At 40.6% G+C, this 72,089-nt stretch overlaps 1 protein-coding gene across 2 annotated transcripts; it reads left to right on the forward strand.

Moving 5' to 3' along the window:
• The first annotated feature begins 1,567 nt into the window (after positions 1–1,567).
• On the forward strand, positions 1,568–33,746 carry chl1a (cell adhesion molecule L1-like a). 2 transcript variants are annotated; one of them, XM_071516327.1, is made up of 26 exons: positions 1,568–1,898; positions 4,774–4,959; positions 5,333–5,441; positions 5,595–5,782; positions 5,889–6,011; positions 7,370–7,540; positions 7,890–7,928; positions 8,140–8,251; positions 8,347–8,531; positions 8,673–8,807; positions 9,320–9,460; positions 10,672–10,783; positions 11,920–12,086; positions 12,546–12,711; positions 13,284–13,408; positions 13,677–13,778; positions 16,140–16,337; positions 16,681–16,751; positions 16,875–17,097; positions 18,144–18,259; positions 18,831–19,035; positions 19,768–19,890; positions 22,673–22,855; positions 26,997–27,128; positions 28,533–28,605; positions 32,752–33,746. In XM_071516327.1, the coding sequence occupies exons 2-26, from the start codon at positions 4,812–4,814 to the stop codon at positions 32,963–32,965; spliced, it is 3,561 nt and encodes a 1,186-aa protein (XP_071372428.1). In that variant the 5' UTR covers positions 1,568–1,898; positions 4,774–4,811; the 3' UTR covers positions 32,966–33,746. The 2 variants fall into 2 exon arrangements, with proteins under 2 accessions (XP_071372428.1, XP_071372427.1); XM_071516326.1 differs by lacking the exon at positions 7,890–7,928 and having other exon boundaries at positions 26,997–27,176.
• The last annotated feature ends 38,343 nt before the right edge of the window (positions 33,747–72,089 follow it).

Raw genomic sequence — 72,089 nt, forward strand, 5'->3', positions numbered from 1 at the left:
TGCATCACAACAAAAAGGCACAGGGCAGGGCGAACTTCTTATTAAGTCACAACAGGGGATTGAGCCGTTAGTGAGACATTAAACAGGAATTTTACTGATTCATTTGTCTGTGGTTTGCTTTGTGGTTTGTTTTAACAGTCACGTTAATTTAACAAGCACAGTGGAACAGGTCATGGGCGAAGACCCTGAAAACACTTGTGACAAAGCTGGGAATTCTCTCTGGGTTAATTTTCTTTTATTTCATTGAGTGAGAATCTGGCTGGCATATGAAGGTGTTAATTGTTAATTGTGTTAAGTCCACAGGCACCATCACAACAGAATGTAGAGCAGTTACCACCAGCTTTTGTTCCTTATCAGAAAGATAATGATGTGAGCCAACATAATCTGTTAATATATATGCAGCATATGTATTTAATATTTTACATCAGTCAACAAAAGTAAACAATGAACATATTGCCCCACCCCACATACTGTATGAGTGTGTCAGTGCGTTAACAAATATGTGGGAGGGAGGGGAGCCTTGGTTCCTGTAGTGTTACTATGTGTTCGTACAATGAATGCTTGTGTTGGTTTCCACTACAAAAAGTAGAAAATAAAAAAGTAAAATACATATAATGTATAAAATGGATAATCCACATAATTCCACAAATTTCACTTGTCATATGTGTCATGCACTGAACCCCTATTTATCAACTGCTATCAGTAGTCAGAAAGATATAGGATGACTTATTGGTATGTTGGCATAAATTATATAAAGGATTTTGCCTCATTCTGGGCTGTATGTTTTTTTCCTCTGGCACTAACTTAGCTTGTCCCAGTTCCCACAACATGCAGGCAGGTGACATTATGTATATATTTACAGAGACCAGACAATGTATGTTTTACATACTACAGCTATTGTCTGTTGATTTATGTTTGGCTTTGTGTGTACATGGCCCCATATGTCTACACAGCATGTCAAGCTTTGGGGGAATATGTAAGTCCTCGTTTGGCTTTGCCTTTTAGCATTTTCCCAATGTTTACAAAAGCCACGCTCTCCTTGACATGGACACGGTGCATTTGGAGTGATGACAACCGTATTTTCTTAAATGGACAACATTATTAGGTTTAACCATTCTCTACATTGACATTAGGGCAAAAGGCCAGTGGTGAAATACAGACAAGTCAGAATCAGTCACTGGTTTAAGATTAGGAAAATAGAGAAAAGGAAAGCCAAATCATGTGGCTAAAGATCCCAGTGGCCTATTACCATCATATTTCATATATTTCAGGCATGTTCTCCCATGCCTCCACTATCAATACCCTAGAGCACTGTATGGAAATGGAAGTATGCTACCACAAAAGCTCTGGTCCTGTGAGAGAAGAAGATGACTCCCTTCCCTTTTCAATGGAGCTAAGGCACATTGCATTAAAATCATTCAGATGGAGCCGGGTGTAAATGGGCGTGCATATTTAGTGGAAGGCAGGATGGAGGGATCAAGGAAAATGGGAGAGAGTGAGAGAGAGAAAGACATGCCTGTACTTCCTCTCCACCCATTCTTTAATGCTGCCTGAATAGCCCTGCGGTGCAGGCTTTGTCCCGGTCATTGTCGCTGGCTTAGAGAGCCTCTTTGCCAAGTGAGAGGCTTTGGCGACATATGTCACTTCAGTGAATCTCCCATCGCCCCTTTAGCCGCTCGAGTGGAGGGGCGGGCGGGGAGGCGTTTCTCCGCACCAGGAGAGGAGCAACGTGAGGTGGGGTTAGGAGGACAGACCCAAGTCAGAGATGTTGGTTCAGAGAGAGTTGTTGGAATGCTCCCTTGACGCTCCTGTCCCATACTTTTCCTATGGACTTGTAGTGCAGCCGTGTTGGCCCTCTGCTACAGGTGGACTAAACATTTAGAATGACTCTAAAAGCAGTAAGTATTGGATATTTTATGAACAGTGTTTTGTTGTTAGTCCCTGGGAAGTGGTGTGGGTCTGTGTGTGTGTGTGGGTGTGTTTGAGTGTTTCGCTGAGTGCACAACATATATGGATCATTAGGGTATATTTACCATTTCTACATTTATCTATGCTTGTGCAGCTACACATGCATAGCCCGTGGGGGTGCTGGTTGGTTGGGTGATTTGCGGGGGGGGCTCATTGTATACAGTGTGTGTTGGTAAGGATTAGCGGTGTAGTAGTCACACTCTGCGTGCCCTGGCCAACTATTGGCTTAGGAAACAAAATCCCTGCGGATTTGTGGCTATGCCCTGCCATGTGCTCAGGTAATAGATCCCCTGGCTCCCCAAACAAATGCTTTGTTATCTGTTTACATAGTGAATACACACCATGTTACGCTTCAGGGATTTTGCTTTCTAAACTAAATTTCTTGAATTCTGTCAACTTTGTTTGAGTTATCATAAAAGTGGCAGGTTTTACAGATCCCCATGCATGCATAAAGCTCAATAATTTGCCTAATCTACAAGGTTCATGCACCAAACAGTGGATTTGCCACAGTTGAATGAAAGTTGCCTGTTTAGTAAATGCTGTATTGTCAGGATCAACACAAATCTGGATAAAAGGTCCCACTCCTGTCACTGGAGGAAAGGGCCTCCTGCCTACCAAGGACTCTCTTGGCTTCACTGGGTAAAAGTGGCTTTCTGCGTCCAAGGAATGCTGATTTAAATCACAAACACTGTAATTAGGGTTTTTAGTTATGCCTGCACAATGGTAGGTGGTCTCTCCTGCAAAGTACTGTGTGTGTGTGTGTGTGTGTGTGTGTGTGTGTGTGTGTTGTGTGTGTGTGGCATTGTATGAGATACAGTATATAGCAACAGAGTAAGAGTGAGGGAGACTGTGAACTTTACTACAAACATGTAAAATGAAGTTCTGCTCCATTCGCAGAACCATCTAACCAGCTTTGCTTAGGATTCAGTCCATCGGCAGATAATCACAGAAATCCTCATCGAGAAAAATACGCCGCCGCCATCTCTCAATTTGTTTAATTGATTCTAAATTCAAGCAGCTTAATCCTGAATCTAGTCTACAACAATTACCATATTAACCTTTCTCACTCAGGAGGGATGCAGCCTTGTGTCCTCAGAGGCCCCCTGAGTCGTAGCATGTCGTTGTGAGGTGGCATGTGATTGGTTGAGACCCCCCCTCCGTTCTCCTCATTGCAGGATTAGCTGGAACGGTGAACCCATTTGGCATTGCCAGTGCTGCCGCCACAGTTTCGGCACTGTGAGAACTAAGCCGTGGAATACCAACAGGCTTACCGCTGCCGACCAACTTATAGTCTGCCATCTTGGATCGAGCGATCATAGCAGGCAGCAGCTTAGCCATCGTGCCAGTAGGGTTTACTGTAAGCATGCCATTTGATGCCACCAGCCAAGCTACACAGTTCAAAGGGTAATCTCCAGACAAGAGCTCTGCTGTGTCGTGGTACAAGAACACAACAATGAGGGACAACCAACTCGAGATGGCTGGTGTCCTGGATGGGGAGTGTCGTATCATAAAAGCACAGGTCCCTTAAAGGGGCCCTATTAGAGGAATTCAAATTTTCTTCTTTTGACATACAGTACTGTGCAAAAGTCTTAGGCATATGTCAAATAAATCCATAAAATGAAGATGCTTTCAAAACTAATGAAATGAAAAGTTTCTGAATATCAAAAATTTACAATAAACAGCAGTCTACTGACACACTAATGCAGAAAACAAATAAACATCTAAGACTTATAAGAAATGTATATAAAAAATCTAGGGTGCCTAAGACTTTTGCACAGTACTGTACAGACATTTAATGTAGACATTACCAAAATTTGAATTTGTTTGAGTGTTTAAATGTAAAGTTATTACACTCTGCAAAAAACATACATCTTAATGAGTCATTTAGTCTCATAGTCAACCTTCAAATCTTATTTTTCTTAAAACAAGTGAAAAATTGAAAAAAAACAGTTTAACTTGTTTCAGGAATTTTCTAGAAATGAATGTCAATATCTTGAAACAAGATCTCTTATCTCTTGTTCAATCTCTTGTTTTAAGAAAATTACGATTTTAGGACTCAATAATAGACTAAATGACTTGTTAATATGGATATTTTTTTTATTACCGGTAGTTTTGGACTAACTCCAGTCCACACATCACAACTGGTCTTGATTGGCAGCCCTCACTAAACAGTTGCTAAAATCCTTTCAATCAAGCAGATTGAAAGGATTTGCCTGTAATGCCTATACTCATAGGTTAGGCTATTTGGTTGAGCTGGTGTTGTCTGCCAATCAGGGTCCAGTGTTGTGCCTGTTTGGCTTCAAATTTATTCAGTAAACACCCTTTTAAATAAACTACATTCATTTGCAAAACATCACGATGAACATTACTCTTACCTCGAGCCATAGCATAGCATTGAAACCATAAAAATCATAAAAACAGAATAATATGGGGTTCTTTAATATGTTTTAACTGGAAATAAGGTAGAAACGCACTGTGAGGAATGTGGGCTTGCTGGGTTTTTGTGTTGTCAGATTTTATTTATGTAATTGCCTGCTGGTTTTCCTTTGTTTGGGTTGGCAGTCAGCCACGGCGTATAAAATGCCCATTTTCAACAGTGCTACCTTTAGTGTGATTATTCTGCAGTTCATTTATTGCAAAGCAATTCTCCCTCTGGAATGCTCATTCTATGCTGCATTTCTGTAATTAGAACAGGTGCTTGTAAAACTTTATCTCACCTCTCTTAGAAATTAAAAGGGTGGTGATTTTTTTTCCCAAATTGAATGATTGAACTTGTGACCATGTTTTTTTATCTGACCCTCCTAGGTCCATTGCGCCTTCAGTCTTCTAACTGACACCAGCTGATGTGCAGCGAACCAACCAGCAGGATATTCTCGTCTCGACTGTCTCCGTTGACCGGCGGAGGGGTGATGAGGTCACCTTGGAGCCTGGGCCTGGCTCTCCTCTTGGCCTTGACCTCCAGGGCCACAAGCTTCAATATCCCCCTGGAAGGTAGGATCATTGTGATGGTGATGAAGGAAATGCATCTGATTAGTCTGGATACAGGGATGCAAACACGCAAAAATTGTGTATTGTAAAAATGTATTGTGCACCAGCAAGGTTACTTTGATGAGGGTTTTTATGCTTTGCAGTGATATCCTTGTATGCTTTGTTAGTTCAGTGTCCATCTGTGGCAACTTGTTTGTTCAGGCATGCTGTGCACACGCCTTTGCCATTTTTCTGGCTTGTTAATACGGACTTCATACGAGGCAGTAGCGGAAACAAATACAAGGAAGTTTTCTCCTCAGTTGTCTTCCCGCATTCCTGCGAAGACTGAATCAGCAACATTCTGAGATTTGCGTGTGCATGTGTGTTCATGTTGCAGTGGAGCAGCTTCCAACCATAACAACTCACACGCCCAGTCCTGTTGTTGCCCTTCCTTTTGATGACAACTTTACTATGAGATGTGACGCCAGGGGCAACCCACCACCAGAGTAAGTGAGATTGACAGGTCACCTGCCCTGCCTCTGAATCTTGCTTTTCAAATAAATCCAGACCACCATCATTGATTTAAGATAAAGTGTGCCAAGAGCTAAGAGCTTTCATCAGTCCCAAAAACATATTGTAATGCTTGACCGCTCCAACAGATACAGATGGACAAAAGATGGCCAAGACTTTATCCCTTCCCACCTCTCCACAACAAAAACAAACCACAGCAATGGCAGTTTTGTACTGCACAACGGCCACCTCGCTAAGTTCCAGGGGAAATACCGATGCTACGCTTCTAACAAGCTGGGAACAGCCATGACAGAGGAGATCGAAGTAATCGTTGCCGGTAAGTAATCGTTCTATAAGAAGCTGATCATTTTGTTTTACCTCTTGGTCAAACCTTTTTTCAGGTTTTCATGATAGTTTTTCTTAAATGCCGTTGTTCTGTCTAGGTGTCCCCAAGTTTCCAAAGGAGAAGATTGAGCCCACCGTTGTTGATGAGGGCCAGCCGGTCATCCTGAGGTGTAACCCTCCAGACGGCGTGCCCCCCCGTCAGATCTACTGGATGTCTATTGGTAAGCCAAGACACAACTGAGAGAGCTTATAGGTTGTATGATGACTTGTACTATCTTTTTTTTTGCAGTGGCTTATTGTTTTATGGAAAATACACACACTTTAGGCACCTACAATCACCCAGAGCAGATATATCTCATATTTAGGGCCGATTTTTCCCATCACTGCCAAAGAAAGTGGTTTTATTGTGTAAATGGTTGCCCTTGCTCTGTCTGAAGTGCTGTGTCACTAGGCATTGAGTCCTCTGTCTCGCCCCTTGAGAGCTCTACCATCAGCCCCAACACACTCGACTGATGTCTGATAGAAACATGTGAAGGTTTTTAGATGGCAGGTCTAGTGGAGTGCTGCAGAACAATATCACTGCTTGTTCTAAGTAGACCTATGTTTCCCATTCAGGAGTCAGAGCAATTTTAGACGTATGGTGCATCTAGATTTCCAGGGACGTTTGTTGCACAGGTGAAATATTAAAAAGTATGCTGTGTTTCCTAACAGCCTTTCTGAACACAACAGAGTACAACATAATTATGAATTACAGCAACAATAAAGGTTAGATTGAGTTTCCATGACACATAGCTTGATTTGTTTCCAAACTAATTTTCATCCAAATGCAAAGATGAGTACATTTCTTACCTCATGAAACTGTGAAATTGCATTTTCATAACTGTCTTTTATGTTGCATTGTTGACATCGATTTTAAATTCTGGATGAGTTTTACTGCTGCCCTCGTTTGAATGACAGGTTATTAGCTTGTTAGAAACTGAAGGAGAATACTTTTGATACCAGTGACTCATCTTTCCCTACTGTGCTCACAAATGCCATTTTTTTTTAAATAGTGGCAAAATATGTAATTGTACATCTTCTGCACAGTGCATGACTTTGCCTTTGAACACTGAGAGTACAACCAATGACTTATGGCCATGAGTCAAAATAGGATGTTAAATACTGTGAATGGGTGAATGGGTGACACAGTGCTTCAGCGACCCGTGACTTACATAATGGTTCTATCCAACCGAAAATGGCTTTATCCAACCAAATATGCTGTCTCAGTGCACTTATGAGTGCACCGGCTCTATAAAGGGAAACTCTTTAGGGCATTTCCATTAAGGTCTGACATACTATATGAGGCTATGCTGGATTGCAATGATTTGTCATGTGACTATAGTCTCACCATAAGACCCGTCATTATAATACTTTGAGTGCCTTTGAGTATTTGCCTTTTACCCTTGTCATCCTGGAGCTGAAACACAGTAGATGGGTGTGTTTCAAATGGTTTGGGAAAATTCAGCTGGTGCCGCTGTCACTAAGCTGTCAAAGAGAAGTTACCAATTAGTATACTTGACCCAAATCTGCTCTTCTCCAGGTCTCCAGCACATTGAGCAGGATGAGAGGGTTTCCATGGGCAATGATGGCAACCTGTACTTCTCTAATGCCTTAGAGAAAGACAGTCGGCCGGACTACTGCTGCTTTGCTGCCTTCCACAAAATACGCACCATTGTCCAGAAAAACGCCATGGCTGTAGTCGTCAACACCTGTAGGTTCAAATATGTGGCTTTATCCAAAATATTCGTCTACAGTCAATTCTAACTGGTGCTCAATTGATTATCATGATAAGAGAAGCTAACATGCTATGTATCTTAAAACATTTGATAGTGTAATCAGTGTATCCCATTATCACTCTAGCCTTTCAAATAGTAATTCTGAGACATTCACTTGTATGTTTAAAAAATTGTTCTACCACATACCAAGAAGTAGGGCTTGCCTTGTCATGTTCATGTTACAGTACAGTGTGTTTTGACAGTGGGCTAAGCCATGCATGCCAGTGAACACACAAACCATCATACTACCAGCATTATTCTTACAGTGTTTTGTTTTTGTTTCAGTGAAACCTGATAGTGAATCTGATTACAGTGGCAACAGCAGTGAGTGATATTCACACATTATAAAACTTCAAGGTAGAAACGACACATTGTACCACTAAAAGGTTTCACATTATGCCATTCGACACCACACTACAATCTGTCTGCAAGTTGCAAAGAGCTGCAGATTGACCTTAAACTTATGTGTAGCTAAAAAGTGCGTTGATTAAGGAATAAGTTGGAGTGACCAAACTGCTCATTATGTCCATTGCAGCCGTTGCCCCCCCAGTCAGAAAACCCAACCTCATGCTGCCCTCTGGTGTTCAAACAGAGGTAGTGCTGGTGAAAGGACAGGAGGTGAAGCTGGAGTGTATACCAGAGGGATTGTACGTATCATACAGTGATTAGATATCATCTATCATCATTGAGAAATATATTTATTGGCAAATTATGGCTCATGATATGTTGCTGTGTTATGTAGTCCCACTCCAACGGTGAATTGGATCAAAATGGGAGAGCAGCTGCCTGACAAACGGACAGAATTCAAGAACTTTGGGAAGCTGTTGACCATTGCTGATATAGAAGAGAAGGATGATGGGAAATACATGTGCAAAGCCAAGAACTCTGTTGGAGAGGCTGTCCACTACTTTGATGTTATAGTGGAAGGTACGTCAACATCAATGAGCCACTATACAGATACATGTATTGGTGCCTGAATTTGGTTTTCTCTTCAGAGAGGAAGTCGTTGACACAGGAACCACAGTTGTTTTAACTCAGACCAACATTGTTCTTCTTAACACATCCCAGAGGCACCTAAATGGGTGACAGAGGCTCCTCAGAGCCAGCTGGCTGTGATTGGGTCAGATATCCACATCAAGTGCTCGGTCATTGGGAAACCACAGCCAGGTATCGTGTGGAGGAGGAATGGAGAGATTTTAAAAGGTGAGTAAGATTATGATTCTTTCAAACACTGACTTTATGCAACGTTTGACATTGGGCAGTAGGAGGGCATATTGAGCAGGGAGACCGCCCTTCAACCAGAGGACCGGGGTTCAAGCTCCTGTGTTGGCAAGCATCCATCATGCTGAGGTGTCCTTAAAGCTCAGTGAAACAGGCTTGACTTCTTGATTGGGAATGATTTTAACAATATTAGTACAGAATTTAGATTGTTTTTACAGAGTTCACTTAATTCAACCAAACACTGATACCCTTTTCATGTAAAAAAAACAATACCCCTTTATTAATTATAACTACGTGTGAGAAACACAAAATTTCATTTTTGTAAGGTTGTTGTCACAAAAATATCTGGGTAATGCTTATTCTTATTATTTTAGATTTTTCAATGGGAAAATTAAGGGTGATTTTCTATGGAAGGACTGCAACAGGATCTTGTAATTGTGTGGTCTCTAGTCCTTGTGACATGATGACTTATTATTTGTGTGTGGTTCTGTCAGATGAACCGTCAAACCAGAGGCGTGTGCTTGATGACACGGTGCTGCTCCACAACGCCCAGCCAGAGGACAGTGCTGTCTACCAGTGTGAAGCCTCCAACAGACATGGCAGTCTTCTGGCCAACGTCAACATCATGATCATGAGTGAGTACTGCAGCTAAACATTAGCCCTACACAGGCAGCAAGGAAGTATACCACTTTATTAGATACACCAAGCTAGTACTAGTAGAACAGCATGATTTTCTTCAAGGTGTGGATTCAGCAAACTCCTTGAAACGTTCCACAGGGATCTTGGTCAATGCCGACTTGATAGCTTCACACAGTTCCTGCAGATTTTGTGGCGGTGCATTCATGCTACAAACATCCCTTTCCATCTCATCCCAAAGCTGCTCCAATGGGTCGAGATCTAAGGAATGTGCAGCCCATCGGAGTAAACTAAAGTTACTATTATGTTCCTGGAACCGTCTTGAAATGATGTGTGCTCCGTGACATTTTCCTCCATGGATTCATGTTGTTTATGCCAAATTTGGAGGACCAGCTGGCACTTTTTCACTCTTCAATCACCTTATTGTTCTAGTGGAACCTAACATGATTTTCTATTGCTGTAGCCCATCTGCTTCAAGATTTGACAAGTTGTGTGTTCTGAGATGCCCTTCTATACATCACTGTTAGCTCCAACGAGACTTGCCATTCTCCTCTGACCACTCAACACGCTTTCACCGTCAGGACTGCAGCTGACAGGATTTGTTTTGTTTATCACACCATTCTTGGCTAACTCTAGATACTGTAGTGACTAAAAATCCCAGGAGGCTGGCCGCTCCTGAGATGCTAGAACCAGTGTGTCTGGTACCAATGATCATACCACACTCAAAATTGCTTAAATCATACATCTTGTCCAATTTAACATTCAGTCAAATGGTAGCTGAACCTCTTGACCCTGTTTGCATGCCTTACACTTATGCTTTATTTATATGTGGCTCACTGTCTGGAGTGAGCTGTATACAGAGAGGTATACCTAATAAAGTGGCCTGATTGTATGAAGTCTTCAAATTTGAGAGTCGGCATTGTTACAAGAGGCAAGTTTGGAAATTGTTTGTGTGTGTGTGTCTGTGTTTTTCATATGCATGCATCTCTGTCTAGCTGTATGCTTTTTTGTGCAACATGGCCTATTCTAATACCAGCTCATATCACCACAGTCTTTAATTTCTTCTAATTGTTGAACAATTAGATGTTGTGCTTGCTTGAAAATTCGTAGGACTTTTTTTTTATTAGATACTACACACACACTTTACTGTTACCAGATATCACAGATGACAAAGTATCTCCCTGATTCTCCTCCTTCTCCTTGGCCTTAGACCTGGCTCCTCTGATGCTGACCAGGGACAACCAACAATACGCTGTGGTACAAAAAAGGAACTTCATCATGAACTGTAGTGTCTTCAGCTCTCCGCCGGCCAAAATCTCTTGGTGAGGATTTATCAGAGTCACTTTAATTATCAAGTAGAATGAATGTACAGGAATTGGTCTTGATGTCAACTGTACAGAGACTTATTTTCGACAGACATTGCAGGGAGAACAGGACTTCACATCCTCACGGTGCCTGACATGTTTTTCTTCACCATTCCTCCTGCTATATATATCTATATCTATATATATATACCTATAGTTTCTCACATCTGTCAGTTCTATGCAGTTTGTGGTTCACCATCCTGTTGTCTGCCATACTATAAAATACATGTCCACGGAATGATTACATGACATATCATCAGGCACGTCAGCTAGTCTTGCCATTATTCCCAAACGGCTTCAGCATGTCTAGTCTAATGTTGACATTTATGTCTATTTGAAGAGATAATCCTCTTCCTTTGCGTGAAATTGGGCTTATTAAATCATCTAAACTACCACTGCAACTCTGCTTCAGTTCTGCACAAAAGGGAAATTGGATCTCAGACAATTCCTGACAAAACAAACTCTTAACTTTACCAAGACCCTCAGCAAATTAAGATAGTAGCTCTGATTCAATTATGTTCCACTTAAACATATTATCATATTACTTGAATGTGTTGATTGACCCAAACCCGCCTCAAATAAGACCTAAGACTAAACCAGCGCAGCTCTATTTCACTATATTCCTTTAAAACAGGGTTGGCAAAAATTCACTTTCACTTCAATCAATTCAAATTCAAAGGAAAACCAAAATGGCATTTTTTTTATTATTAATGATACCATTCATACATTGTGAATAATGTTCTCAAGGATTGGATAGAAGAACATTTTTATTATAGCAGGATATTCAGTGTTTGAAATATTGAAGAAAATCCAACCTTGACTCAAAGAGTTGACCCAATCATGAACAGACCCATGTTTTTTTGACAAGCTGAAATTCTACCCAAACACAATCTCAACTGCATACTTTAATATCTGGAAAAATCAAAACTTTCCAACCGATGGGTAAACTACAATTTGTGATCCGGGATTTGCGGGTTTTGGATGGACCTGCTCATCCATACTTCACTTCTATGTGTCTCTAATCTCCAAGCACCTCTGCAGCCTGATAAGGTGTGTACATGCTCTAAAAGAGGTGTGAAAACTTGTTCTCCTAGGACCAAGGATGACACTTCAGAACCCATCGAGGGGGAACGATTCTCTATTCACCAGAACGGATCGTTGCAAATCATCAGTGCAGAAAAAGAGGACAGTGGGGAGTATGTGTGTTCTGCCAGCAATACGGAGGGAAAGTCAGCTGTCACTGCTGTGCTGGATGTGAAAGGTATCTCAGCGCATTCCTTCAGCAGGATTAGCACTAGTGATTACACATTTATCATTAATCAAGATTAGGTTCAGTAGTTTCAGTTTAGTTTTTAGTTTATTTGCACATTTTTTAAAAAGAAAATTCAGACAGAGAAAAAGTAAATAGAAATAAAGTTACATGTGTAGGTGAGATAGAAACCCACTACGGGCTTATCTAAAAACCTCACCTAAAAGAGAGAAAAACCCCCCCAAAAAATAACAATACAAAATTAAATATCAATTAACATGCATATCTTTTACATGCCTAATCACATTGTAAAAATTAAAATAATATAGGCTGCTATAAATAATGGTTAAAAACAAAAATCAAGATTATTCAATACAAAATCTTTTTGACATCATAGCACTTTTGAGTCTCGTTTTGTATATAGACAAAGACAAAGAATCAGTCAATAAGTCTCCCCTGGTTTATTTTCAGATGCCACTAAAATAGTAGATCTACCTCAGGACTTGCGGGTCACCAGTGGGTCCACAGCCCAGTTGATGTGCCGGGCAGACTATGATAAAACCCTGGGGAAAACCTTTGAGGTGGTGTGGAGGAAAGACAGGGAGGAGATCCCACTTTCCTCCATGAAAGATTCCAGGTAGGTTGCTGTAGTCTGATTGATTGTTTTTTCCTTCATTGGTATGCTAATGCTATGGAAAAAGTAATAAAAGAGTTCATTCTCGTGGTCTGTGCCAAGTGACTCAGGGGGGCAAAGACAAGGGATTTGACCCCCTTGTCTTTTTTCAACTGATTGATTAATTCATTGGAGCAGCCAGTCTACAGACGTGAAGGAGAGGTTTGAAGTACAGACAGAACGTGTACACTTGATGAATAAATTTCACCCTGTGCTTTTTGGCTTTCTAAACAATGTCTGATGTCTGATAAAATAGAAAATTAAATATTAAAAAATATATATATTTACCACCAAAGAATACAATTAATACTCAGAACTGATTTCCCTCCAAAGATCAGCCTGAGAAAACAAACTTTCCATTGTGTCTTTAATTACAGCGATGTCATGGTTGAAACAGGCTGTTTGGTTGCATGATTGATTGATGCACAGCTTGATACCTAGCAAGATAAACAGACAGACTGACTGATTAATTAATTGATTGATACCTAGTACAGTTATAACCCAATGACTGTGCTTCCATGTGCTTCCATGTTCAGATACTCTGTGGATGGAGGCAAGCTGCAGATCATGAATGTGAACCGGAGTGATCAGGGAGTGTACACATGTATTGCTAGAACCAGCCTAGATGAAGACAGTGCCTCTGCAGTACTCACAGTGCTGGGTAAGATAATTCAGTACATAATAGTATATTCTTCGTGTATTGATGACACATACTGTACATGGAATGGAGTAGAATATAGACGATGATATAGATAATTCAAAAGAGGCTGCTGCATTGTGGTTTAAATATCATGTGAATCATGTAAATTAGGTTTTGTTTTTGTTTTTTGTTTTTTTTCATTACCATATTTGATTCCCCAGATGTTTTGGGAATTGATTGACAGCAGCTAATGAGATTCTAATGTTGCTGTATGTGCTGTGTGTGGCAGACGTTCCTGATGCGCCAGAGAATTTGGAAATATCTGAACGCAAGGCTCGGAGCGTTCGTCTGTCCTGGATACCTGGGAGTGACCACAACAGCACCGTAACAGGTAAGAGGTAGAAGAATCAGCTGCATCTTTCCAAAAGCAAGTACAGAGATGAATTCTGTACAAAAAAAATGGTTCTGAAGAGTTTTTTTGTGGGGAAAATGGTGCTTAAATAGTGCAACACAGAAACCACCTTTTCACTAACAGCTATTAACTGTAAAGTGATTGTCAGTTATCGTTTCTAATCTGTTTCATATCTGTTTCAAATTATTGCTATTAACAAATGCCACCATATTACAACCTTTTACCATTTCTCAGAGAACTGGTATACAGCACCCTGTGTTGCATAGTAAAATCCTTGTGGCTATAGCATTGAAATTATCGCAAGATAGAGAAAATACTTAAAGAACCAGAGCGGTTATTCCTGACAAGCCAAAAGAACGCCTTTTTTTTGGGATGCCTCTAAAAGTAAGCCATCTGTAAAAATGCCTTCTGAAATACTGTTTTTCCACGGGCCACAGGGGGAATGGAGCCCACTTGGAGAAGCAGTTTTTTTATGGTCTATGTCCCTAGTGTTGGAGGAGGATAACAATGCTGCAGTAGTTGTAATTGTATCACATAACACATTTTGTTGGATTAGAAAACAGAATGTTCATCATCTCAAACTCATTAAAATTTGTCATGTTGCCTTTTTTGTGAAAGGCAGAGGTAACAGATAGCGGTTTCGCGTTTGAGCGCTCACCAAGGAGGTTTTATAGCAGTAGTAATGCTAACTAAGTCTCTTCTTCAACAATAAATGGCTGCAGAGTTGCTCATGAAATGTTGAGGATGACTCCAGCTGAGAAATGTCTTAAACGTTTGTTTTTACATTTCAAAAAGGGACTTACTCATTTCCGGAACTTATTACCATAATTTTAAGCCTCTTTTAGTCTTTTAATATCTATCAGCTGTAATATGTTATCTATGAGGAGAGATTAGATTAGAAATTTTGCAACATGTAATGTAAAATCTTATATAAGTAATAGCCTATAACATGTAATGTAAAATCTTAAGTTCTGAAGCTCTGCCAAGTGAGAGGTTTTATATTCTAAAACTTGTAGGCTATAGATAACCTACTAATGCCATTCAAGGAGCATTAAGTAATCTATGACTTTTATTAACCTCTATCTGTGACCAAGGAATTGCAACATCGACAGGCCTCTGGCGCAGCTTACGGTGGCCTGTAATTGACACAAATAAGGGGAGTTTCTGTTCCAAAACAGACTTTGGGCCAGAAAATTAGTTTTGAAAGCCATAATTCTCACTTGAGTCACTGGGATTGATCAACAACCCTGTCAAACCCCTGCACCAAGTAGAACACAATATCCTAAATAAGACTGCCTCTTCCTCTCATTTACTTCTCAAGTGAAGTTTGTTTATTTTTATAGCCCTTTATCACAAGCATGTCTCAAAGGACTTTGCAGATAATGAGCCTAACTACATCTAACTGATCACAATAAACCATAGAACACAAGAAGAAGAGCAAGACGCACAAAAACACAAAAATATTTTCTTCATTTACTTCTCCTAGTTTTGTAATCAGTGTGAGATTTTGCCCATTTTCTCACACTTCTGCAATTCTGTTCCTGAGAAACAACCCTTGAATTGTCTCACTCTTGTATATCATGCTGCTCACTTAGCTCTTTCATTTATTTTTTATTTTTTTTAACACATCTTAACATGCACTCATTCTATTCTACGTCTCCAATAGATAATTAAGGAGAAACATCTCAGGAATATATCAGCAATCTGTGTGTGTAGCCATCTACAAATAAGATATCACGCTTTTCTTATTTATCCCTATAATTAATGTATATATATATATATATTCTCATTCTTATTGCTCCTAAGGGAGGGGCAGGGGGTTTAAGAGAGAGAATTCAGATGTCAATGATCCTAAATCAATACAATATTGAGATATGCTATATTTCTCCAGAGGTAAGATCTTTCCTATGGGCAGATGGTCATTTTGTGTTATGGTGCAGTTAATTACACTAATTGCACCTTTAAGTTTCTCTGCGGGATCAGTCCATACTTATTTACTTTAACTGCCTGTTTTAATTTGGTTTCGACTCAGGTGTGACTCAATAAAAATTGCAGCTGTCGGGTGAAAACCTTGTAACTCCAATAATGGTGATTTTCATGTTTTAACTTCAATTGAACAATTCCATTCTCCTCTATGGGTTTATGAATCCCTACTGAATAAACTGACAAATGCATGGCCGTAAAGCTAAAAACCAGGCTGTTTTTATTAGTTCTTGGAAAGTTGACGTTTTGGAGATACAGGGTTTTCACCCGACAACAGTGATGTTTTGAACAGCACAGTTGTAGGGTGACAGAATAATGACTGTATCTGTATGGCTTCCATATTCTCCATGAGCGCAGAATTCATTGTGGAGTACGAGGAGAACCAATGGGAGCAAGGCAGGTGGAAGGAGCTCCTTAAAGTCTCTGGTAACCAGGCAACAGCCGAGCTGGCACTACAGGGACACCTCAACTACCAATTCAGAGTGTATGCTGTCAATGCTGTTGGACCTGGACCCCCCAGCGAGCCTACGGAGAGATACCAAACCTTGCCTACAGGTCCCACTCACTCCCTTTAATTAACATTTTCTGCCGTGGTAATCTGTCTATTGTAAAAGCATGTTAAGTTTTAACTTTTCTTTTGAAATGCGCTGTATGGAGAGGCCAGCATTTGCCCGGGACTTTGTAGCAGTAGGAGGTGTGGATATTTTTGGGCCTCGGGAGAGCTTTAAATCTCACTGTATTAGTTCCAGCACATGTTGCTGTTAAACACTGGCTCTTATTTGAATATGTGCATCATGAAATAGGGACACTAAACTGGCAAATATTTTGCTTTGGCTGAGCAATAAGGACAAGAAAAGAATAAGAAAATCATCATATAATTATATAAATCTCTCCAAAGCTCCTGATAGAAGCCCAGAAAACATCAAAATCCAGGGCCATCTGCCTCATCAAATGGACATTAGCTGGGAGGTAAGAGAAAGACTTGTTTTCATGAGTAGCATCTCTATCTTGAAGATCAAACACTAGAAATTCATGCAGTATGGAGACATTTTTTAAAGATTTATTATTTAATCATTACAACTCCTATTATAGCCACTGCTGCCTATTGAACACAACGGCCCAGGCTTGGAGTACAAGGTGAGCTACAGGAGGCTTGGGGTGGACGATTTCTGGAAGGAGCACCTGGTCAAAAGACATTTGTTTGTGGTGAAGAAAACGCCCACTTTTGTCCCGTACGAGATCAAGATTCAGAGCAGGAACAGCCACGGTTGGGGACCAGAACCTAAAATTGTCACAGGTTACTCCGGGGAAGACGGTGAGTTACAGACCTAATACTATTTCCTGTATGTGTTTCATTTCAGAATTTTTTTTAATGAGAATGTCAGTGTTTGATATGTTTATATTCAGCTCACTTCCATTCTGCAATTTCTTTGAACATGCCCTGAAGCTGAACTAACACATTGCCTTTGTTTTGCGTGTGACTTACTGTGAATTTCTTGTGTTATTGTATCCTACCCTGTCTTCAGTTGTCTTTTGGCATTGTCTGCGGGAAAATGTGTCAGGTTAAGTTCTTTCCTTATTTTCTTTCTGCCCACGGCCTTAACCCCGTGCAGGTGTGCAGTAGTGACTTTTTCTTCTTTTCTGAAAAAAAAAAAAAGCAAAAAAAACACTTTCGCTAAATCCAGCAGGTGGCAGATAACCTTTGTAGAGCAGAGGGATGTCAAATTTCCACTTCTGTCTCAGAAGCTGTGTGGGATTTGACAGATCGTGACACACTTTGCGCTGTAGGCCTACTGTGATACAATGGCTCCTTTTCTCTCTAGTGATTGCTGTGCTTCTGTTACACCCTTTCCCACTACCAGTATAGAAAGAAATCAGAAAATATTAAGAGGATTTTTATTTCATGTTTGTTATGTTTTTCCCTGCTGAAAAAAAAAAAATCAGCCTTCACCAACTATGCTGGTTATGCTTCTGGCCAGGTTATGATGGCCATGCTCTGACCATAAATGCTGGTTAGCTTCGTCTATATTTTGGGAACTTGTGGTCTACCAGCATCAGTGTTCTCATTTACCACCAGAACCAGCATCGGAGCATCGCTGCCCAGCTAAGACCTAAGCTAAACTCAGACCATCAACCAGCTTTATCTGGTCTAGGCTGTTTTTTTTTTTCAACACGGTTGTCATCATTTGGTCAGGATTTTATAGTGTGTGCATATATTCACATTCAGTTATTTGTCTTCATACATGTGCCTTATGTGAGTGTATAGCCTATGTATGTGAGTTTGGGTGTGTGAAGGCACTGTGTGTTGTCTGCATTATGTCTATATTAGTGACCCCCCCCCCCCCCCCCTGTGCTCTCCAGTCCCCACTGCAGCGCCACGGGATGTAGCGGTGGAGGTGATCAACGCCACCGTCTTGAGAGTCAGCTGGACCCGGGTTCCCCCCGCCACAGTGCGAGGTCATCTAGGGGGCTACAATGTGAGTCCACGAGGCCCGGAGGCTACACTGACATCTCTCAGCGGCAGAGCAGGCAGAAATAATCGCATTGGTTGAGTTTAACCTCGAACACAACAGAGCCAAAGAACCACAGTTTTTTTTGGAGTGTGTCAGCGAACTGGCATCCTTGAATGACAAAGAGGGCACTAAAAATAAAAATATAAACACAAACAATAAATGGCAATGAATTCTTTTTATCATTCATTTATAACCTTGACATTCATAATCTTGGAAGGTCAGCAGGCCTAGATAGCTCTAGGCTAGTTTGGCTAGTTTGAACTTGGAAGGTCAGCTAACCTAACAAGCTGACGAATAATAACTCAGTATGGCTAGAATGCATTTTTTCACTTGGTAGCAACAGAGCTAGGCTTCAGACTATTAGCTCCTCTCTTATCCCTTGTCTTTTTCATTCACTGGGTTTCCATCTAACATTACATAACCAGATGTCTCTTTTCAAAATACCAGGTGAGTGCAGGCATTAATTACTCCTCCCCAACACACTCCATCTCTCTCTCTCTCTCTGTCTCTCTGTCTCTGTCTCTTTCTCTCTCAGGTGCACTGGTTGCGTAAACGGAGTCTGCTGAAACCCGACAGGGTTCCAGAGGAGCGCCATTCCCTGTCCTTCCCTGGGAACAGGAGTCATGCCATGGTGCCGGCCCTCAAGCCCTTCTCTGAGTACAGACTCACCGTCAATGTCTTCAACAAGAAGGGCAACGGGCCCAACAGTGACCCGGTCACCTTACTCACACCGGAGGGAGGTGAGGTGTTGGGGATAACACAGGCATACAGTATACAACATATGACTGCTTCTCATGCCCACATGGAATCTTGTACAGTACACACAAATATAAAGCACACCCTGAAAAGCTTTCAGATAAAAAACAACAATATGCCATATGATGCAGGCAAGAAGAAACACATTATCTTTTATTTTCTGTTGGACTGATTGATGATAATTAATCCCTAATAAGGAAATTCATCCATTAAATCAGCCTCCAGCACAGCACAGCTCAGAAGAAAATATTTACATGAAATACAAAGTACAATGTTTGGCCTTAAGAACAGGAGAGAAAGAGGAAGTCATGAAAGGTAGCCTAAGTCAGACATCTCATAAAAATACCGAATAGCAGTAGGCGCAGACAATGTTGTGCATTTTTCAGTGTTGCAGCTTGGTGAAAGAAAAAACAAATGCTTAAAGCAACCAAATCCTTATATGGTAACATCATTATTCATCCTCTCTCTCTCAAGACAGAGAGGATGCAACTTCTCCCACTAGGAAATACTCACTTTCCCTTACAACAACACAAACAACTGGCTGGCTAACTAACCTTGTCTTGAATTTTTTGTTAATTATTAAAGCATCTCAAAATGATTTCTTATCAGTAAAAAAGTGTGGCAGTCAAATGTTATGTTAAACAGGCTTTAAATTAACAACAAACTGTACGGCAAAAATGGCTACAGATGCTTTAACATTGTTGTTATTTTCACAGTTCCTCACCAAGTGCCCATTCTGACCGCATCCAACACCCAGAGAGACTCCATCTCGCTTGTATGGGGCCCTCCCATTGAGGCGAACGGCATCCTCACTGGTTATCTGCTCCACTACCAAACCGGTACATACACACACAATGATATTAATCATTACTATGAATCATTAATCATCATTATCATTAATTAATCATTGACTTACACAGCTTAAGCCTTTGGCCCTGCAGTAGTTCATTCATTAATGTATTTCTCATTGCTGTAGCATAATGGTCTGCCTATTGTCATTGTTAGTGTACACTACCGGTCAAACGTTTGGACACACCTCAGTTTTCTTTATTTTTACTGTTTTCCACATTTTAGAATAATAGTAAAGACATCAAAACAATGAAATAACACAAATGGAATTATGCCAGTGACCAAAAAAGTGTTAAACAAATCAAAACTATCTTATATTTTAGATTCTTTGAAGTAGCCGCCCTTTGCCTTGATGGAAAGGCAAAGGCCTTGGAAAGAAATACATACATAGGCATCAACTTCACTATTTGTATTTGTCTAAGAAACAAATTTCAAGCATAAGCCTTTAGATCAAAATGGCCTTAAGATAATCAAAAACATAGTACATTCAATCAGGTGTATCCAAACTTTTGACTGGTAGTGTAAGTGTAGGGCAGGGTGTTATGGACAGAGTGGTCATTCATTTCATGAGCCTAAATCAACAAAAAGTGTGATGCAAGATGGCCACTTGATAAACCCAACAACATACTGCACACTCTCTCTCACCTAAACCCCTCTCCTCTACCACCCAAATCAGGTTTTTGCATAGGCCTAACCCTAAATAACACAAGGGATAAATACATGCTGTGTATTCATAGTATTCTGTTCCATCACCACATGGCTATCTTGCTAGCAAAATAACAGGTGATTGTAATAAATTAACAGGTAATTATAATCAAATGACAGCCACAGCCAGTGAGCTGTGTATATGGTAAAGCACCATATTAGTAGGACATGTCATGGGAATGCTATAGATTGTATAACCCTTGTGTACCTACAGCAATATAGAACTACACACACCTACACATATATGGCACCATACAGTGTCAATGTTAACGTAATTGTATTAAAAAAAATCTTTTCCACCTACACATTACCTGATCACTGCACAGTAAACTAATAAGCTCATGATTAGAGATTAAAGACTTTTCTTTGAGGCTGTGCATTTTGTCTCAGTAGATATTGTGTCTAAACAAACACTAGGTGGCACTGTTCAATTCTGAAAGCTCCTCTTCAGTCCGCCACAGCTGAACTAATGTACCAGTGGGTCTCAATGCTGGTCCTTGGGGCCCAGAGTGCTGCTGGTTTTCTATCCTATCAGCTAGTCAGATGCATTCATCTGGTGTCATAAGTGTAAATCAGTCCCTGATTATTTGGCTGGAATAAAAGCCAGCAGGACTTTGGATTGAGAACCACTGTGTTTTGTTCCTTCAACTGTTGTGTGTCTTAGCATCTCTTGTAGCCTATCTTCTTGGACTGCAGGCTCTCTTCCAAAAAAAGAATCACACGAGGCATTATGTTTGTATCTCCTCCACAATTTCTTTGCCGTTCATCACTCACAAGTTTTTCTTCTTACAAAACTGCCCTTATGCAGAGAACAGTTAGGGTGAACGAATGAGAGAGGGGGCTTTGATTACGTTCACTCTGTTTTCATAGCTTCTGCTCTTGTTGGCTGACATTTCTGCAGTCTTTTGTGTGAAATGTGAAGGGAGAGACGGTCCCTGCCGCCTCCACCAGCACCCACAGAGTCTGGCCAGCTCCTCAATACAGTCTTACCCTCTCTGCTTTTTCCCATATCAGATGTCAGACTTTTCACAGATATTTCCATACAACCCAGTCTGTGAGAGTTGGAGCTTTTACAATAGAGTTGCTTCACCGTAAAATACAAGCATATTTACAGGTAGATAAAGCCTGATGTGACCTTTAACAGAATTCTGTAGATAAAATTTTGCAGTTAATTCTATAAATAAAATATTACATATTCCACGCCGTACTGTATATGTAGCGTACACATCCAACATCCAAGTGAGGTAACTGCTATATATTCGTCATTAACAGTCCACATAAAACATTCAATTTTGTATGCTACAAACAAATGGCATTTTAACGTAAACAGTTCTCTGAAGTGACACAGCAGGCTTGGCACATAGCTATTCAGCTGTCACCTGCTACACACCTGCTAAACATGGGCACAGCAGCGATCAACGGGAGGGGATTCAGCAGAAACGTGCTGCTTTGAACAGACTGCACATGCTATGATCTATAATGCATGTTTGGTGTTACATTATGCTGTTTGTGATTGCTACTCTTCTGTTTTCCTTCTACCTCCTCCTCTTCCTCTTCTCTTCCTTTTTTCTTCTTTGTCTCCTCGGTATTCCTACTTTTCCCTTTCCTCTTCCACTTCTTCTCTTCCTTTTTTTCCTCTTTGTCTTCTTTCTGCTTTTCCTCTCTTCATCCTAAAAAACTTCTTCTTTTCCCTTTCCTCCTCCCCCTGCTTTTCATCTTCTTCCTTCCTCACCCCTTGACACTTGTTTACAATCTCCTCCTTCTCTCTTGGTCTCTCTACCTCCTCCTCCAATCTCCTCTAGCCTTCCTTCATAACTCCCCCTCAGCTCACCTGTCATGACATGTGTCTGCTATATTCACTTTCTGCATGAGCTAGCATGACATCTCCTTATCTTCCCCCTCATTCCACCATTGACCCTCATTATATTTGTGTGCCATTGGCATGCTACATGAGCTTCATGAACCAAAACAACAGTCTCCACTTATGACCTGTGCAGCATCTATCAGTTGTATGCTCACTCATGCCACATGAACTGACATGACACTTCTCTCCGTCCTCCTCCATAGTTAATGAGACCACACAGGAGGTGGGCGATTCCCAGGAGGTGAACATCAGCAGGGCCGACACCACCCAGTGGCAGCTCCGGGGCTTAGAGGAGGGAAGCCTCTACCGCTTCCACCTCAGCGCCTGCACCCGGGTGGGCTGCGGGCCTCCGCTGGCCCAGGAGAGCAGCACCCTTGTCCCAGAAGGTAAGTGGTTGAAATCAGGGCACCTGGGGTCCAGCGTTGGGAGTAAATTCATGAACTAACTCATTAATTCCAATTCAACTGAGGAATTGGAATTGGAATTTGAAAAAACTTCCAGGAAACAGAATTGGAAATCATATCTCCCTGCATTATTTGGCATGCAACAAATAAAAAAATAGCTACATGCAAACAGTGTTTTGATAAAATCTATTCATTCCCCCTCTGCTCTACATCTTGTAGGTGGTTGTCCAGCCTGAGAGCCATTAGATGTATTGTTAGTGAACATGGTTGCGTAGAAAGCTCGGTGTGGAGATAAAATGGTCCCATTATGAAGCTCTACCCTCAGGGCACGTTAGTCACAATGCAGCCCAGTGGATTTATGGACGCCAGTAGCACAGAGCAGGAGCGCCACAAATTTGGAGACATTAATGGGGAGTGATGGAGTGACAGTGGAAAAAAAAATGAATGCTTGCAAGTTAGTGGGCTCAGGTCAGCGGAGAGATGGAGATGGAGATGTAAAGAGGTGTACCTTTGAGACGCTAATTGAACATTATTTCTGAGTTTTATATCTCAGGCTCTCAAGTCGTTTGCTTTCGCTTTCACCTTTGTGACTGAATGAGCTTTTAATGCTTAATGAGCTTTTAATGCTTAATGCTAAAGCTACATTAAATAGTTTTCTGACTGAAAAAGTTGGTCTCGACAAATTATACTAATTGAAAGGCCAGAACAAATAACTGCCATAGACTTGTCGGCAGATGTTTGTGTGTGTGTGTGTTTGGAAAGCTAGTGATGCAAAGAGATTGGCTGAGGAGAGAAACTGGAAGGACATCTGTGAGAAAGAGGAATAGGAAAAACTGAGAGAGAAGAACAGCTAACAGCCATAGCAGAACAATGTGCCAGACACAGAAAAACCATCTATTTTTCTCCAGCAGGTCTCATGAGATAACAAAGCAGCAGAGATAAAGCGCGTTGCAAACTAGACAAAAAGCATAAAGGAACATATACCTCTAAAAAGTCACACAGAAAAATAACCAGCTCCTCCAGAGATTAAATTATTGAATCTCTGGTGCAGCATGTGGAACACCCAAGTCGTTACCCCAAACTTATTTGCTAATGGCTTGAATTTAAAGTTTAGCTAGCAACATAATATTCAAGAGCTGGTTGCACCCTCATTGCAATCAGTTGAAGATTCAGCAATCAGTAGAGAAGAGGCTGCGGCTGCTTAGAACAGTGGTGATTATTTTTAATACAAAGCTAAGTAGGGCCACCAAAAGTTCACACAAGAAAAAGTGACAACCTGTGAGATGAAATGAGAATTGCCTGGCTAAATAAAGGTTAAATAAAAAAAATAAATAAATAAAACCAACAATGCAAATTTCCCAAGACAATTTGTCATACCAACAAAACAGGATCACACAATGACAGTATTATAGATCTGTCCACATCAAACATTGGAGACCAAAACCAACATCAACGTAATGACAACAAAAAGTGAAACAGTCTAATCAGTAACCAGTAATGTAATAATCTAATACCATATTGATTCACCAATGAAGTTCAAGTTTTTGGTTAATCTGGTCCCAAATGTTTTCTACTTTGTCTTCATGTGGTAAAGTGCTAAACAGTTGTTAAATAATTAATATGATGCATGGCGACTACTATTATCTATGGCAGTATGACTCAGTTTTAGCTAATCAGCTAGCTATTGGGCTAAAGGAAAACACTCCAGGCACCAGGCACACAGAGACACATCTCACACACAAAGCAACTTTTTTAAAGAGAGTAATTGCAGGCCGTATTGTGATGATGAAAGAATACAAGAGCCTTACACAGTAGAATTTACCACACACGTTCTAATTATAGGTAAAACAAAGTCTTGCTTGTGACTTCTTTTGTTCCACAGTGCCTTCTGTAGGAGCCGCACTCCACCGCCAAAGCCAAAACGCCACTAGCAAATCGTTTGTTCATGCAGGCGTCCACATGTGTTTTGTTGTGGTTGTGAGCATGCAGTGTGCACGTGTGTGTGACGGTGTGTCAGTGTGTATGTCAATATGCATACATGTGTGGGCAATAATGCAAGCCTGCAAAATGTGTGTGTATGTGCATGTGTGGTCTATAAACCTTAAAGCTGGCTTTCCATATTTCTATAATCTTCTGCTGTATTTCAATTCCTTTTTTTCCCTCTGAAGATTTGTCCCTGACTCCAGCTGTGGCCCCTGCTCAGAGCAGTATGTATCTCCATGTGCATCATCTACAGCTTGCTCATAGAAGTAGAGCTACAGATAGCCAAGGCTGTGGGTGTATTGATGTAGCAAGTATCTAGTCGTAGTGGTGCTATCATTTATAATAGGTCCTACGTGCAGTGTTAGGGTGAATTCATTTTTAATTCTATCAATAGAGGAATGTCTTTTTTCCAAAATTCAAATTGTAATATTTCTGCCTGGGGAAAAAACTCTGGATACACTGAATTTTTTTTTAAAAGTGTCTATTGTTAGTTAATGAATTGCAGTTTGAATCTCCAAATCCACTGTGTAGATCCCAACCCTGCAACAGTAAGTTAACTATTAGATGCACTGCACTTGCACAGGTACTGTCGTTAATACAGTCTACTTTGTTATAGTTCTAACAATGTAACCTTCAACATTAAAATAGTGCTTGCTTGTTGCAAATGTAGACTATTAGATTTGACAGTGTGGAGCAGGAGCCTAACATCTGAGGCTTCTCTTTCATTCCAGGCTACAACTGCTCTCTCTCCTTTCCCAGCTCTTTCCCAGGCAATGCCACTCAGCCTCCTTTAGGTATAGCACACACTCACACATGCACAGCCAATGATACCCTTGTCATCTCATCTCGATGCATCTGAAACCACCAAGAACAATGAGATTCTAGACGTGGAGTCGTTCAATCTAGTCTGATACCCGCACATGGAGAGGTGCGTCAGGAAATGCCAGCTTTACTTAAGCGAGAGTGAAGACTATATGTCACTCCCGCCCACCATCTCTATATCTACCCTCCTCTCTATGAACCAAATCCAACTTCACTCAATTAAGTCAGGGGCCCGGCGTTGCCTTTTGAACTGTCTTCTTGAAAGGCTTCTGCTAGCTGCACTGTTCTCAGGCTGCGGGGAATCCTATTTGCCTCTGCTAATCCTCTTTTCCTGCCATCTTTCTCTTTTTCCTCTCTGTCTGTCTGTCTGTTTTTCCTGTCCTCCCTCCTCTCCTCCCCTTTCTTCTCTCTTTATCAGTTCCAGCCCTGTTGAACATAAGCTCTTATGTGAGTGACACCTTTGCCAAAATCAGCTGGACTGCCAGAGAGGAGCAACAGGACTCGCAGCTATATGTGGCTTATATGAATAACCGTAAGCTACTTCCCCCGCCCTCGCCTTGTTTAGCATTGATAGTCATTTTAACAGTGATATCATGCTTAAGTGCGATTGGGAAGGTTTTATGATAAGCCATCATGTACATGAGCTGACGTCTGCATGGCTATTTCCATCATTTCCATTTGGTATTGCCTCCTTTAGGTTTCAGATTTCCATCCTATCTGCTTCATAGCATGAATGCTAACGCTTGCTGGTTGTGCACCTCTTATGCTCTGCTGTGTAGGTGATGGTAACTGGCGGATTTCAGAAGCTGTAAACACTTCTCAAAGTTTCCACGTGATTAACGGGCTCAAACCGGGGACGGTGTACACAGTGCGCCTCATGGCCAAGAGGCTGCTCAATAATGCTAGCATATTTGAAGACGTTATCCAGACCAGAGTCAAAGGTGAGAGGGGAGAAAGGTGTCGCGGTCGGTAGAGTTTAGTGATCTTTAAGCTTCAACCTGCCAAAACAAATAACACAGCATATTGACGAATCGACATTGACTGTGGTGAAATGTTTGCTTTAATTTATTTTTCTTGTATCTTGTGCATTTGTTTGCTTCCTATATAATATTCTTTCAGAAGTGATAGATTCTTATAGCTAAAGGGAAAGTGAGCCAAATTCAACATGGGAACATCCTCTCAAACTTGAATCTATCTTGTTTTTCAGTTTTCAGTCAAAGATGAAGTTGTATGAGGAGTGCTTCAGGGCTGGCATCAGACAGGGGTGTGTAAAGTTGAGGCTCTAGCTCTGTTTCTTCTTGGCTGTATTTGTTTGTAGGGGCGAGCAGCCGGCAGAACAGCGTGTCGACCCAAGGCTGGCTCATTGGGACCATGTGTGCTGTGGCACTCCTCACCCTCATCGTGCTCATCGCCTGCTTTGTGCAGAGAAACAAAGGTGGCAAATATGCAGGTACGCCACCGCCGATCCAGCGACAAGACATGTTCTCCATGGATCAAGGTCAGTCATCATTGACCAGGGTTGGGTCCCCATGTCTTTTCACTACAGGAAGTGAACCAAATTCATGAATGTAGATGTAAATTATATCAACGTGATCCAATCTGATTTGATAATACGCAACATCCATTTGTTAATTTCCGAAAGGTTTAAACATAATCACCAACTGCTCAGGATGATTCATTAGTTTGACTGACTCATCATGTGATTTGGGTTTACCTCCTGAAAGAGTGAAAGTGGAATGGGTCTCAACCCTGACGCCTAACCCGTTTGGAAATGCTTTGTGCATGCATATAGGACGCCTATGCATGCCAACCAATCACACCCAACATCATAAACAGTGAGATGCTTGTAGATAGTTGGGGCTTTACATTTTGTCCTAGTTTTCCTGCATGTGAACATCATTTCCGTGGCCCTGTGTGTTATGCTCGGCACCTCTGATTACATGGCTCGTCAAGCCAGACAAGTGGGAATCAGCTGGCTTTGTTCCACCCCTCTCCACCCATCACCTACACAGGCCCCTGGCTCTTCCCATGTGCCTTTGTGCTGCCTCGTATCAGAGCCAAATTCAGACTCACAATGGTACCTACCTGCCTAGCGTCTCCTCACTCGGTTTCTTTCCGCTTTTCCCTTCTTCTCCCCACTGCTCCACTTCTTTGCCTGCGGTAGCTTTTGACATGAAGCGCTGAATATTTCATCAGCCCCTTTGGATTCCCCCTTGCCCATCTGAGTCTTTTCATGAAACCCCTCTTTTGTCTCTCTCGAAAGCAACTGGTATTTTTTAAAGCATATTTACACAAAGAGCTGTTGGGTAGCACTTTGTGCAGACACACAGAAGGGAGGCCTTCAGTATACAGACTAGCTATAGTGTTTACACAGGCATATTTAGTAGTTCTCAATAGCTCTTTTGGCTTTTGAATGACATTTGAATTTGAACTACTATATATACACTTAGGTGTTGTAAAAGTTATGATCTAACCTTTACTCCTGCACACCCACTAAGCATAAGTATCGTTTTTGCTCCCATTTCCCATAGCAACGCCTGTCTCGAGATCAGTGAGACAGTTGATCAAAATATTTTGATTTAAACTCTTACTTGAAGATGCTGTAATATTTCTCACTGCAGTAGCAATACTGATTCCATAGAGAAGCCCAATGCAACAGTATGAACTCTTTCCATTAGAAAGATCTTTAATGCTTGAACCTTTCAATATAATAGGCTAGTTATTTCAATGGGTATCATTACGAATAATTTGGTGTCGCTGTGGTAGTGAAATGGGACAAGTAATATTACTTCTATGTATCAAAGCACTACTCCTTAATGGCGGTGCTGAAATGCCTGTCCCTCCTCCCCTGCAGTGAAAGAGAAGGAGGACCTCCACCCTGACGCGGAGTCGCAGGGAATGAATGATGATACCTTCTGTGAATACAGGTGAGACATATGCTTGCTCCACAGAGGCAAGCTGCAGTGCCAAAGTATGCCGAAAACTGATGAAATTATATTGTTGCATTGCTTTTTTTTTTCTGGAAATGCAGTGTGTGTTGTAGCAATACTAATGTAACAACCATATGTTAAATATTTCGTGGCTAAGAAAGTCATCTGTCATAGTAATGTTTTTGTGTGTCTCTCTCATCCCAAAAGCAAACCTTGCATGCATGAGCTTTACCAGGATCAGCCTGGAAGCCAGTGTGCTCAACATTTAATGGGCTAGGTAATCACACAGTGTAGTTAGTAGGCAATTCTCAACTCAAGCTTTGTTCCCCTTTAGTTGTAATTACGTGTTCAGGCTTTGTGTTGACTTTGTATTTAGATTCTGATTTTGCGCATGTGTGTGCTCACGTGTGTCAGCTTGCGCCTGCAGGCAGTTTGTGTGTCTATGTGTGTGTGTATGCATGTATGTACTCACTGCCTATTGTGTGTGTATTGCATTGTGTGTATATATTGTGTATCCAGTGCGTGACTGTTGTGCATGTGCGTAAAAAGAATTGCATTTTGTTTTTGCTGCCTCTCTGTGTAATGTGATTGCAGTTGACATACAGTATGTAGGCCAAGAGATTACCTAAAAGACATCTTTACTCACCTAATGTATGATCAAATCTGGATTTCATCATAGTTGGTAAACTCCTTTGCTTTCCTTGCTGGAAAAGGGGAATAAGATAAGGGAAGAGAAAGTGAATAAGGCAAAACATCTTTTCCATGAAATAGTAACTCCTTCCTCACCTAGGATACATTAATCAGCTGATTTACTTCCATGCTCTTGTTAGAACTATTAACTACCAAGAAACAAAAGGTTTACTAGGGTCTACTACTATCAAGTTATTATAAGCTGTTGGCTGAATGGGGAAACTATTGTATCTATTCAAAAGTGGAATGGGGACCCAAGTTTTTTTTAGCCACCTATAATGTGAAAAGGTGTATTTGAGGAGACTGGAAGTTAATAGAAATGTTGAGTGCCTCTGCTTAACTGGGGGCTTGACAGATGTAGATATACCTGAACACCCTAATTGCGATTTTTTTTGGAATATCTCAATTATGGGCCACGCCATTAATTACAATAGAGGAAGCTCCCACCACAAATGCACACATATATTCTAGAAGTAAGGGACTTGCTGATGGAAAATGTCTCCCATCCAATAAAATTAACATAAACTAAGCATGGCAGATGTGTGGAAAAAGTGTGGTTAGGCCTTTAAGCCAAAAGCAGACAGCTGTTGTATTTTATAATAGCTGTAGAGTTCCATTGTTTGCATTGTTGAGCTGCTGCGGTGACAGTTTAGGGAAATCGACCGAATCCTATTTTGCTTGACAGCACTGCTGCAACTGTGTGACAATGGAGTGTTTGTTTGTGCACATGCGACGGAAATCACCTAAAATAGCCTGTTCTGTCTGCTTTGCTCCTGTCCGTCATCATATTATTCACAGAATCATTAATCACATTTCTATGGTTACTGCCAATTGCATTCCTATGGTTCTTGCCAAAACTATAATTCTGTTAAACAGGAAAAATCCATTGTGCTTACAGTGTCCACAATCCTCATTAATCCATAAGATTATACAGTTTAAAGGTGCAATAAGTATGTTTTACTGTCCCATAGCACAAAATGACTATAATATATCTGTGGGGGTGGATAGGGTTGTTGATCAATATTAGTGACTGATATGATTACTGAATGATTACTTCACCAGGTGCTGAGAGATTTCTGGCTTTTAAAACTCACTTTCTGGCCTGAACTCCTCACCATTTGGACTACCAAGTGTGTTTATGTGTGGGAACATGAGCTTTAGGTATTGTTTTCTACTAGTGCAGCGCCCGTTCAAAACATGCCTGTTCAGAATGGGCCGATTGCTTGGCCTCCGGTATTGCTGCTTGCAGCTTTCTCGAGAACCGCTCATCCAAACAACTTCACACTCAACACTGCATGTCCTTGGGTCCCCAGCAATACACCCGCCAAGTGTGAAGTGGATCAGACGAACGGTTCTCGAGATATGCGAAGGACACACTTACAGACAGAGATTCCTTGCTTTATAGTATGATGGAGTTGAACAGTCAGCGATGTACAGGACCCATGAAGGCACAATGTCCACTCTCTGTTTAGAGTTATCAGGTGGGAGGAACCATGGCAATATGGATTTGTGAGGCTGTGCAGATGTTTGTCTGCAATTATCTGTTTAGAATGCCGCTCATGGTTGGTTTCATAAGGCTGTGCTGACTACTGTCTCCCCCCAGAGTGCCCTTAGTATACTATGATGTTGTTTTTCCTGGCTTTAGAGCTGGAGTTAGGGCCCTCTTGTGCCCTTTGAATCTCTGTTGGCAACGGGCCACCCACTGACATTCCATGTGTCTGGGGAGCTGACAAGTGGTAATTATGCTTGCAACGATTTCTCTTTGGAGACAGCCTTCTGCTGCCTTGCCCCTCTGTCCACTGTGAGAACAGCAAGTGTTATAGCTACAGTATGCTTAGCCAGTGCTGTGATGCAACTTTGTTCTCAGAGTTTTTGTGTGGTTTTTACCCCCTTCCTTTTTTCTCATCTTTTTTCTCAATGTGTGACGCCTTTAAACTTCAATAAATAAAAATTCAGGTGCAAGGGGGGGGGGAAATCCCTTTTTAAAGGGATATTTTCCGTGCTGCCCCCAAACCAAGTCAGCACGGGTCAATGGCAAGACAAATGTAATTACCTTCTGCCCGGTGATGCGTCTCCATCTCTCACATGTTCGTGAGACTGAAGGAAAGCCCAGCCCTTTTCACAGTAACAGCTGAGGCTGAGCTGGGTCCTGATCAAGGCCTGAATGAGCTGGGACTCAAAAGCACTCAGCTCCTATTTTATCACTGTATTCAAAGTCACTGTGGGGGGGCTGCAGTGACTGTGGCATTCCGCAGCACTTAGATAAGGGCCACTTATCTTCAGCGCTCTAGGGTCGTCAGAGAAAGAGGGTTTGATAACGGTTGAAATGGGGACCTTATGTGGCTTGCATGGTAAAAGGGTTCATGAAATAGGATAGATAAGATTGGTTATTAAAAATCCACGTGAAGAAGACCCGATATGTAATCTTAGTTTGAACCACATCTCTATGCTAAAATCCCACCTCAAAAGGTTGCGCTTACATTTGACGCAGGTGTCAACTATGCTCACAAATGGCACTATCATATACGAGCCACCTGAGCATCCTTTCTTAACACAGACGCTCTGTGTTATGAATACTAAACTTAAGGAGGGAAAGGTATTACCAAACGTGGATGGATTAGGGAATTAGAAAGGAGGACGGGGAGGAGAAAATCCTCGGTGTTTTGAGGTGACCCTGCGTCTTGTAGCGAGACACCTGCAAGTTGGCCAGTTGCCCAGCCTTAAATTGGCATCTAATCTCCTTGGCCCGTGTGTGGGCCCCTCGGGAATACCAGGAATGACAGGCTGTTTGTCTGGGATTGCATACGGCCCCCCCTTTCCCTCTCTTCCTTCTCCCTTTCTCAATCTCTTGCTCAGCCTTCACCCCCCCCCCACTCCCACCTCTCTTCTTTCTCACTGTTCGGAATGAGCTGCACTCGGGCAATTTCCATCGCTGGCTCTAAAGAGATTTGAAATTGCCTTCAGTCCTGAAGCCTTGGCAATTAGCAATTAGTGAAGTGATTGTAGCAAGCCCTCCCCGCCTCCCTTGTGCTCCCCTTCCTGCTGTGTAGCCACTGCATCCACTCCTGCCTCCCACCCGTAGTGATGTATCGAAGCCATAAGAACTTGCTTTGTAAGTGGGAATGTGTGTGTCTGAGGGCGCAGCCAACCATTAAATAGTGTAAATGTACATGTGCGTGTACATGGATTTAAGCGTCTGTGTGTGTGTGTGTGTGTTTTTATGAGTGCATGTGTGTGTGTGTGTCAAGCTTTTGGTTGGACACGCGTGATTTATGTGTGTGTGCATGTGTATGTTGTGTGTGTGTGTACAGTATGTGTCAAATGCAATGCCTTAGTGTTGTATGCATTATGGTGCTTGCTTATGGACATCTGCCTCATTTGCTATACAATGTGTTTGTGTTTACACTGCACCGCTGACCCCTCCTTCTCTGTTGTTGTTGTTGTTGATGCCAGTGACAGTGATGAGAAGCCACTGAAGGGCAATAGCTTGTCTTCCCTGAACGGGGATGACATGGGTGGGGACAGCGTCAGCAGAGACAGCCTGGTGGACTACGCCGACGGGGACACAGAATTCAACGAGGACGGTTCGTTTATCGGAGAATATTCCGGACGCAAGCACAGAGGCTCAGTAGCCGAGCCCAATGGACCCGGCCCAGCCACCGCATAGAGCCAGACTCCAGCTGAATCAGTATTTCAAATCCCTTCAAAATACCTTATTTATTGAGCTTAACTGGCATTAAATGTTACTCAAATATCCAAACATGGATAAATGAAAAGCTCAAAGTCTGTACAACAGGCGTGTCAATGGGCATGCAAAGCAAATAATTAAAGGATTTGATTTTAAATAGAATTTGGCCCAGAGGCTGGATACAGGAATTAATACATCCAGCATGGACTTTATTGTGAAAGCCATGTGAGGCTATGTGTGTGAGAGAATGAATTGTACCATTGGAGTGATCCATGGTTTTAATAATTAGTGTTTTGTACCTATCAGTCACAAGATTCAGCGATGCACATTGATTTTGTACTTCAACACACTGTGATGGACTCAAAAAATCTTGCAAAAACTCCCGAACTTGCCTCCATAGGGTTTTCTTTTTGTTTAGTTTTTTTTACAGTGGATGAAAATACATAGACATACATATGCATTACACTATCTTTGCACTCTTAATGATATATACATTCATAAATCTGCATGTGATTCATTAACACATGTATTGTATATTCAAGCTGTATCACATTCATAAAATGGAACCAATTTTCCAGGCATGAACGTTCTACTTTTGTGCCTACTTCTGTATATTTTGTGTATATAGTGTAGAAAAGAGGCATTTTTGCTTTTTGTTCGGATGCAATTGTGTGAATGTTGTCAGTTGTTTTATAATGATAATGCTGATGATGTCTATTGTGCTTTTATATCATGATATCAAACATATTAAACATAATGGGATATATTGGATGGATTCATGGCAGTTATTTCACTACACTGAAACCCTCAGTTACTGAAAATAGTTTTCATTTCGTTTTCATTTTGGAATTTTGGAACTAGAAACCCCCCCCCCCCCCCAAAAATTTTTTTTTATAAAACTTCTGAGCCATCTTAGACAGGCCCAAAATAATTGACTGAATGAGTAGGGGAGTAGGGTAGAAGGACTGTTTTAGTAGGATGTACAGAGGCTCCCGCCAAACGAAGGCTGAGCCGATCGTCTCCCATCTTCATTAGTTGGGATTTCTGCCTCATCAAAGGTGCTATATTTTCCCTTCAGAAAATGAAGGGGAGAGGGAGCACTGCTTTGGTTTGGATAATTGGAGCCAAGGGACTCGGTACAGTAATGGGAAAAAGATTGACTACAATGTTGACTATATTCCATTGCTAAACTTTCTACCATATTGTATGACCACTTTTGTTCTTTTTGGTTTTAAGTGAAAATTCTCTTTTTTGTCAAGTGTTATTTTTCATCTTGTTTACTGTGTGACAAGATTTTGTCTTTAGTTGTCTTCAAAGTAACTCAAAATATACAGTTTGGTTAAACTTTATCTAGTCTGCGTTTCTATAGACCACACACCCTCTTATTTCTTTAAGGAAACATGCTGCGATTTGCTAAACTTACACAACTAATTGGATCTCTTAGGTTTTCAAGGTTACTCTCTGGTTCCAAAGTGGACTTAGCATCTCAACTACGCTCACTGTGGAATCTTTAACATTTTAAAAAATAAGCCCATAGCCGATGAAACATTTAGTACTTTGCAGCTAGCACCACTGCTTCATCCCGTTTTATTACCTCTGTTTAAGTCGGGTTGTTGAATAGGTCAAATCCCAACTTTATTTGAGTTATATCCTTGATGAATATTTCAGCAATATGCATTATGCATGTGAGGATTCGCTGTATGTATTACGGAGATAACGGAAAAAAATATTTGGAGGATTTGCAATTTATTTGACCTTTGTGAATATTGGACTTAATTCAACCGAGTTTGTATAATTTGAATATGGCTTTGTGCTTAATTTGTGAATGAAATTTGCTGTATAATTTGAAAACTGTTAAGTACCAGAGGAGGAAATTTGCTTATGATGCATTCAGCAGGAGCAGGAGCAGCTAATAGAAATGGATGTATAATTGCACCAACGTGATAAAACTGAGTAAGAAGTGACCGGCATTAACAATTTCATGGTAACAAATAGCCCAGCCTTCATGACAATCTTACAGGGATGTCAAGTGATTCACTCTGAGATACCCAGCAGGGAGCTACGCAAATGGTATGTTTGATAAAAACAAGTCAAACAGCTTATAAATAGGACTTTGACAAATTGCTTTAGTTTCAAAAATCCCACTTCAGTACTGAGGAGGCCCAAAGGTGAAAGCTTAATTTGCCAATCAGGCATTTGACAAGTTCCTTTAAGTAAATGTATTCAGGATTACACTTACAGGCTAAATGCTGCCGTATTCTTAGCAAATAACTTGTATATCTCTGCTTTAAATTTATCTTAATAGAACCCATCCAAATACACCGAGTGAGAAGGACACACACACACAGTTACAGAATATCCGGTCACAGTGTGAAGTTTTGCAAACAGCATTTTGAGCTGTCACAAATAAGCAATATTTATTTTATTGACATTTCTGACCCCAAGCTTTCAAAACCTTTGCCTTGCTCGAATCTCCTGCACTAGACTCCTTGTATATCTCTACAATACCATGCAGCCCCTTATCTTCTATTTTGAATACACAGCGTCCATGCAGTTGTATAGTCTGTCCATAGCCCGGTGATTTTAAATAAGCATTGTAGCCGTAATCAAACCAGAGTTGGGATAGTGCAGTTGAGAAGCACTCCGTGCCTCATGGCAAGATAAAGGTCATTTAAAGAGATAATCCCTGTATTGTCGGGGATTACGCCCTCATCCGTTTTAAAATTGCTTTCTCGCTGCAACACTAAAACCACTAAACAACAACTAAAGATTATTCTAGTCAAAGCCCTTGCGGGTGTCACACAAGCAGCTTTCTCTTTGCTCCACTAAATCTATTTTTCAGGTGACCTTTTCAAAAGCCATAATAGCCCTATTTTGTGACTAGTGCAGGTCAGGACATTAGCATCCGAATGCACAGCTGTATGACCTGGATCCATATTGTACAATATGGATCCAGGTCATACAACGTTGTTTGTCACGTGGAGTTTTGCCTGTGTTACTGCTGGCGGATGCTGAGGCGAGGCTGCACACACACACACACACTCATAGAGCTAAGATCAAAGGGGATCACTCACTTTCAGTCGATTTGATCATAGCTGATATTTAGGCTAAGTACCCTGAAAATTGCCTGATGTGAGGAAATCGATAGCATGCTCACACATGCTGCGAGGTCTGCCCAATACCCACGGGCTAAAACCACTCAGCATCGCATCAACTTTAAACCAGCTGAAGATATTGCAAGGACAGGTCACTGTACAAAACTGTAACTTGCAAGGGAAGATTTGAAGCATCTTTTTCTCAAAGTGCTAGATGTTCGGTTCAGGATGGCCAGTGGAGAAGAAGGTGGCATGTTGTGCTGTGAAGACCTCATCAATAATGAACACACTTTGTTGGGTTCATAGAGAGGGGAAATATGACAGGTGTTTCTGGGGATGCTCTTAAGGAACACTTTCTTCTCTTCAATGGCTCTTGAAGGAATGCAGTTAAGTTCGCTGGCAGAAGCATCGATATCAGGAGTCAAACCAACACCACCGCTCCAGCTTTTTAAAGGGACCAACACAGCCGGGCCTATGCTGTTTTGATAGCGACACACACAAACGCTCTCAAGGACAAGCTGGGAGCACTTTACCAGAGAACGGGGTTAAGGCGGAGGGGGGGGAGTGGTGGGATTGAAGGTTATTCTACTGCATGTTTTATTGAAACCTGCTTCAGCCACATTCCAGACGAAGAAAAGGAGAAAGACATGGCCCATGACCTCGACACGCAATAGACGTGGTGGTGTTTTAGTTTACATATTCTTCCTATGGCCTTCACTCTTTATTTCTCGTTTTTTCTAAATGGATGCGGGATGAAGGAGTCTGCATTTATAATGAAATGAATCGCAGACCAACAAGAAAATGTACAGCAGTCTAGCAAGACATCTACTTCTACACACATAGCATGAGAGAGGCTGTTGTGTGTTCATCTGTCTGTCTTTGTCACTCAATTTTGCACCGGCTGCTGAGGTTTTCTGACCTTTAGGTTCTATTGCTTCCAGTGTACTTTGTACTCAAAAACTAAAATTAATCAAAATGCGTCAGTCCCCTAGAAAAGTGGAACTCCTTAGAAATCCCCATTACAATAACACTCCAAACAACACCCATTGCTTTTAGGTCCCAGGTGTCCTCACATCCCTGTTTCTACTCGATCCTTTGTCATCTCAACATGGCGCTATACTCACCTTCTGCTGAAATTTAATTTGTCTCACTAGAATGCAAATGGAATGGGATGATTCTGCATACAGAGAAGCCTTTTAGAGGGCTATTATTTCCCTGGTAAACTGCTTTAGATGCAAGCCCATACACTCTCAAATGCCAGCCAGCAATTGAGCGGCTGTGTGTGTGTGTGTGTGTGTGTGTGTGTGTGTGTGTGTAAAGCAGGAGGAGGCAGGGACACTCAGCCATGGCAGAAACTAATGAGACATGCACTGGTAATATGATTACAAAGTCATCCTGGCCATGTCATCGAACAGGAGGACTTTGGTAGAGACATCTGCACGAGACAAGGTGGACATCAGTGGTTGTCTGCATTAAACTACCTTAAACCGGCCGGCAGTGAGCACTTTCACTGATGCTGAAAATGCTCAGAAGTTGCATCAAAGTCATATTCACAGGCAATGACAACACTTCCATCAACAAAACAGAGCTTAATTTATGATGAGTTATAACGGCAAACGACTCAGACGTGCGTCATGTTAAGGAGCGCTGTCTGGGCCTGCTTGGGTCAAAATGGCCTGGGTCTGCTCCAGCAGATGATTACATATAGACTACTGCTGGAGGATTAGATAAGAGACTTGTAAGTGCTGTGTGGGTGGTGAATAATTCTCGCCTTCCTTTCTTAGTCTTGGGCTGACAAAAAAATGACTTGGCACAGTCCATACACAATACTTGTTACATTAACTCTGCTCAAAGCCTCTGCAACAGAGTCATCTGAAAGATGGCATCCTCAACTTTTTTAGCTAAAAAAAATGTGTCAAAAATGACTTTTTCCTGTTTGTTGACGTTGGAACAGTCCTCCTGGACACCTGCACTGATGTTATTTTTAATGTTTTTTTTAGTGAATCAAAATGCTTGTTAATAATGATTCAATTGGTCTCTTTTAACAAATGTCAGCACAAAGTAGGGCGTTATTGCTTGTGTATTTTTTAAACTACCTCATCTCCTTGTAGGTAGTCTCTGGTGTAGTACAAAGAACCCAAAAAGGACAATTTAAAGTTGAAAGCTTACCCTAATATGGGGCTTTAGTTATATTAAAGCACACACAAAAGGTTGGCGGTGGCAAGAGGGAACTAGAGTGGACACTGGGGTCGTGCATCTCCAGTACTTCACAAAGTAATTAAATGGGTTATTTCAATGTGCTGACTCTTGTTAATGAGCAACTCATGAGCAGCACTGGATATCAAACAGAAGAGAGAGATACTTCAACGTCAATTTTTATTTTTCTAAAGCAATTCTTTTTCTATGAATTTGCTCCTGCAGTGCAACCCGTGGAACACCACTCATGAATTATTCATGGTGCCTTCATTAAAAACACCTCCATTTGCATAGCATGCAGAGCCGTATAAGATGCATTAGGGCTTTTGATCCTGGTGTACATGTCAAATAATTTAACACAAAACTGGACCGCCAAATAAGGCATACCGTGGAAGTCTCAAAATAAACTGATAATAAACCTTACTCTGCTTAAAGTTTGAAATGAAAAACTATCATGCAGAGATGAAAGTGGGTCAGAGTTGAACCCTTTGGTGCAATAACCCACTTGAAGTAAATAAAGTATTATAAAGGAGTTGTGAAGCTGGACGTCAGTGTCCGATCTAAGTTAATGCTTTTGGGTTTTTTGTTTTGTTTAGTTATTTTTGGTGGCGGCTGTGGCAGCTTTTAGTCAAATGTGGCTTTGTGTGAAAAGCCATATTTGCTATAATGATACATATTTAGTTACATTTCCAAGATATCAACCCAGTTCACACTTCTAGACCAAGTTAACACACACACACACACACACACACACACACACACACACACACACACACACACACACACACACACACACACACACACACACACACACACAGAGCCAAATTCTGTGAGCCTGGGTTGTGTGTGTGTGTGGAGTGCGCAGGATGTAAACTGTGCATGTCGACTACGCTCATGGATAATCGGATTAAATGATTTAAAATGGTGATACAAACTGATCCACCATAGATTAGCACAATCCAAATTAACATAGCATACACCCACTTCAAAAGTCAAAAAATTTCCAAAGTGAATTTCTTGCAAAGCAAGAGACCGAGTCCAAGTGTCTCCTAGCCAATCGGAGACAGCTGGCATCCCTGCTGTGCAATTCTATAGTACCTGAATGAGACAAGAGCCACACTAACTTTGTTCCCTTGTTCTAAACCTGTCGATGTGACACAAGACCATCACACTGAACATCTTTGGAGGCTATTTTCAATACTCAAATTTTACAATTATAGATAATGGCCAATGTGCTTTTGTGAGGTTTTGATTTTCCCCACAATTTTGTTGTCATTTTTATACCTCCATTTGTTGTGGAAAGGCAAGAGAGTGTAACAGATGAAAATAGCTGGTACAACTAGTGCAAAATGCATCATTTACCCATAGATAATTTGCCTCCATTCACACAATCAACTCTAAACAAATCCTGGTGGAACACTCCTATGAAAGCCTGCTAATTTGGTTGTTTCAAGTCCACTCACCACAGATTGATTACTATAATGGTTTTGTCCTGTGCTTCAACATGAAAACATTGTGAGCTGTCACAGCGATAAAGTACATCAGATGATTTGTCTAGTTGTTCCTTTTGTATGCTTTATGGAGCTAACCACTGTGGCCAAACATGCAAGCACAGACACATAAACACAAAAGCACACATAGATGAGTGTTATGTGTTTGGAGGGGGGTTCTATCTCTCACTGTCTTTCTTTATTACTGTTTTTATTATAATCAAGTTACGTCCCCTCTAGGCACAGTTCAAATACCCCCGTTAACTTATAATACAGGATGATGATGGTAGCAGCCAGCAGTCCTTTTGTTTTGTTGTGGTAGACTGGCACCGATCTTGTTTCTTTGTTAATACTACAGTATTCCTCTGTAATTACTGCTGCTGCTGTTTGTTGTGCATGGTTATTGTTTTTATGAACAGTTATGTGACTTTGTTTTGTTTTTTGCTTGTAATGGCTGTGAAAAATAATTTCCCATTGAGGACAATTAACTAAACTACCTAACTGGTAGCAGCTAGCAAATGTAGTTGACTCAGCGAAGAATACAAATGTAGGCAGTTGGACACCAGTCTCAGATGATTCAGAAACATGTTGGATTTTTGCTCGTTGAAGCACTTTGGGATCTGGGGGATTCAAGCCTGGTCTCAGTCAAAATGTTCAGTGAAATATATTCATTACGATTATAGATATCCTATTTATGCAAATAAATAAGTGGCGTTGTAACCACAGTTCAGCCTTGACACAAATTTTCATCCTATACGCATTATAGAACTCCAATACCATTACACAGTTCATGTAAATGTAACATAGGGTAAGATAAAACTTGATTCATCCCCTTGGGGAAATTAGGTCGTTGCAGCAGCAAAAACAATATCACAAATAGAATATAAAATAAGCATTAAAAACAAATGCTAAAGAATACTACTAGATAATCACTCTGGGTACAGTCACACTCACCTGGGGGATATACCCCTTGATCTGGCTTGAAATGTAAAACATTAAAACATTAGCAAAAGCATTAAATACGATTACAATTCGAATTTGCTAATGTTGAAATTATAAGATGCTTTCGAAAAATTTTGAAATCTTTTAAAATATTGTAATATATTTACTGTTGGATTGCGTTTGGAATGAAAAGCAGAGGTCAAGTATGCAATGCAACACTGCACCACACACACACACACACACACACACACACACACACACACACACGCACACACATTCAGTTACGTATCGTTCAGTCTCCCCTGTTTGCGTGTGAATTGGGAGGAAATGGGGTCGACGTCATTCTGCACCTGTGCTGTTAGATTCAACATGTCCAGAATATGAAGTTGGAGACTTCACTGAGTTTGACTTGTCGACGCTCATAATTCACAAGTTCTTATAACTTATGACACTCCAGTAGCTGTAAGCTCCCCTAAGGAGCCATGTCCTCTGCATCTTTCTGTCTAAATCACCTCATTTCATTTGCCTCTATTATACTCTATCACGCCTTATATCTCCCGTATGACTTCATGAAACCTCATTTGTCCTCCATTGTCTTGGCGACATGCAGTGAGACACAACAGGGGCGCCACTTCCTCAATTAGTGGTCAGTCATCCTCTTCTGGAATCCATCAAGTCCTGCCTACCTCGTTTATTCGTGCTTCAACCTTCTTCTTAACTCCACATTTTCTGCCTGTGAGAAATCTCCCCTGACATGCGTGATTACTAGAAAGCCTCTCACTGTCCTTTCCCATTATACTTACTCAGCTGTGATGGAACCTCATTCTGCTCTATAGAAAGCAGAGTGTGAAATTCAGTCTTCTCTATATGTCGCTCTCTGTGTATGGAAGGATATGGCCAACCTGCTTGGGATGGCAATTTTCAGTTATGCTTTATATTATATAACTTTTTAATTCAGAAGAAGAGGGATGAGCCGTTGTTGCATAGAAAGTGTGTCTTGGAAGTGGAATGATGCATGCATATAAACATTTAACAAACATATTGTTGTTGATGGCACCATGCAGGCTATGTAAAAAAGGATGTCTGCCCTACAAAAGTGTGAATTAATGCTTCTTTATTTACACGGACGCGTTTCAGCACGAAGCCTTCCTCAGCGTTTACGCCCACGAGGACAGTGACCAATGATGGGAAATGAAGAAAAAATCATAAGGCATACAGTATTTTTGACTTCCTTGTCCCCTGAGCTCACTTTGCTCCAGTAAAGAGCTTTATTTTTGCACCCACTTGATGTAATCATTAATTTATGATGATTCCTGGATGGAGGAAGCATGTCCACATGGTGGAATGGCATCATTCAAGGCTTGAGGAGAATGCACTCTCCTGGCAGTTATGTAGCAGTTGCTACTAGCACCTTAACAGGGTCACGTCTTTGGAAAGTAACTTCAATGTACTCTACACCGTTTTTTACCCAGAGTGTTACAGTACACTAATGCTGCTTTTGTCCTCGGAGAGCAATTTTCTCTTACTGTCTGCAGCTGAATGTTACAGGAAAAAGTAAGGGCTACTGTGGTGACATCGCCCTGCAGACACCACAAATGGATACAGAAAAATAAGTTAAATTTACAAAATATATTGAAGCGCCTATTACATTATTGCATAAACATACAGAATATTGTATTTATATTTGTTATAGAGGAGCTTGTTTGTCAAGTAGTTCTTCAGAGTTTTTTTTTGCAGAGTAAGATTTTTCTGCAGTGGGAGTAGATTTTATAACTCTTACCAAAGACTGAATAAGTATCAGCCCTCAAAAACAACTGCAGCGCACCATCCTATTAAATGTAATGAATTACCAGCTTCCTTGCATAACTTGCGTATTGCGTTGGACCTGGTGGGCTAGTGAGGCTTGGGGTTGGCTTGTTCCCAGTGTCTTGGAGATGGTAATGAAGAAGACGAATGAGGATGGTAAATCTTATTGTCATTTCTATTATCTTTTATTGAAGGACCATGTGTTTCCCTCCCCCCAGACAGTAGGTAGCTCAGTGGTATATACAGTTTTTGGAAAGCGTCCATGGCACTGAGTGGAGTATAATCAGAAAACAACACAGCAGGTCATAAAACCACACCGCTATCACAGGGACATTTGTTTTCTATAGTGTTCTGTTCTGCAGAGTAGAGGAAAAGTTTCCAGACCCCTCAACACAATTACAAATCTTAATCACTAGTTTGGTCACAAGGGTGCCATATATACTGCGCACGGTGTAAAGATTAACACAGAGTTTCAACAGCTGGCTAGGGTAGAATTGCAAATTATTTTGGTGGCACAGTTAGAGTAGCCAACGGTGCAAAATGAGAATTTACTGAAACCCCACAGACAAACAAGAATTCTTCGAAATAATACACTGAGAATGGATACAAAGTGTAATAGGTGGGAGCCTGAGACCTAAGGCTTTTCCTGTGGCAAGTGGAAATTGTATCTATAATGGCTACTCTTAGGCACTTAGGGAGAGTTATTACAATGGGTCCTTGCCATATACCTGAAGGAATTTATCTGAGTTGATGTGGAACGAAGACTATGCCCTTTGCAAAGTGATTATTTCTAGTAAGGAGGGTTTTTTTATTGGTCCTATGTACTATGAGCCGCTGTTCCTCCTAATGTGGTAGTTGTAGTAAACACAGACAGCTGTTTCCAGAACTTTTGCTGCAACACAAGTGTAAACAGTTCTTAAGATATATTCTTGTCTTGTTTGATAATCAAGAAGTGAGGAAACTTTCCTGCACAGCACATTTGGAAAGGAATTAATTAGAATTGTAATATTAGAATGACTCCTATTGTTGATGACTGTGGAATAAAATTATTTATTCAGTCAAGTATGCAGCCTAAAGATATTCTGTTTTGCGTGTCAAGTGTTGCCATTGATTCTAAAGAAATAATGCAATTGATCAACAGTAGCTACCTTGTCTTTCAAAATAAATGTCCTGCATTGATAGTTCTGTGTTAGAAGAATCAGTTTCTCTCCACAGCACTAGTTTGTTTTTGGCAAACTAAAGGACGAAAGGGTAACAGTCTGTTTTTCAGTTTTTCTGCTTAGAATGAATCAGGCTTGAGTCAGCTGCCAAATTGTGTTGTTCCTTGATTGGATAAGAGCTCAAAAAACACCTATTTTTTGCAATGGCAAAAGATGTGTTCCTTTATGTACTATATCCTGTAAATAGGAAAGTGTGGAATTACCTGGAGAACACTCTCTGGTTGATCAATGTATAAACAAGGTTAACAAGGTGGATTAAATAGAGCAGAAATGCCCTGCAGCTAAGAACAGATGGCTGTAGGGTTCACTCCTATGTATTCCAGGCATGTGGTTATTTCGGTGTTTTCCAAAGGTCTTACTTCCATGGCTCGTACATTTGCGCAGGTGTAGTGTGCCATTGCAGCTCACAGTGGGACTATGGAAGGAGGGGCCTTTCTTACAACTTTTAAAGGTGGGTGACGAAGCAGAATCATCTGTTATCAGAGCCTTGCCGGTGCCATCCCACTTTTTAGACAGAAGGAATTATGGGCTGTGATCAATTGGAGAGAGAGGATGGCCTGATACAACAGAGACAGCTATCACAGCAACTGTAATTTCAGCCATGCATTATTCAACAGCGCTGTAAGATCTGTGAAGGTTCAAGATTATTTATACTTGAAAAGCAACGGCAGGGCAATTGCAGGCATGTCCTATAGAGCCCAAAGGTAATATCTCAGCATTTGACAAGAGACCCAACTTTCGTAAATTCCAGCGCATACAATATATTTTAGATTCCACAGCATTTCCATTATCATTAGTTTAAGCCATTGACCATGAATAATAGTCAAAATGTCTATAACGTCAATAGTATATAGGTATAGTATTATCAAAAATGACTGAGGGAATCTCAATACGCCATGTAACTAAACCTGGCTTGTCTAATGTTTATTTTAAGAGGAAAAAAGGCAGTGCTGTTCTGTTGTCTTCTGCTTGTGGGCTATTTTTGCAGCTGAGTGTCTGCATGTCCAGGCCCTTACATTCATTATGGTGATTATCCGTGGCAGCCAGCGATGACTCCTGCATGCTGCGTGTCCACTGAGCTGGCGTCACAAGAAGGGCATGGCCCACGCACTATGGCCTGCATTAACACGCACTGTGCTGTCTGTGAGAGTGTGTGTGTGTGTGTGCCTTTGTTTATTTGTGTGTATATGCTCCTGCAGGCACTCCCTGCAAATATAACCCAAGATCTTTGTCCTTCTATTCCTCTGTCTTCCTCTCACTCTCTTTATCCTTTCTCTCTGTGTGTGTGTGTGTGTCGGGGCGCTGGGTGTGATGCTAGGCTCTGTAGCTGTAAGCATAAACATCTCTCCATCTCCACATGAAGACAAACAGGGGGGCATTATCAGGCTCAGGGATAGACCCTGCATTCAGTCTTCAACTATAAATAACCCCCTACCACTTCCTCATTGACATTCATGAGGTGAAATAGCGGCTTGGAAAAGAACCGGCTTTCTGTTTGCAGTTTTATTTGATTTCATTGATTTAATCAAACATTGCTGTATTATATTTGTCACACTTTGACACTCTTCTTATTCCTGCATTATATGTGCCTATTTACAATGGAAATCTAATTCAAATTGCACTTGTTGACTTGGATCAAAATATGTTTTTTCTTTTTAAATGTGAACCACATAAAGACTGATAATGACCTAGGGTTATACTTACTGAATGATATTTTCATTTGAAAAGGAACCCAATGAGCACGCAGTACAAAAGAGCTAACTGTGAAAGTGAATCATTCCAACAGTGAAATTATAACAGGTGCATATTGTTTCATGTCTGTGTGGAAAAATAAAGATGATGGACTAAAAATTAGCTGCAGAATAAAACAAGCTCATTATGAGACAAATGAGAGATGTTGTGTTTTTCTCCTTTAGAGACTATGGCTTGCATCTTGAACTGTAAAGACACAGTATGCTTTTAAACACTCTACAGCTCTATATTAGAGCGGAAACAAAGTATGTGTAAATAGAGTAACAAGACAAACTTGGCATAGTGCAAGGCCTAATGAGAAGCTGCTGTATGTGTTCACATGAGTATTGACAGATACAGAGTCTGATGGGACAAGCAAGTTTACAAGTAGGTTAAACTGTTTGCATGTGCTGCAGTAGATCCATAAGTTACTTTTTAACAACACTGACCATTCCTGGTGTTGTGACAGTTATTGATATTCTCGCAATGCATTTGTGTAGGGCAAACTAATTAGTAGATGGTCAGGAGGAGCACCTCAATAATGTTTGTGGGTTGGTTTGTTGGTGTCTAATGCTTTCTGAAATGCACACTGCTTAGGGGAATTATGGTATGTGCTCTTTAGGCCACATAGAGCCCTACTTAAGGGAAATGCACTGTGCGCTTGTACACCAGGCAGTACGGTAGAAGTCAAACAAGCATCAATCAACTTGACGCTGGTGTCCTGTACATCCTCACACCAGGAAGAAGCTTGGTGATTGGCTAAGTCGAAGCATAAATTAAAGGTCCCATATCGTGTAAAACAGGATTTCCCTTGCCTCTATGATGAGTTGGATGTGCTATCTAAACATTGTGAAAGTATCATAACGCACGGACGCCAAATAAATCCACACAATCCATATTAGAACAAACGGCTTGGACTTCTGTAACTTTGTGGCTTCACAAAGGTTCGCTCATTATCATTTTTGTAAGAAATAATAGTTTAACAAAGTGTTTTTTTCAAAGCGGTTGTCATTATTACCAGTGTTTTCCCTGCCTCTCGCTGTCTGTAGCTGCTGTGTGTCTCACGTTTCACTTGAAATGGTTAGCCAATCAGAACGGAGGGGTTGTTTATATTAATGAGCCTTAAAGGCACAGAAACAGCCTGTTCTTAGCAAGGCTCAGAGAGATCCTCGAAAATGAATGTGTGTTTTTGGTAGCCTACATAACACCACACAAACAGCTTTTAATGGACATAAAATAAAACACTGGGAAGTGTAGATTATGGGACCTTTAAATATTTTGTTCAGCAATTTTATTCAGTAACTGTAGTTGCAACAACACTGTGCTACCACTGCACTTTGGTGTTAAAAGGTGGAGTTTTTAAAGTAGTTTCACTCACTCTAATCATGCCTACCCCCACCCCACCTCTCCACCTGAGCACAAGTGTACTTGTTATATTTGAATAATAGCGTCTGCTTCCTATGAGGTAAAACACTGACAAATCTTGATTGGCTGTAATTAAATTTAAACCATGATGAAGCCAGTAAGTCTTTATTGCCCCCCCCCGTGGCGACAATCTAGGCCAAAACAGTACTCAAGTCATTATCAGCCCTCTGTTTGTAGGCAATGCTTCCAGTGTCTGAAGGACACACTAACCACCGAGGCTACATCTCCTGCCTTCAGCTAGTGAATAATTAAAACAGTGATTGACCACCAACTTTGCTAGCATTTGGCCACAAATGGGCCATTTTAGGCCTGCTGTAAAGCTACTGACTATCAACAACTGGAAACCTTAAAAGTGGAAAAGGTTATTAAGCCACTACTGTAGGGGATAATATTTTAAGTTCACATGCAGAAAATAACTCTTTGGAGGGTTAGGGTATAGTATTTATTTCCTTGTATTATATTTTGTGTTTACTGTATGTATTTACTTGTGTCCTGACATTGCACAGGACCTAATTTTCCTTTCTTATATATGCTATATATATGCAAGTGTATGTTCCTAACAAAACAAAATTAAAACCAAAAAAAAAATGTATCACATTCATAAGAAAGCTACTTGAACTTCACTCTGGGTCATACTTCTGTGATAATATTTTAAAGATAAAAAAAGAGGTTACGTGGTCATTTCCCTTCCTTAACATTCAGATTGGGTGGAAGATTAACAGTGTTTTACTTTATCTGACAAAAAAAAGTAATTTTTGACCACGAAAATCAAAGATGTGTTGCCATGGAAACTGTGAATATCAGCGTGTGATTGAAGGATTGTCTTGCAGGCATGATAGCCCAAACACTATTCCAGAGCCACATCTTATCGCCCTCCTTGCTTGTTAAAAGTTTTCGCTACTTTTTGTGTCTGATCTCCATTCTTCCTCTCACTTCCAATCAATGTGCTTGACATTTCATTTTACCCTGAGTGGGATTTCCTTAGAAACTAGCACTTTTTAAAAGGGTGGCAAATATGTGTCCGTTAAAACCCTCTCTAGATCACATTCATAGATTGCATATACAATAGTCGGTGTATTTACGTAAAGCAAACTGACTATAAATCAGGTGCATAATTGCTTTCGCTGGTCAAGTGTGGTTCCAGTACATGCTTTCATTCTGAAATATGACTATTTATTGTCTCTAGTACTTCAGCGGTAATGTTGCTGTTTCGCAATTAGCTGCCCCTCATTTTGATATGGTGTGGGATGACCTTAATTAGCTGTGGGTATTACCAGCTTGTTTCCACTGACGCATATCGTCTCAGTGACACGTACACTGCTGGCATGTGTGTTTTCGGTTCATGGCAAAGGGCCTCGCGGAGAAAACCTTGACGGCCTAAGCTCTGAGATTTGTCTGACAGTGAATCAAGCCGGCAGCATCATGTGGTTAAAGGCGAACAAAAATATCACACGGGGATCTGATCATGCCCATGCACTCCCAGGAAGACCTGGCTGAGGATGCTGTTGCCTGAGATCCTACTAGTCATCTAGTACCAGCAATCTGATGAGTGTTATTTTTTTTTATAAGCCTTTGTTATGGGAGGATTGATGGCAATGTGGACAGATAAATCACTCAAGTCAGGCTTTCAGCAGCTTTGGGGCTGATGAGTCTGTCTTGAGAGGAGCTCACCAGTGTCTACCACCTTGAGAACACAAAGACTGACCCCGAGGCCCAAGAAAGCTGCTGCATATTATCATTATTAACCTCAGTTTACCCCTGAGGAGATCACATCTCTCCGGGGCTATAGTGTTTCCAGCTAACTCCTGCTTGAAACAGAATCTTTGCAACGATGAGCTGTGAAATTTGCTACCTGTGAATCCTTGGCCATGAAAAATTAATTGGTGAGTTGAGTAATGACCTCAGTAGCATCTGAATTTGGATCATAAAGAGATCATACGGTACGTAAAGGTCTATTTATATAAAGCTGGAGAAATAGCTGCAACTTGTCTGCCAAGTGTATACTTTTCTTAGCACTTTTCATGACAGTCTCATCTTCAATGTTATTGTGAACTTGTAGAGAAAAAAGGGCTTTATGTGTTTTTTTCTGTCTCACAAAAATAGCATACACTCATGAATAAGACAGCGTGATGTGATTTTTTTTTATTGAATACACTCTGTGTATTGTAGTCATTATCAGTACAATATCCCATTTTGCGCTACAGTTTTGAGATAACTAATCAAAAGATGTTCTTGAGTTGTGAAAACAGACAAAACTGATATGCGGATATGAGTAAAATGCCTTTGCTCTGTGCGCTTTTGAATCTAAGTCACTTTGTTCGTTTGATTTCCTGAGAACCAAGGTCAGAATTGCTGCCAGAGATTTCTGTCTCCTCTATTTATGCGTTTGTATTTTTGTCAGGTCTTTGAGAGTGGATGACTAACGACAGAGAAGGATCGACAAGCCGCAGCCTCAAGCTGTGAGAGAGATATGATTTATCCCTGTTATTAACCTGTGCCATTTCCCTCCACACTTATTCAAATTCATGACTAAATCCATCTCTTTTCCCGCGTCATTTTTTTCATCAGCGTGCTTTTGCATTTTCCCTGTTTTGATCTATATTCCAGGATAAAGATTTGATGTTTTTACAATGGAGTCATTTAGATTGCACCCAGTAGTGTGGGAAGGGAATGGATATGAATGTCACATGACAATGCATTAGATTAAGACCAGCATGAGACGCGATCTCAAGAAATGTCTGTGTTCAAAAATGTACCTGCACCTGCAAGCGAGTCGACTTCATTTGGGGAGCTAATTGTAGGCAAAACCTTTAAGCTCCGCACCGCGCAAAGATTGCATTCGCTCAAAGAAAACTGCTATTTCACGGCACAAAACATGTCACTTTGTTTGAATTGCATTTCAGGTTTTTACCCATCGTTTTCAGATCAAGCGCATGCCAATAGAAACACAAACGGTGCTGTTATGACAGGCAGACAGCAGGTCAAGATTTATTGTAGCTTTTACTGGGAAGTGTATCAATACCTCTACCTGTCTCTCAGCCCCACCACCGTTTGCAAAGCTATATTTTCTCTGATTCGCAATGATAAACTGTCTATAGTACACTGTGGTGCACTGTAATATTGAAGAAGTGGAGTATGTTACCTAGTACTTTAGCACTCTCTGCAATTCATAAATCAGGATCATAATAATCAGGCATTTGATAAATAACATATATCTTTCATATATCCATCATATATCATTATTTGATCCACAACAGCTCATGAAAACAGACTATAGTTATGTTAGACAGCTATTATTATTATAGCGTTATTACTGATATAAATATATACTAATGAGAATATTCTGGTGAGAACATAGAGAACACAGTCAACTTATTGTATAGTGATTGCATAGTTATATACCGTTCTATGCCAAAATGATACAGCATAATAAAGAAAACATCACAATTATTGCGGTGTACACAATATTTTGCCTCTCAAAGATCCCTGACTTAAGAGAATTCAACAGAGTGTAATTTTTTTTTTTACAATGTCTGGCTTCAGATGGCACTGCCTTTTGGAAAGACAGGTTAAAAGAATCATAAATCCAGCCATGAAACCAGTGGTGATATAAATAGTTGTTTTATGCTGTTGCAGGTCTAACAGCTCCATTTCTCATCCAGCTCTTGGCAGTTGAGGCATGTTCTCAGTGACTGTAACAGCCAGGAAAATCCATTGCAACCATGACCTGAAACCCAAAGCAGCCCTTCAGTGCCCCTGAAAGAACTGTGAGGAAATTTACTTGGTTTTGGTCTTCATTATTTGGTTTTCACCTCGCTGTATTTCTTTCTTTGTCATGTGTTTTCCTGCCTTTTTTCTACTATCACCCATAAATTTATCATTCAAGATAGACTGTTTTAATTTTAAACTACAAAAGGATATTTGACTGATCACTAATTAGTCACAGGTCCATTGAGTCTATTGGGTACAAGTACAGGTACAAGCACAAGTACATAATTCCCGCTGTGTTTTTATGTCCATACATGGTATGAGAAACAAAGCAAAAAAACAAAACAAAAGTCAACCACAAAGGAAACATGTCCTTGACACAGTTATATTTCTAAATGATGCCGTCTCTCACTGGAAACCTTTTCAAAGAGCTTTTGTTTTTTTGAAGTAGCTGGGTATGCATGCAGTAAAAAGTATGAGAAAAAAGGAGGGTCTTGAAAAGAGGGCTCTCTCACTTGAATATTTTATCAGCAGCAGAGTATTTGGGTAATTGCTGCGCACACTCTTTAATATGAGTGCCTAAGGACACAGCTGGACACCTGTGATGGGATCCTCTGAGTGAAAGTTCACCGCAGGAGAAGCTGCACAATGATATGCAGTTCGCAGCAGTGGTTTCCTCAAAACCCACGTATGCATACCAAAGTAGGACAATCTCCTATATGCATCCAGCTCTCCACACCGGTAAGTAATAAAGTATTGATTCTCATGCTCTATTAGATATTTTCTTATTGAGAGGGAGTGAAGGATCTGAAGAATGTAGATTTTTATGCTTTCTCACACCAACAAATAGCATGCAAAATTACCTGTGAGCAAGGATAAGCAAGGTTTCCAACTTTCATTTCTAAAAGTCTACAGTCATTAAACAGTATTCTTCTGTATAATTTTTCCCCTTGCAAACTTAGTCTGAGTAATTTTACATTGCGTAACAGTAGCTTTACTTCTCATGTGTTTAGGCCCCTGATACAGTGAGTAAAAGTCTTAATTCAAAACAAATCTCAGTTTCGAAAATCAACCTTCTAGCAATCATTTTATATTTTTCCTTCTCAATTGCTTGGATATTATCTCTGGAGTTGCGAGGTTTGAAGGGTGTTTTGGCAGGCATGGAGCGATTGCTGGAGGAGGCTAATTGACTTGCGACAGCTAATTAATTCAAAGGTTGCAAGGTTGCGATAACAGTGTAATGAGAGAAGGGAGTGTCAACACCAGTTGATATTACCCCTGCTAAATATAGATGAGATAATGTTCGACACCTTTTCTATGGGGAACTTGGTTCCAGATGCAAAAGCAGATGGTGATGATGACACTTAGGTGCAGACAAACATTCTGTTGCCAAAGTTGAGACATCAGAGGTCTTCATACTGTAGCTGTAGAACAGGTTACAGCGTCATGTTAGACTAGAGGTTCATGGTAGTTTTAACCAGCTTTACTCGCTAACTCTAATTTGCACTTAAAGGCACAAAGGGGAATTGGAGCATAGCCTGTGTGTGGCACCAAGATTGCCTCATTACTGATTTTGTAAAGACAGCAAAAGCATTTTTTCAGTCTCTATAACTGACTGACTGAGCTCTTCAGCAGAAAGGTTTGTTCACCTCTATAAATGATTGACCTATACACACAGTTGCCAAAGCTTAGCTGCCTTAGCAAAGTTGCCCAGAAACTTTTTTCAGGTCTTTCTCTTCAAGAATCTATATGTATATAGATATGTATATAGGCTACACAGAATCAAAAATAATTCTGCATTGTTGCTTCTGAAGTGAGCCATGTGCCATTCAGGCTTGACATGCAGTAGGTGGACTTGGCTCTAACTTTGGCTGTAATAACACTTCCCTGCATGGACTACACCCACCCATTGTAATCCGACTTGTCAAAGCCCCTGCTGGCTTGAGTCAGTACACCCACAATCAATGTCAAGACAGGCATTTCTACCCGAAAGGCCACCAGCCTTTAATAGCCCCTTCCAATGAAACCTGGCTATTCAAGCATTAGACATGTTAGCTCACACAGACCGCTGGCTAGGTTAGCAACATGAGACAGTGAGGGGAAAGAGGAGATTCACCCAGCACAAGTCAGGCACAGACAAAAAAATGTCATACTCAACCATACCTTGTATGCAAAATGTGTAAGTAATTATGGCAATGTGTAATATTTGGCATGGAACAGTACGTTTGGAATATGAAAACAACAGCAAAAAAAATGAACTGTTTAATTGTTACGCGATAGATCTTTTTACTCCACAGCCAAAACAGGAATCAATCTGTTTTTAACAAGGACAGTTGGAGTCCATTTGGTCGACCATGCAGTGAAGCTGACCTAATTGGCATGTCAATGTCTGTTACCAGGAAAACCTCTGTTTGTCTCACTTTCAATTGCAACAAAGGCTTAGGGGTTTAAAACGTTGACATGTTTGTGAAAAAAAAAAGCTAAATACACCAGAGCCACAACTCTAAAATACTCTAAAATTAACTGCTGTTTTAAAAAAAAAAAAGGACAACATTCCTCAGATGTGTCTTCATAAACAAGCGAGGTTGAAAACCTCGAGAGGCATCTCAGCTCAGTCATGTTTTCCTCAGCTTGAACATATTTTCTAATTACGTCCCGTCCCCTTTGGCTGACAGAGATGTTTTGTGAGCAATAAAGTTGTGACATTTTCAAATGAGGAAAGCCAGACAATTAAGGCCCAATAGTGGGATTACTTCCTCATGTCTGACCTGAACTTGCATGATGTGATGGAACATTGTTCAACCCAGCTTTGTTCAACCCAATAATAATGCTCTTAATTCTCTTAATACGGTTTTTGGTTGTCCAAATGTCACATCAGATGGGGGATTATTTTTTTTCAGGGAGTGTTGGGGTGAAAGCGGCATGCCACTATTGACATCAGTTTAACCCAAGGGCCTGACTGCTAAATGTCATAGTCAACTTTCTCAGAGATTTGAAGCAAAATAAACCTTAAAAAAGCCAGTGACAGTTGCCAAACATTTGCATGCTTCTCCACAAAGGCCAGATTTCCTACTGTGAAATTAAAATACAATCTTAATATCCTGCCTATCCTTAATATCCTAATATCCTTCTAGCACCATATGCACAACAAGCATATTGTATGTAGGGGAGGTTTGTGAACAAAAACAGAAATAGTCACTCTAGCCCTTGAGTTGGTGCCTGTTTTTCCTAATGTGAAATTAAAATACAATCTTAATATCCTGCCTATCCTTAATATCCTTATATCCTACTAGCATCATACGTACAACAAGCATATTGTATGTAGGGGAGGTTTGTGAACAAAAAAAAAATAGAAATGGTCAATCTAGCCTTGCCATCTTGTGCTGGTGTCAGAAAGTAACACCCATCCAATGCCTCTCCTTCGGTGGCTGTATAAATAGCCGCTGAGATCGCTGATTGATAATTACTCTTATCTCCCAGTGTCTCCTGTTACGAGGAAACAAATAAGGGGAGAAGGAAGTGGGAGCTGGCAGGCAGAGGTCAACAGGAGGCCTTCTACATTTCATCCGGCACGCATTGAGAGATGGAGGTGCCACCGAGTGACAGTCTCCGACCCCTAGGTGAGATCTGAGAGGGATGATAAAGGCAACTGACGGAGAGAAAATTGGCAGATAATTACAAGGGCTAGAGGGGCACATTCTGTCTCCCCCCTGTCTCTTTCTCTCTGTCACATAGCACACAAACACACACACACACACACACACAAAATGCGACAACAGTGACAAGTCGGTCGGTTCGGTGTGCAGCACAACATCCACAGGTAGATGCCGAAATTACCTTTAACTCCCGCTCCAGACTTATCCCTGTTCTGCTCTACTATGCAGCATACCAAATCTTGCATGTGCAGCATACAGTATAGGGAAAAGGCAGGCAGGAAGATTGTCACTTCTTTTGTTACTGCTTGTTTTGTTTTGTACTGAGGACATGATGGTAAAAAATTGGATTTTATTGTGTTTGAGAGGAAATCTCCTCTGTTACAAGCATGCATTTCTGGAATTGCTGATACATTGCCGCTATTTACATGCCCATGAATTTGGATGATGTTAAGATATTCAGGCTATGCAAATAAGCAGAGACTGCTTTTAAAATCAGTCAAACAACTGAATATGCCATCTACACTTTCTCTAATTTGTCTACTATGAGATTTAACCACGAATTTATCACTCATGCATTTTGGTTAAACAGCCCCCCTGTTGCTGAGGGAAGACGCCCCATCTGAGCTGCTTCGCTCGGTGCAGACTGGATAAGAAATGATCGCTGTCACAAGTGGGCTCATGAAGACTGTGCAGACGGCGGCTTATTCAAATTTTCACCTTTGAATTGTGTCAGCACTTTAAATTCAATGTTCTGTTTTCAAAGCTGACAACTTTCATGTTCCATTCTGCAACTTATAAACTGGCAGCAAATTTAATAAGTGAAAATGTGTGAAATACGAAATTGTTCTTCGATTTAAAACATATTCAAATGGCGCATATTTTAAGATTTAAATCTTTTAAGATCTTTTCTGGACATCATTTCACAATCTCTTTCTTTGTAGTCTAAGGACTAAGGCATTACTATAACAACTACTGATGAAATTAGATGAATTTATGATAAATAGGATTCTTGCAGCTGATAAAATATTTAGATTAAACTGAGACATGAAAATGACCTTTGGGGGATTTTATGTACAGTAGCTCATCTTAGTACCTGTTCATTTACTGTACATATCATCCTCATCCATACTTTCATAGGTGCTTTAATGCTGTCTGTGGCTTCTCCCCTCGTTTGCCCCCATCAGCCATCTCCTCTAACCATTAATCACGTCACGCGTCTCTCATTGGACAAACCTCAGGGAGCGCTGAGGGGATCAGAGGACTGAACTGTACTTGAACTGGAAAAAAATGTACTACAGCAGCTGAACCAAAGCACATCTTAAGAAAATCATATGTGAGTGAGAGAGAGAGAGAGAGAAAGAGAGAGAGAGATAGAGAGAGGGAGAGAGAGAGAGAGAGAGAGAGAGAGAGAGAAAGAGAGAGAGATTTTAGAGTGCTGTGCTACTGGCTCACTGGCAATACTGTCCGAAAAAGATAAGCTTGCCTTTTAGTAATGTTATTCCTTCTGAAGTGTATTCTTAATCCCAAACATTGTTTTTTTTTCACAGCCACCCCTGGTGATTCAATGTGACAGAGGCAAAGGTAGGCTCAGATATATCAGGTGCTATTTCAGAAGTGACTGTTTGCTAGTTTTCACCCAAATAGAGAGAAAAATACCAAAAGTCTTTGTTCTTTATAAGCCGAATTACATCCAAATGAGCGAGTTTGAAGCAGTTCATCTGTGGGTGCCTGTAGATCTGAAGTGCCTCAGTAGTTGGTGGAGCAGTTTAACTTGTGGAACTACTGGAAGGTGAGCTTATTGGTTCCCAGACAGCAGGTTATTGTGTCGCGTCTTTCTATGCTATTAATAGGAACAAATGAGGAGTTTGCTACTTGTCTCCTCAACCCGTTTGAGTGTGCTTGATAATAACGTGCCAAGTGAGACTCAGGTTTCAATGAGACACACAACCTACATCTTAAGTAAGCTTTTTCTCACCAAGCCAATGTGAATGTATTGTATTTGTCACAATAAACGGTTCACTGCAATCAACCCTCCATTATTTTGTAATTGGTCATCAGCATTGGCGGGAAGGCTTTTCAATTCTTGGCATGTTGATAAGCCCATCTTTATAGCAGCTCAAGTTTCTGCAGATTGCTCAATTTCACTGCCAATAAATAATTTTCAGACTTCAGCAACACAAAAACAACTTATATCCAACACATTTTCATCATACTCCTACTGATAGCTGATTTTATCTGATAGATTACTGGTATGAGATGCGAAATATCTCCGGCCATAATCCAACGCAATACGACAGCGATCTGACACTGATCTATTGCCGGATCAATAACCTTGCTGAAAGGGAATTCAGATGAGCCAGCATTGCTCCAGCAATTCAGTGCTTGCTCAGTTATGCTAAACCTAAGACTTGGGAGGGCAGCTCTAATTGTCTAAACAGCACACACCACATTCCTCATTTGATTCTGCATTGACATCCACCATATTGGATTCCATGCTGGAGCAATCAGGGCAGGACTGCAGCGCCGGGGCACTCCGAGACGCGACCAGGAGCCGGGATAATTAACATTTATTGATACATGACTGCTGTAAGCCTGTTTGCCCAGTGAATTAAACCAGCTCATTACAGGCTTAATGGTGGGTAGGGGAGATAAATAATAGATGCCAGTCCACTCACTGGCACTTTAGCATGCATCAGGAGACCCGCTACCACTGGCTCCCCTCCCCCGCCTTCCACCATTCCTGACATCAATTTGGCCCCCACAAAGTCAAGACATCCTCCCCTGACACTAACACTGACATCACCACTTCAATCCAATCAAGTGGTCACCTGTGGGCCTGGTTGGAGGTTTTAACGACGGTGGTTGTGGATATGGGTTGCGTTGGGTTGGGCCCTAAATGAGAGCTGTGCACAGTGGTGGAAAGTAACTAAGTACATTTACTCAAGTACTGTACTTAAGTACAATTTTGAGGTACTTGTACTTTACTTGAGTATTTCCATTTTATGCTACTTTGTACTTATACTCCACTACATTTTAGAGGGAAATTACTAGGGTACTTTTTACTCCATTACATTTATTTCACAGCTATAGTTACTAGTTACTTTTCTATTTAAAACATTTAATCATCTTTATAAAATAACTATAAAATAGCATTGTTATAGATTAGACTATCCAAAAGTATAGCTAAATTGTTAAGATTAGCTTCACGTTGACAACTTTAAAATGCTGCTTACATGTACATGTATGTCAATAAATCAGTATTAATATTCCAATAATTTATGAAAAATATAACTCTCTAAATGGGGACAGTTTGCATAATGAGTACGTTTACTCTGATACTCTAAGTACATTTTGCTGCCAATACTTATGTACTTTTACTTAAGTAAGATTTTGAATGCAGGACTTTTACTTGTAATGGAGTATCTTTACATTGTTGTATTGCTACTTTTACTTAAGTAAAAGATCTCAGTACTTCTTCCAACACTGGCTGCGCACACACACACACACACACACACGTCTACATACACACACACGCTTCAAATAAGTTTATTCACACAAGATATAAGAATTAACAGTATAAATCGATGTTTATGTTGCAGCTTATGGGAGATAAAACCATTTTTTTGTTGTGCAGTCGCTTCATTCCCAGGAGCTTGGTGATAAAAAAAAAAAACAGATGCCAAGAGAGAAAGAAAAGGTTCTTTGTAGGTGTCAGCAGCACAAAGAGTGTTGACTTGCTCTATTTTGCCCTCACGTTCTTCCCCCTTACCTCTGCTCACAGAAATGAAACATGAGAAAAACCAATACATTTCAGCGGAGTGTTGCAGCGAAGCATCCTGACAAACAGACGACAGCTTTTTGTTGCCCTTCTTATCTTCTGATGAATGTGTTGAAGAAAGTAAAACTCCATGTTGGATGTGTGTGGCTAGTTTTGCCGGTACTATATGAAAAGGGTGCAGTGGTGTACGGCTTTCTGTAAAAAATGTAGACCTTTATTGCTTCGTAGACAGGGCAGTGACAGTGGCAGTGGCAATTCAATATGAGACAGGTTGTCCAGTTGGAGAAACGCAGGAGTGTGACTTGGGGTGTGAATCGTGATGATGGCTCTGGCGCCTGTGTGGGAGCCGTCTCTCTTCACTCTGAAGAATTGCCAACACCCGGTTCTGTCAGGACCATATCACTACTCATTGTTGGTGGGGGTCATTATTACTCCATAAATCTTAATAAAGGCCCGCTTGTTTGATTCATGCTCCGTTCATCATACCCACTCTAACATTTCCATCTATGGAGGAAGTACATCTAAAAGCTGTGCCCAGACAATATTTTATTGTGTCACTACCTCACACACCGTAATAAGAAATGGAACTAAAATCCAATTGCCAGTATTAGTGTGAATATGGCCCAACAAAGGCAGCCGGGGTAGAATTTCATTCGCTGTATAATGACATGGTATATGATTATTAAACATCACGCACACATATGGAGCAAAATGTGATAACAAACAAACCTTGGAACATGATGCTTTTTTTCCACGTAAATAAAGGCTGTTGGCAGACACATTTATTTTAAGTAATTGTGTGTTTCATGGGTGTCAGAAATCTTCCTAAGGGGATTTTACACAAGAATCCACCATGCACAGTTTCCACATACAGAAATTTCACATACAGAGTTTTCCAATTATCTTGGACAGTTCAATTTCGACTTGTGAACATGAAGAGGTTTCTCAGAATACTAGTATCAAAAGGGACAGATGTTTTGCGAGACCTGAACTGGAGCTTCTCCCCTGACGATGAATGGCTGTCTTTGTAGACTTGCAGAGTATCTGTTTGAGTTTTTACACCAAGAGGAGTAGTATTTCACAATAGCAGACGTGAGTTCTGAGCCAGTGCCTTAATATCGACAACGTCTTTAAAGTTGGTTATTTATTGGCATTAGAGCAGCTTCAGGCTATACCTCTTAGGGCTAAAGTTCGATAATTCCTAATGTTCTGGTTTTATTTCTTTTTTAAATTTGATATCATATAATGATCCGACCGGGCATCGCGTCAGCACTGATACTTTATTTGCCCCCCTTTAACTCCAAAGTAACACAGGTCAGGGGATGAAATTTCAACAGTCAAATGCGAGTATCAAAGGCCACAGTTTTTCCAACCACATCTCATGACCGCAGACAACATTCAGTAGAGCAGTAGTAGGAGAAGTATGTCTCATTGTCCTCATTATGTCACTGACTGACATTTGCGAGTCTTTTGCCGTTTTGTTTGTGCTGGTTTGTAGGAGGGCTCCTCCGGTGCCACCCATGAGGGTCTATCAGTATCAAAGCAACGCGTCAGAAATCTGACACACATCACAAGGCTTTTTCCAAGCCTGCCGAGGCTGCACTGGGACTACATTGAAGTCTACGTGAAGCAGGCGCTTGTGAATTTTATCACAGGAACGTGTGAGCCCTCTATATCATATACAGTTATATGATCTGTGTGAGTGTATAGGTGTTAGGGTGAAAGCTATGGTGTCAGATTGTTAGATGATGGTGTTCAGGAAAAGGTACAGAGGCTGACTGATGCCATTTTAACAGCAGGTAGTCACTGACATACCAAGTTTTAAAAAATTCCTGCAACTTCTTCAAATATAAAATATAAAAAGTAATGCAAGGGTTCTATTTAGTAGTATATGAACTCCTTGCACTATTTTAACACCTGTCACAATATAGGAAAAACATATACTGAATGTAGCCATTTTTATCACCCTCCTGTAGTGCCAAACTAAACATTAATTTCATTTCAGCAATATTGCTGCTCCACTTGAAATCTGATATAGCTGCAATTGATTGCAGGATATTGTTCACAAGCTGGATTGCCATGCTTTCCAGTTGCCTGCAGATTTGAGAGCCCTCTTACTGTACATACCACCTGTCAGCTCTCTAAGAGGTGTTTACATTAAGAATCCATTCATCCACATTTGAATGAAGCAACAAACATTTTCTCCAGTGCAGCCTGTCCTTTATATTATGTATGTATGTAGGGTATAACCAGTGGTGGAAGAAGTATTCAGATCTTTGACTTACGTAAAAGTAGCAATACCACAGTGTAAAAATACTTTGTTACAAGTAAGTCCTGCATTCAAAATGTTACTTAAGTCAAAGTACAAAAGTATTAGCATCAAAATGTACTTAAAGTAGCAAAAGTAAAAGTAGTCATTATGCAGAATGGCCCATTTCAGAATCATATATTTCATGTTATTGGACTATAATTATTGATGCATTAATGTGTTCATCACTTTAGTGTTGCAGCTGGTAAAGGTGAAGCAAATTTTAATTACTTTATATACTGCTGGGTAGCTTAACCTATACAAATATATCATCATTTATTAGTTGATTTATAATTTGTATTAATAATCTAAATCTGCAAAGTAACTAGTAACTAAAGCTGTCAAATAAATGTAGTGGAGTAAAAAGTACAATATTTCCCTTTGAAATGTAGTGGAGTAGAAGTAACACTCAAGTAAAGTACAAATACCTCTAAATTGTACTTAAGTACAGTACTTGAGTAAATGTACTTAGTTACTTTCCACCACTGGGCATAACAGCATCCTCTGCCCTGACAGCCGACTTTTATTGGGAGACTAATAATAGAACTAGTTGAATAGAATTAAAATAGAATTAGTTTCAAAGTTGGCTAGTAATTGTAAAGGTTAAAATACATTTTCTTTCTTTAATCTGTCTTTTTTGCAGTTTAATAAGTGATATTAATAATGTTTGTGTGGTGAACATACGTGTTTTATTGTGTATACAGATCCTTGTTCACTCTTCCTTTATGGGTTGAAAGGTGCTTTTTAGAACCATCACTGTTTGAAGAACCATTTGACCCTCTAAAAGGTTCTTTACCTCTATTTGAAGTGCCAGGGCTTAGTGATACAGTACATTACAGAACCAGGTGGTTCTTCAGTAGTCTTGACTTTGACAATTCTTAACTCTGACAGGCCAAGATGAGTTTCAGAGTTTGTGGTAAAATGGTCTGAGCATCTGCCTTCGGAACAATTTAGCTATTTCAAGCTCTGTTTGAACTGTCAGTGCCGAGTCTCTGTAATACTGTCTGTGTATCAGTGCTCTCCACCACCGGCTGCCTCAACTACAGGAAAAGCCTTACGCATTTGTATTGTTTTCAGTAGAGAGTTTCAGTGTTCTGTGACCTAAATCTTGTTTCAGAGGCCTTACCGCCCCGTCAAGAGAAAAAAAAAAAAAATCTAGGGGAAACACGGATCTGTGTAAAACAACAAGCCTAGATGTCCCTAGTTGTGGCCACGCCTCCAGGCATGGACACTTCAAAATGTTTAACTGTCAATAATGCTAAACCCCTGGGCGATGTATGGTGCTGTGCCTACAGCCCAGCCATAAAAAGGCATATAATAATAAAGAACCTCGTGTAATTTGGAAAAGATTCTTTCTGCTTTGAAGTGTTTCATACATCCTCACCAGGGTAAAACACTTTAAAGGTTCTATGGAAAACTATTTAAGAATGGTTCTGCAGGGAAAAGCTTCTGAAAGGATTTATTACAGCACTAAATGAATACCTTTCTGATAAGTGAACCATGGAGTGAACCATTTTAGTTAGGAGTACTGCGATCAGTGCAGATGACAGGCTAAAGGATTTCACTTCCTCAAAACGAGATAATGTTGCTCTTTTTATCATTTTGTTTTCCGCTCATTGGTCAACTGAAGATAATAAGGAGCAGGAAATTTAAAGTTAATAAGCATGTACATCAGCCTAAATGTAAATCATTGTAAATCAGAAAACCACCAAATTTGTTCCTTAGAATGTAAGATATCACTGGAAGATCAATCAATCCATCTGGCAAACTAGCATTTATCACTACTTGATGCCACAGTGCATTATGATGGTGGAATATCCTCTTTATACATGCTTTCCTGTTAAATGTACATGCAGTGAATATTAATAGTAAAAGCACATGCTCATGATAACAGTTTAGCTCAAGATATTTCTTGAAGAAATGTTCTGGAGTCAGAATATGTATATTTATTGAAAGGAGATTCTTGCAAGAGGAAGAGGTGCGCACAGCAGGAGGCTACGTACACTTCTTCAAAGAGAAAGAGGTTGAACCTTGTCCTTTATGTATCTTCCAAGGATGTACAGAATGTGCTGACATTAAAATAGGTCACCAAAGTAGAGCATAAGCAAGACATGTTATGTCTTAACATCCAGGAGCCACTCTGACAACAAGACCTCTGGCATAGTGGGTTATGGCACAAGGATTACAGTGAGGTGACCATACATCATGAAATCTTACATTCCCTGAGGTGACCCCAGTTCAGCTGTTAATACATATGTTGAATTTTCTTCCACAGTATTGTTGATGTAGTTATGGGTTCGTTTTGATACGTTGGCTGGTTCAGAGCTGGAAAGTTCAACATTTCTGCCACCTAATTACATGTTTCCCATGCTACTCCTTTTTTTTGTTTTAATCAAAGTAATGAAACCCTCCAGTCCTCCAGTGCACCCCTCACTCAGGATTATGCATGATAATCATTTGTTATAATTCTTTTGACCTTGACGAAGTGTCTATCATCATTTTACATTTCCCTTTGTGGCAATTTGATTCGATTCCCCTGTGAGAAAGAAGCCTATGCTTTTATCTACAACTGAACAGAATAAATATCTGTTTACTGAGTCAATTTTACCAATGAGAAGTGTGCATGCTAAATTATCCTTGAATAAACTGATGGCTGAGCCAGTCAAACTTAGTGTACTGGAAGAACTAATTTCACTTTAACAAGTGAGCATCACCTCATTTTGTCAATGTTGACATCAACAATTACTGCTGGCAGGACAGCAAATGTAAATTACAATCAAATTCCATTTTAGACATGCTCAGTTGATTTAAAGTGCATAGTTGCACAGTCAAAAATTGGCAGCCATGTTGAGTTGCAGTGCCGCAATAAGAAGAAGTAATTTTCAAGTGAAATACTGGTCAATCTCTGCTAAACAGCAAAACAACGTGTCTTACACGTTTCCAACTGGAAACTAATGAAACTCTTTGTGATATTTAATAGTGATTAACTTCTGCAGTGCAGATTACATGAAACAGTAACAACACAAGAACACACATGTAAGTGCACACACATAGACCAACATACACACATTTGCACATGCACACACATACACATACACACAGCCCTCTAACCTCTCAAGGGAACACCTCAACCCTATCTATTGGTTGATTTGAGTGTGCTTATGTATATATATAGGCTTTCAGACAGACTGTTCCATAAAGCCTGATGAAGGCCACGAGCCGAAACGCGTTGGTTTTAATAATAAACGTTTGTTTCCAGTACTGCAAGTGCTGCTGGAATCTATTCTTTTCCAGTGTTACCTGCCCATTCCATGCACCTTGTCAGAAGGTTGTGGCAGAATTCCCTTCCGTCTAACACCTCAACCCACCAGAACCTTCTCTAATGTTTTTATCATTCAGCGCTTGATGCTGAGGCTAGTCCTCATTTCCTTCACCATGTGTCTGTCTTTCTACCATCAAGCCATGCCAATTCAAGTGGCCAGGTGCAGCCTCTTCAGAGCGGCTAACACAACAGCCCTCTAATCACTGTGTTCTCACCAACACCACAATCATATGCAACAAATTATTCTGCTTTTCATCCACACCCCAGGACTGAAAATATCAAATCAGCTGTCTTGTTTTTCTTCTTTTTTTTTTAAATATATTTTGTGACTAGCTACAGCAATGAACCTGACATGCAAGAGAACGTTTCTTCTTCTCTCTCTCAAAATCTTTTGTTCCCTTTCCTTTTGTTTAATCTGTCAGGTGAGAACAAATCCACTAGAGAAACACATTGTTTACACAATTATCCATAGTGCAGCATTAATTATATTTATGAATCTTTAATGAAATCAGGGGGATACATTGATGAAATCGTGGCAATACCTTCCTCACTAAGCAGTGTTATCATATAACACATTTTAAGGCTATATCTAACGCATGTTATGGTCTGAGGGTGTAACAGTGGTTCAGGCACAGTAATATTCACTGTAAGGTCAAGCCACTGATCCCAGAGCAGTGCCTAGGGGGCTAGCTCCTCCCCAAGTCTGGATTAGCTCACAGTTGATGGGACTGAATGGGGTCAAACGGTGAGGTTATTGGGATAAAAACCAAATCAAAGCCAAGCGACAGTCTGTGCTGTATTGAGACCTTTGGGAACTTTTTGGGTGCAACTTATTTGTCTAACATGAAACATTATAAGATGGATTTGAGTAACAGTCAGCATGCCACAACACAACCACAGCATCATCTATGTACTATGCACGCAACTGCTACACACTCTGTACAAGGACAAACGTACATGGACACACAACATCTATTTAATTACCTAGAGTTATCTCATCAGCTGATACCTGTGTTAAAGGAATGAAGTTATCTCACATATTTCAGCAAGGCCGTTATCACCCTGCACACATCTTTTCCCACCACACATCAATTCTGCAGCCAGTCTAGGCCAGCAAAGCGTACCAACCTATCTAATCACTCTCTCTCTTTCTCTCTCCTTCTCTCTCTCTCTTTCTCTCTCTCTCACTCTCTCTCTCACTCGCTCCCTCAGCCATTCTTCTGCTCCATTGAGTACGGAGCACTTGCGCCCCTCTTCTTCTCTACTCAAGCAGAATCATCGGCGGTGACAAACATCATTATAATGTTCCTCAATGAGCACTCCACCTTTAGCTGCGTGCGTAGCCGGCGGGGGGCTCTTCTCTTGAGTGAGATCTATGTGCTGACCCGTGTTTGCTGCTTGCAGTTTGACTGTCCACTCCAGTGAATCAGACACCCAAGTCACTCCCTGTCCTCTCTGCTTCCAGAACATTATGCATTAGCTGGAACCCTTTGGGGGGAGAAGATTGACATCACGTAGCCTTTTCATTATAAGTTAGTGAAGTCCTGGTGACTCTATCTGCATGACTGCCGTAAAAAACAGTAGTAAAACTTCAAAGTTTTGCAATGGATACAAATGACATATATGCATTCAAAAATACCCGAATAAAGTACAAGATTATTATTTCTTGCCTTCTGCATGCTGGGAAAGGCATTGTTGCCACAGTTATTTAAGCAATAACAACTTCTAATTTGCCGAGCCAATATTCATTTCACCAGCTGAGAAATAGGTTGCATTTTGCTAACCAACAGAACTATTTGCACTGATGCATTGAGCTATGGCCGGAATGACTGCAGGATAAATCATGATGAATGGGAGAAGGACTGCTACTTTTCCTCGTGCCTCCTCTATATTTTTACCGTTGATTCAAAACGGTAGTTTGAAAACCTGAAGTATACAGTTGGGAAGAGAACAATGTTCTATTAGTAAAAGTGAGGATCAATACTCACAGATGAATGAATAACTTGGAGGAGAACCCTTTTGCAATCTAACACATTGCGTTTGTCATCATGTGCAGGGAATGCACAGTTGCTGCTCATGTTCTTTTCCTCGCGATGGCACATTCTTTGTTAATTTGTTTGGTGGGGAGTTAGCGCGGGCAGTAAGACGGCGAGACATAGCTAGAAATCCAAATTTTGTTCAGTCTTTATGATGTACAACATTTTGCGGAGCTACTGCAAACTCATCTTTTGCCGATTCGGTCTCAGCATTTTTGTGATATATTGAAGTAGTGGATGAACAACTGCCAGCTTTACATTTTCCCCAATAAAAAATGAAAAAGGTTAATATTTCAAATCATAACTTATGGGAATATGCTAATACCCTCATTTTTTATACACAGGCAAAGAAAATATACAAATTTTGGTCTAGCCTGTGTGACTTTTGGCCCAATCACAAAACATGCCAAATGTTTTTGTGATCAATTTGTCTTTCTCTTAATGAAAATTACAGTGAGTTTATAATTTAAGGACCCTAATGTGCATGAAATATTAATCTTTGTGCTATTAGAGACATGCTGTCACAGAGTCTGTTGGGGGCTTAAGTGTTCATTAAGACAAAGCAGTGCTTGGAGAGCGTCTCCTGCAGACTGTTTCAAGTTTTAACGCTTTGGGTCCTTTGTGAATTTGTCATAATACTGAGCTCCTAAATGAGGGTCAGGCATATCCCCGGGCAGGCTTTGTTTTATTCGCTAAAACTAAGATGATTCATTTTTAAACCAATATAATATATACGTGCATGATTTATAACATCTAACTACACATTTTATCCTCGTATGACTTCTACAACCTACGTCTATAGACAGCATTAATGTCTCTAAAATTCAGGAAATCATATTGGATCTCATTAACAAAAACAACAGATAATGCGCTAGCTATTTTTTATTTGTGCGTCTAATGTGTGTTTTTGGAGGCACATCAGTGACATGGCTCTGGTTAGGAAGCATGTGGTGGCTTTGACCTTTCCTAACCTTGGCAAGCTGATGCCCGGACCAACTGTGAGGCAGGCTGTCCGTCTCTCACTGGGCCCTTTCCTCTAAGTGACAGGCATGGAAATGTTGCCAAGGACACTCCCCTTTTTGATCAAGAGCATAGGAACCTGATAGACAATGCAGTGATTAAGCGATCGTGATAACACCTGCATTATCAATTTAAACCAACTGTATCAAAAAACGCAGCAAATTAAACACCGCTGCACGTTGCGTACTACATGGAAACATAATCAGCTTATGTTGACGATGGCGTCGTTCCCGGTGACTATATGCAACATTTTGTTTGTGCCATTGCATGTGGCTACGCTGGTCCTTTGTGAGACCCACATCATGAGGAACAGATGTAGTCGTAGTCAGAGATGGAAGCCCCTGCAGGGCTTCGCTAGCTCTCTGCTCTGGGATCGTGTGTCCACTCTGCGACTGTGTCCAGGAGGTGTGTGACACATTTGTGACAGGTGGATTGCCAGGTGTCCTGGTTGGCGGCCAGGCTTTCATGTGCTTATAGGCCGAAATGTCACTTATTTTCAGGACAATGCTCAAGTGGTCATTAAAGTGTCCCCGTCGCTCCCCCCTGCAGGTCTGAACGTTTTCCTTCTTTGGGCGAGAGAGAGAGGAGCGGTAACCGATGAGGGACCTGTCAGATGTGTGTGTGTGTGTGTGTGTGTGTGTTTGCACTTTTATCCAACTTTGTTTATTATTTACCATCCAAAATAGTAAATAAAGCTGAATTATAGAAATATGGTCTGTGACTTCACGTCAGTGGAATGGCCAAAAATATGGCATCTTTGTTTCCTGTAGTTCCTGAAACTGGGATCATGTTTCAAAATACACTCTGATTAGTAATGTGAAAACTGCTTCCCCTTAGAGACTGGGACAAACTAAGTGGCATGCAAAGTAGAAAGGTGAGATGACTCCTGAAATTTAATGTGACTGTGTGTGTGTGTGTGTGTGTGTGTTTGCGGAGACAGGAGGCAATACACCTGTAAGCTCTGCACCCAGTGGAGCAAAGCCTATTAGAACAAGCACAAGACATATCCCTCAGACTGTGAACTGTGAACACATATACGAACACACACACACACACACACACACACACACACACACACACAACCATTTCAGGCAGACAAGACATTGTACAATGCAGGCATGAATTACCATCTTGATCATACCCCCGGTAGCAGCTATGTCATGCAAACTTATTGTTCTGTCTTATGCTAAAGTCACCTTCAACAAGACAACATGAATATACTAGGTGTGGCTTCATACTGTCTGCATTGGTGATGCTTTTTTTCCAGCCACAAAATGTATTTCTTATCCCCTGCAAACGCTTATTCATCAATTGACAGCAAAGAGCCATGTGACTGTCAAGGGTAAACTTATTGTTCTGTCTCATGCTAAGGTTGCTGGGTTCAAGAGATCTGGGATATAAACTAGGTGTGGCATTCTAAATTACACTTAATGCAATAGTGATGCTTTTCCAGGCACACAGTTTATTTCTAATCTTTTCTAAATGCTTAGTCATCCATTGACAGCAAACCCCTGTAACTGTCCAGCATTTAGTATCTCAGGCTTTTTGTGCATTGTCCAATATTTGGTGCAGATTAAATATTGATTTCTATACATTTTGGAACACAGTGAAAAATGTTCCCTTGAGTTGGATTATATGGGGCGTTGCTGGAGGCCACTCATCATTTTTCTGATTCATACAATTTGACATAAGAAGTGAGATTATACCATATACCTTGCTCTTGTGGCCCTCCAATATTTTAGTTATTTGAGTATTCAGCAAGCTTTTCTCCAACGACCTGTCCCTGGCAGTGATGAAACTCCGCTAAACTCACTTTCCAATGCGCTAAGTCCTTAAAGCAATCAAGGATGAGGAGAAAATAGACAATCTCCAAGAGAGTATCTCATGCTGATTTGCTCACCACGCTTATCCAAATAGCCTGGCTCCTTATCAAATTGGATTGGTTTATTTGAATGGGAGTGAAGTCCCTTTTGGTCACCGCGGGATTAATATTGATTTAATCTGAAATTGTTAAATATGGGACAGATGATGACAGTTTGTAGAAAGACCTTGAATTTTGAACATTATCTTTGTCTATAATATACTGTGCTCTCTCAGTCTCTGTCTTCTGTTCTGCATATAGACACAATGTCTTGGTTTTTCATAATTTGCACTGTACTGTAAGGGGCTTAGCAACATTATAATGGGAAATGCCAGAAATGTATGCATCCCTGTGGCCTCTTTGCATTATAAGACAAGTAATTTGTATGTTTGTCTCAACAGCAAAACTTAAAAGATAAACAGAAACGTAAGAACTCCAGAATGCATACCTTATGTTACTACTGCAAATGACAGCCATTTAAAAATCATCCAAATTACATTACTCTAAACTAATATGCTAATTCCTGCAGGGAATTAAAAGTGTAATAATTTAACATTTATCTTAAATTCATATTTGAGTAAATACAATGCTGTTTCTTTCTTTCCTCTAATATTTCACAAATTAATAAACCATTGCTCCTCTCTCTAAACTCAGTAATAAGCTGCTATGATTAAAATAGATGTTGCATATAATTAATTCTCTTGGGTGAGTGATGTTACTGATTGTGAAAAATGAGAACTGGTTTCAAATGTAGAATGGAGGCTGTTTCACCGTCCTTGTCTGCATATCATAAAAAGCACTCTCCTTGTGCGAGTAGATAATTACACGGGATTTACTGCAAGCCCGTCTTTCACTTGCGAAAAAGTAAGTCTCATCAGGGACAAGAGCCGCTTGCACATGGTGTTACCTGTTTTGAAGATGATCGCAACAAAGTTGACACACATTCAATACCGGTCAGTTTAATTGCAGTCTAATTACTAACATGATAGGAACTGTGATGAAGTGGCCTCTGCTTTTCATCTGAACACCGGTTAGTGAACTCTAGAGTATCCGTGAGTGCACTCCAAGCTTGATACTAGCCTTGTTGTTGTTGTTTTATCCCCCTACCCCCGTACACACAAGCAGCCTTTGAGCCTCTGCAGATGCAGGGGAGAGCCAGAAAATCAATGCACTCAAACAGGGATGAGAGAGACTTGGTCTTGGATAACTCAGGGTGTCTTAGTGTGCATTATTCATTAGACAGGAGAGACACAGTCGCTATTGCTGCCACTGTCGAGGTGTACTGGAGACAAAGAATATGAAAGCTTAACCATATCTCTACCTAAATCTCAGAGCAGAAGTAATGCAATTCCTGGAGTTTAGCTTTCCCTCGCTCTCTCTGTGCCAGGCCAGGTACAACACAACACCTGAACATGTTGTAAACCTATTTGAAATGGAAACAGTGAGCAAGGGCTTTGCTGTAGCATGCCTTCAGTGTGCGGTCTCAGAGAGGATGGATGGGTGGATGGATGGATGGATGGATGGATGGATGGATGGATGGATGGATGGATGGATGGACTGATTGATTGATTGATGAGTGGGTCATGCACTACAACATCAATTTGCTGTAATAATAGAGTAAACTTTCAGCGATAGCAATCATTGTATATTTCTATTAATCTGTACGCCAAGGCCTCAACCTGAATACACAACTGAATACAAAAGACAAGAATTCATTTCAGCCAGTCCAGCCACTTCTGAGGGCGATATATGTGGAATTGATCTTAAAATGAGATGTCACCTTGACATCTGGCAGACTTCTTTCACCACGTGACCAAATGGGCAGGTAGTGTGAAATTCTGTCCATCACATTCACAGGAGGTGCAAAAGTACATTTTCATCAGAAATGATGTAATAGAATTTAATCAAAAGTAACGTTTGTTTATGTTTAAGAATACACAAATGCAATACAGGTGTCATCACGGTAATTTTCTAATTAACATTGACAGTCATTCAGTTTTGAGAATCCACAATTGCCTCTTTTCAAGCTCAGTTTGAAACCAGAGATGAGAGGGAGAAATCTAATTAAAAGCACCATATAACTATGTAGCAAATTAAATACTGATCATCACGACAGTAGAAGAGTCTGTTGGCATTCATTTTCAAATTACCTAAACTCATTAAGTGCAGGCTAAATATACATATTAATCATGCTGCTGCAACACAAAATATTCTCGCAAGTGGGTGGCCTTGGTATGCTCCAAGAGATTGGCATACATACGCAAAATGAGACAGAATAGCAAACACATATCTGCCATACATCTCTCTCCTACAAATTGCCTCAGGGGTACACACACACACACACACACACACACACACACACACACACACACACACACATACACACACACACACACACACACACACACACACACACACACATGCACGCACACACCCACACACGCACACACTTACAGATTTCCATTTTCAACAAAAGTTGAAGTTGTCATTTTGTCACTGTCAGTTTGTACTTTAAGCTGTCGCTTCAAACCTGGAATGTGTCTTAATCATGAGTAAAAACTCAAGGGGATGGGTATCATTCAAAATCTTTTTTAGTGTATTTCAAATCCTCTTTCAAAAGTGTGATGTATTTTTAAAAAAATATTCAATTTGCATGGGTGCACACACACATGCTCATGCACACAAACAAATCCACACTCACAGGAATTTCTGCATGCAGGTTTTGCTTTGATTGTATTACATTCAGTGGGCGATTTGCCATGTTCCTTCTTCCCCTCTCACATCGCTCCCTGGTTGCATTGAGACAGCTGGGTACATAAGCACACAACCTTACCCACACCTTCACAAATAAACTTACCAAGACTGGCAGCAGAATCACTTTGGATCAGGCCAAGGTTTGACAAATTAATCCTGGTTATGTATCATTGCATTAAATTCTGCTGTTCTTGGACAGGAACACAATCCCTTATATATACTTGTCATAATTATAGTCATGTACTGTGTCCAATAGTACAAACTATATTTATAACAACACAATTAAACAACTATAATTGTAGCAACGTAACGCAAATTGAGATAGCAAAGTTCTTAGAATGATTCCAGCCAATGACTTTGTGACATTTGAAATGGCAATAATTGATTAATCTTGAAGGAGTCTGGGTTGTAACCTCGTTTTAAGAGGGACAACTACCTCTATTTCATGGTTCAAGAACTCAGCTTTTCTAAGTGAGAAGACAGATTGGCTCAAGGTTAAATGCTTTGGCAAGACAGTCATTAGTGTGCAGCAAGTGAAAGCTGGTGGTAAGAGAGAAAACCTCTACCTCTTGATTTTCCGTGAGATATCTCCCACACAGACAATTGGGCCTGTGTGAGTAGGAGTCACAAGTCAATATCAAAGACTTTATGTTACAGTACTTCAAGCTAACACGATTAATTAGAAAAAAAGAAAAACGTCAAGGTGTACCTCGTACACATAGGCTAAGTGCATGCCCTCTCATGGATGTATTGCT

This window comes from Centroberyx affinis, unplaced genomic scaffold, assembly GCF_046629955.1.
Source record: "Centroberyx affinis isolate AG114_WGS23_722 - 3 ecotype Tasmania unplaced genomic scaffold, CSIRO-AGI_Caff_v1 ptg000398l_1, whole genome shotgun sequence".
NCBI lineage: Eukaryota > Metazoa > Chordata > Actinopteri > Beryciformes > Berycidae > Centroberyx > Centroberyx affinis.

What these genes read in the sequence shown, in the direction of transcription:
- chl1a (XM_071516326.1), top strand. Translation starts at nt 4,812, where the DNA reads ATGTGCAGCGAACCAACCAGCAGGATATTCTCGTCTCGACTGTCTCCG. An exon ending in GGCTGTAGTCGTCAACACCT is followed by an intron (nt 7,541 to 8,139) that starts GTAGGTTCAAAT and finishes TGTCCATTGCAG; the next exon opens with CCGTTGCCCCCCCAGTCAGA. An exon ending in ATACCAAACCTTGCCTACAG is followed by an intron (nt 16,338 to 16,680) that starts GTCCCACTCACT and finishes ATCTCTCCAAAG; the next exon opens with CTCCTGATAGAAGCCCAGAA.